General features: G+C 24.7%; 2 protein-coding genes and 1 long non-coding RNA gene across 3 annotated transcripts; 2 read left to right on the plus strand and 1 right to left on the minus strand.

The window, feature by feature from the left end:
• Positions 1–488: 488 nt before the first annotated feature.
• On the plus strand, positions 489–900 carry LOC135927954 (uncharacterized). The gene is made up of 3 exons (XR_010572208.1): positions 489–525; positions 688–811; positions 858–900. It is a non-coding gene; the product is annotated as an uncharacterized LOC135927954 (long non-coding RNA).
• A 16,678-nt stretch (positions 901–17,578) lies between these two features.
• Positions 17,579–27,139, plus strand: LOC135928732 (mutS protein homolog 5-like). Its single transcript, XM_065465188.1, has 15 exons — positions 17,579–17,649; positions 18,241–18,301; positions 18,519–18,575; positions 18,638–18,710; positions 19,108–19,217; positions 19,441–19,518; positions 21,357–21,402; positions 21,453–21,494; positions 21,565–21,661; positions 22,354–22,443; positions 23,759–23,856; positions 23,909–24,129; positions 26,128–26,277; positions 26,809–26,883; positions 27,128–27,139. Exons 1-15 carry the CDS (start codon positions 17,579–17,581, stop codon positions 27,137–27,139), a joined length of 1,281 nt encoding a protein of 426 aa, XP_065321260.1.
• Positions 27,140–31,181: 4,042 nt separating this feature from the next.
• Positions 31,182–31,954, minus strand: LOC135928398 (cytochrome b-c1 complex subunit 6, mitochondrial-like). The gene is made up of 4 exons (XM_065464850.1): positions 31,838–31,954; positions 31,777–31,788; positions 31,562–31,723; positions 31,182–31,516 (listed from the first exon to the last, which is right to left on the minus strand). The coding sequence occupies exons 1-4, from the start codon at positions 31,910–31,912 to the stop codon at positions 31,484–31,486; spliced, it is 282 nt and encodes a 93-aa protein (XP_065320922.1). The 5' UTR covers positions 31,913–31,954; the 3' UTR covers positions 31,182–31,483.
• Positions 31,955–72,089: the final 40,135 nt, after the last annotated feature.

Raw genomic sequence — 72,089 nt, forward strand, 5'->3', positions numbered from 1 at the left:
CCTAAAGAAAATTTTTTTTTAAAGCAATAAATCCAAATCAAAAATACATTATATAATTAGGTCAATTTTTTAGGAACTTGTGTACCTAGGCCAGTTTCAACATAATGATATTATTTGAATATTAAATTAAACTAAGTAATTTTTATTATATATTATAATCTGTAATTATTCTTATTACAATTTTATTTCTGATAGATATTATTGTAATTGATTTCATTTTGTATGAACATATCGGGCGTTAATTTTTAATTTTTTTTTCTTCTCTATATTAAATTTGACTAATTTTAATATTTATTCCAACATTTAATATTCAAATAATTAAGATAGTATCGTCTGCTTAATTATTTATTTTAAACCATTTTTTATACATATCTCAATTAAATGGATTTTAACATTGAAGATAATAATTCGATTGATGTAGACTCTCATTTTTCTCAAGATCTACGGGAAGTCAATGAGGAATTAAGAAAAAATCTAAATTCACAGATAAATTTTCAACAAGTCCTTCAAAATGGCATATATCAAGTCTAATTTTATTTCAGATAAATTTAAAAATTAATTTCAATCCTATATACATTTTATGCAATTTAAATCTGGCGTTTATTATTCTTATTTTAAGTCAATTAAATTAGTTTATACCTTTTTTATCAAAATATATTAAATATAATATTGTTTACTTATTTCTAGAATATATTATGCGTTATCTTTCAAAACGGGAAGATTGGTGCTTCATTATATAATGCCAAGCAAAGGAAGATATCAGTAATGGCAGATGAAGAAGAAAATTTGAAATTTGAAAAGTTGAAAATACGTATTTATAACCCCCCCTTAAACTTACTTATAAATATTTTTAATAGTCATTTTCCAAGTTAGGCCCAGTATATTAATCATCAGTTCAAGACAGAATCAATCGTTTATAAAGGATATCAAATTATTAAGTAATTTACAATTCATATCATTTATAATAGTTTTATCTATAAAATAAGAAAATTCAAAATCAGAATGTTTGGTGCAAAAAAAATATTCAAAACTTTATCATTTAGCATTGTCATATAATGCTACCTAAACTTTCTATTTATTCATTTAAATGTTTAGCAATAAGAATTAATTGTTGGCACGCTAATTTGTTTTTCAAGATAAATAACTTATATCAGAGGCCTGCACGTATTTTTTTTAGATATACCCCGGCTGGCCTAAATTTTTTAAAAATAAAATATCCTGACCCGGCCGAGCTTAAAAATTTTTTTACCCGGGCAGAATTTTTTAAATCTCCATTATTTTCTATAAAAATTAAAAATAAATAAAATATATATAATAATTGTTTATCATAAAACAATTATTACATTCATTCACTTTTTACATCTCCCGGAATTACGTGATCGAGTCCGATCTACTATATATCATTCCCCCAATAATGTAATCACTTAGTAGGCTTTAGAAAAAGACATGTTCAATGCTAGATTTGAACCCAGACCTATCGGATTGTGATATACGAACTGAACGGGATAGACCACATACTATTAGAAAGCGTCAAAATTTACATATAAGGATAAAATTACATTGCTATCCATTATTTTAATAACACATAAAAAATCATAACATTCAAATCTATACATCATTACTAGTGTTGCTAAAGTAACATAACTAGTTATATTTGAAAAAATTTAACTAATAACTGTAACTTTTTAAAATGTAACTGATATAACTAGTTACTTTTTAAAGTATTTATATTATTATAATATATTCAAATAATTCATTTTAATTTTAATATGTCATATTATAATAAATTAATTTTATATTAAACTTGTTAATTAAAAATTTTGATTAAATATCTAATTCTGTATGCGGGCCTTTTTTATAGTTAATATTGATAAATGAATCAGTCAAATAGAGAATCATGACCGTAGCCTGGATTTTGCGAGGGGGAAAGCACTATTATGTGGGTTTTTGTCCCATAATTGAAAGGTAGGTTATATTTTTTTATAAAAATATTTTGGTTTTTCACTTTTTTAAAAAATTTTGAATTATGTCATTATTTAAAAAAATTATTAATTTTTACTTATTTTTCTTTAAATTCTTGTTTATAGTGTGATATATTAAATATATTTTGGTAAGAGAGGGGAGTGGTGGTGTGTATGAGGGAATTTTTATTAGCTTAAAATGATATTTACGAGAACAGACAAATTTCTAAAGGGAAGTTTTCCCCTTGCCCCTCCTTGTATAACTAGTTAAGTTTCAAAAGTATTTAACAATACTAATCGTTACCCTATTTCCATTGTTTCAATTCTTATAAAATATTTCTAGTAAAATATAATTCCAATTAATTATTCTATTAATCATTATGAGGTGATATTCAATCAAATTAAAGCAACATAAACTCAAAATTATAATACCCTTTTGGGAAAATTTATTATAGGTATGTATCATTTTATCTCTCTTATTCTTTGTCCCAAATTCAGGCAATTACGGAGAGAACGTGAAATGACTAATAAAGACTATATTAAATTATTACAAGAGGAACAGAAAATAAGGAAATTCGACTAGTAGAAGTGAAAGTATGATGATTCGAACTCACTGGTTTTATGGCAAATGGGGACATAAAATAATTTGAAAAATTATTAAATATAAATTCCATATTCGATGAAATTCGTATGCCGAATAGGTATATTTTACCAAGGCAATAAAAAAAATTATCACATCCTGACCAATTTTTTAAAAAAATCTGGGCCGAATAAAAATATAAAACCCGGGCTGGGCTTAAAATTAAAATTTCAAATTGCCGGGCCAAATGGTGTTATGCAGAGTTGTTAAAAGATACTTTTTAAATGGATCTAGATACAGATACATCGTCTAAAATAATATCTAGATACAGATATTTTAATCAAAAATCTATCTAGGTACAGACAGATACCACATTTATATCTAGTATCTAGATCCTTTAACCACTCTGCTGTTATGAAAGCTTTTGTCAAAAAAAATTCAGAATTCCATTTATCTATGAAAAAAATTCTAAGTAAAAATGACGTGTCACCAGCTGATTTGTATTCAACGACATTTCAAAATACTTTTTAATAAATAAATCGTCAAACAATCTAAATAAATGTTAGTATATCCAATATATTTATATTATTTTTTTTCTCCTGACCAAATAAACAATTTCATCATTTCCCTTTCAAAAAAAAACCAATAAAATTTTATTTGTTACTATTTAAATAAATCTAGTGGAAAGGTTGGAAGATACACCTGACAAGGAAATGGAAGCCTATAGAATTATTTTCTTACCGGTCGTAAATTTTAGTAAAAAAAATATTCATTAAAAGTTACACTATAATACTGCTATATAATAAATTTTATTAAAAAGATCATGACATTAACTTACGATTGGTTACAAAATTAAAATGGTTATCATCGATGTATCTCTTATCTGATACAGAATGGAATATATATTTGTGTAACAGAATTCCTATGTCTAACTCTTTAATGGTAAAAAGTTCAAGTTCAAATATATTATTTTTCTTATGAAGGAAGAAGAAAAAAAAATTTTTTTTATAAGAGGCCATCCTCGTTTTTTAATCGTAGCCTTTCTCAATGAAGTATTGTAAATTATTACTTTTTTTTAACCCAGTAGGAAAAAACGATTTTTAATATAAGTTAATTCAAAAAAAAAATTAAATGTAGTTAAAAATTTTAAAACTCCTCTTCTGTCTAAAGGAGTAAAAAGTTGCTTGAAAAAAGATGTCTAGGACGGCCTCTAAGAAATTTATTTATTAAATGCCAAGAATTTTAATTGATTTGATAAATAATAAATTAATTTAAATAATCAGTCTGTGAATATAAGAGACCTGGTTCTGAAGGTTCGAAACTGATCGTAAAATGATGTGATTTAAAAAATTGAGCCTGACTTAAAAGACAAAAAATTTAAAGCCAGGCCTAAAGGAATTGACCTCTGCAGATCTCTGGGATATTATCATTAATATAATTATTTACTAAATATGATTTGTTTACATAGATATTGGAACAGAGATATGTATGGCCTAAAATTTATCATACAGATACAATTATTGGCAATATATAATACATTTTTTTATTATAATGAATTAGTGTGTATATTGGCAAAATTGTAAATTTATTGTTAAAACTCAGATTGTGAATTAAACCAAACACTGCGAATTTTCTGACTGAATCTAGGAATTAATGTTATCAAATGTATTTATTCAAGATACATTTCTAGAATTAGTAACCGATTTAAATAAAGTTCACAAATTCGATGAGAAAATTTGGAGTTAGGAGAGAGTATTATGAAGTAATAAATTTTTAGCAAAATCATTTATCTTGTGTGTTAAATTATTTTTAAATTTTCTGATCCCCCATTGTTTCTTTTACCTTAGCCTGGCATTTCCATGCCTACCCTACTTTTTTTTTGCGGCCACGAAAATAAGAAAGAAAAATATTTCCTATAGACATTTAAATGAAACCCGTTTTGATGTGTCCAGGTCTCAACTAGACTTTTAAATTAGGCTTAAATATATTACAATATATAATTCTTTATATTTTTTTCCTTATATTTTTAAATCCCAAAATATCATAGATTCGTACATTGGGAGCTTTGCTTATGACATTAGAGAGGGAAAGCATATTGACTTATAATAATACAAGATCATACGGCGTCGACGAAATTTCAATGTTTCATTTGTAATGGAGAAAATATAATTTAAAATAATTGAATATAATTTTTATTTATTTTTATATCATATGCAGAGAAAAACTGGTTTTTATTGACAATAGTAGTTACCGGTAAAATTAAAATTTTAAATTCTCTAAACATTGCATGTTATTTAGAAGTCTGCAAATATTTTCTGAAGAATCGCATCCATCCTCTTACAAAGTTAATTCGTTCAAAGAAGGATTGAGCCTATATAGTTAAACATTTTCCACTAAACTCCATTAAATTGATATTTGCATTTTTGTTAATGATTAATTTAATGAATTAATTTAATTTAATAATTATGTCGGCTTGTTAAAGTCAAATTAATTTTTTTAATAAATTCAAATGCTTATGAAAAATAAATATTATTAATTTTTTTTTACATAGTGTCCTTCACGTGATTTTCTTCAAAAAAAGTGAGCTTTTAACTAGGCCGTGAGCCCTCGTTCTAAAAATCGGGTTCATTAAAAATCCCTGAACCAGGTTCGGGTTCATGGTTCAAAATCCAAAATAATAAGTTCTTATAAAATTTAGTTAAAATAACAGAAATATCATTTTAATCTTGTTATGTTTAGTATTCGCCATAAAAATATAATTTATCATACAATACAATTTTAAAAATAATATTTTAACATTTTTATTTAAGTTATATCATGTACCAACTTACCATCATTGATAGAATAAATTAAAAACATTTCTTAAACCCTAAATTTAAAAAAGAGTTCGGGTTTTAGCTCAGCCCTGCTATTAACTAGATCGAAAAAGAAAAAATAGGATAAAAAAAGGCACTATCTTGCTAAAAAAAGCTAAATATATACTATTATATTATTTTTCAAGGATAATAATTATGTGGAAATTTTTTCCAACGTAATTGTTTTTTTATTAACTCGTTGGCATACGCCTAAACGATTTATTATTTTTAGTTTCAAATTAATAAATATTCAGTTTATCTTCCAGTCTTGAGGGAATTACAGCAATAATTTGTAAATGTTTTCGCGGCACCTACTTATATATTTTATTAAATCTCCACCTCATTTCCCCTGTTCGATATTCGTTTATTTATGTGTTTTTTTTGTTTATTTAATTGTTGTTTTCATTTTTCTTTGATTAAAATTTGTAAAAAAAATTATATTAGATGATGACTGATATAAACTATATACAATAATTTATAAAGTAATTAATTACTTTTGAGATTTAACCGTTACTTTTAAAATAATGTAATTAATAACTGTAACTATTTATATTTTTAATGATGCAACTCGTAACTATTACTAGTGTTGTTAAACGGCTCCTTTTGAGCCGATTAAAACGGCTAAATAATATTACGCAAGCCTGAAGATTATGTTTGTAAAAGGAACAAAGGTTTGGACATCTATTAGCGAAATATCGAGGCTTAGGTAATATTTTTCTGACTAAAATATTGAGTTAACCCTCTTTAAAAATCGGCTTAAAACGAGTGTTTAACAACATTACTAGTTACTCTTCAAAAGTAACTTTTGACAAACCATCTTTATTTTTTTATATTATATTTTTATTTTCATAATATTATTAAAAAAATCAAAATTCAGATATTTTGAACAAGTGTAAAACACATTTGGGAGCCTTATTATTAAAGTTATATGATTATAGATATATTTTTATATTTTATACATATACATATATATTTATCAGGCATGTTTACAATTCATAAGATATGTATTTTAAGAATGCTGGATTACAAATTAGATTTTCAAATTTAAAAAACAATAAATAACACATTGACTCTAACATCTCTAAAAGAAACTTTGTAAAAAATATTAAAATTTGATATATAGATATAAATTATATTTTTAAAAAATGTTATAGATTAAAATGCAACAAATAAATATTAAGAATTATTGAATGTATATAAACTTGCAAAGTATTCATGAAAAAAATATTGTATTAAAAAAAGGAAATAAAATTTAATTAAGAAGCATATTATAAATGTATAATCTAAAATTTAATCTTGGGATAGAAGCTTATTTTTTAATGATTTCATTGGAGATAGGTGTCAACTATGTATATTAAAAAGGGCTAATCCATTCAATCTATTTTCAGAAGTAATAATCAATACGACTCGATTTGGGCCTATTTTTTTATCCAGAAAAATATTATGCAATCCTGAAGATTTTGCTCATTGGTGGCACAAATATTTGAACATCTAAATCTCAATTAGGCAATATTTTTCCGGTTAAAATATTGAGTTAACCGTTTTTAAAATCGGCTCTTTCCCGTAAAAAATATTATAAAATATTATAAGTTAAAACAGTTCATTATTTTTGACTAAATTTAATTTATTTAAAAAAATATGACATTATTTTATATATTTTTACCGTTATTTAAATAATTTAGTGAATGGTTTTTAAAACCGACTAATGACATACAAATTTTGAATAGAAGATTATCAATAATTGAATATTTTGCTTCCCAATTAAATTGTGAACATTTTCAGAATATTCAAAACCTGTTAAAGAATATGAAAGTTATCAAAGTTAGAATATATATATAATATATATATAAACATAATATACAATTCATTTAACATGTTTATTACTTGTTTAAACGTACATTAATTTTAATATCAATCATTTTAAAAGCATATATTAAATCGTATGAGAGTTTCAAAAGTGTCATTAAATGATTGGATAATTTTACACAAGGTTTAATAAAAAATATATATTAATTTGTTAAATATATACAACTTTTTATCACACTTACAATGTACACACCTTTTTTTACCGATACTCATACCATGATGGGCTGGGTAGGCTAATACTATCTATACCTAACACTGAGATGGGTAAAAAAAATTAGCAAAAAATAGTGTTGTTTTAAGTTACTCTTGAAACATAACTAATTACATTATTTTATAAATTATTCATATAACTTTTTATTTTTAAAATAATTTTGCGATCAAAATTTTAGTAAAATTAATTTAAAATGAAAATACAAATTAAATGAAGAAATAATTGAATTTAAAAAAAAATATAATACAATGATTTACTTGAATAAAAAAAATTATTTTACAAATCTCGATCTTACATAATATTATTGGAATAAATCTTAATCGGGACGTTCTTGATTTTCAAAATTGGTGTTTTAAAAGGCCTATTAGTTTTTCTGTAAAAATAAACTTCTAGACTAAATAAACATACTACAGAAGCTATTTAATAGAGAGTAATTTTAAATTTGGAAAATCATCGTATAAAGCAAATGTATATTCGAATAAATATGTTTTTTTAAATAAATTTAGGCATTTATCACTATAGAGCACATTCTATATTTATAAATTGGTGTATATTAGTATTCATAATTCACTTTGGGAAATGGAGGGGGGGGGGAATAAAACCTATCTACCAAAACACATTGCTCCACACCAAAAATTGAGTGAGATATCCTTTTAATAGAACTAAGGGATATACCTAAAAAACTTCTCCCCTACTTTTACCGCTTCCTCATCTAATTGAAAAAACTACGTGCCAAAGAAGGTTATTCCTCTGAGCACTAATAGCAGAGCAAATGTTTTTTTTAGTAAATTTATAAATTTTCTAATAAATCATTTATGACTTGGTTCCACTATTGATTTGCGTTACCTCTTGGTTTATGTTGGCTTGAGTTGTTCTTGTTCAGCTCAGTTCTGTTTCTTGACTCGGTTTACTTTGTTCAGCTCGGTTCTTTTATGTTCATTTCAGTTCTATTTTGTACCGTCTGCTTTGTTTGGATTGGTTTCTGATTATGTGTTTAGTGTAACCCGCTAGACTAAGCTTTGTTAGGGTTTAGTTTTCTGTTTAGAAAAGTGGGGTTCTTTTATGTTCATCTCAGTTATATTTTGTCTACCGTGCTTTGTTTGGCTTGGTTTCATCTGATTATGTGTACCCGCTAGACTAAGCTTTGTTAGGGCTTAGTTTGCTGTGTAGAAAAGTGGTGCTAAAACCGAGCCTGGCCTGGCAAAGCCGAGCCTGGCTAATCCGAGTTTGGCCTAGCAAAGTTGAGTCTGGCCTGGCAAATCCGAGTTTGGCGTGGCCTGACATCTGGTAAATTCAACTTATCAAATAAAATAAAACGAAACTTAACAAGCTAGTATAGCAAAATAACCCTTATAAAAGCAAAAAAACTAAAGATAAACTAAAGAGAACCGAAAAAAATGAAAAGTAAAAATGAGGGGTTGATAATGAATATTTGCATAAGATGAATGCCACCGAACAAAATAGGTGAAACAAAAAAATCTACGCAGACTGTAACCATGAACATAACTACAAAAAAATATCCACAAAAACCAGATTCATTTCCTATAATAACTGAAAATAAGCATTTAAAATATATTATTCAAGAGTTTTACCTTAAGAAATTTATTTAGCTGGCATCTCCTTCTACTCAGTTAATAAGTAGAAAAGTAAAGAATTTTAACTTCTCTATCCATATCATTAATTAAAATAAATAATTATTATTTACTTATTCAAATATCATCGCCTTCGTCAGCATCACCATAAATTTAATCTATATCATATATCAACTTTAATTATTCATATCAAAGCTGAATATAACAATACAGTATTATGATCATCACATTCGTCATCATCAGAATCAATATCTATATTTATTGTTTAAATGAAATATAAGAATTATACGTCATTATGAGGATTTCTATATCTTTTTTTATAAAGAATAAAGATCAAAAATAATTCACTTACCTCTAATAGGTTTTACTAAATTTTTAGCTACTTTGTCTAATATAAATATTTATCTAAAGATTTTGTTTCAGTATTTTTTTAAAAAAAATATTATTTAATTTTTTGCATTTTTGCAAAATAACACTGTCCACATTTTTATATATCGTAAATAGACTATGAGTTTGAGGAAGAAACTAAAGAAGCCATATAACAAATAATTTATGAATATTTATCGAGGTTAGAAAAATAGTATTAGATATTTTTTTATGAAGAAGTATAAAATTGAAGGCCCAATATATTTTTATAATATTAATCGCCATTTTAAATTTTATCTCAATTCTACGCAAGGATCAATATTTTAAATACTAAGATCTTTTAGAGAAAGATCAATATTTCAAATACTAATAGAAGTGTTTAATATAAAAATACAATTATGTTTTATTTTATTTCTAAATTGAAACTGTTTTTTAAGTAAAATTTAGAGATCTGATAATTTATTTAAATATATCCGGACTGTGCCTAAAAAAAATTTTTTAATACCCGGACCGGGCCTAAAATATTTTTTAAAAAATTAAAACCTAATATTTTTAATCGCCATTATTATCAAATTAAAAATAAATGTATAATACATTTTAAAATTTTTTTTATTTAAACCTGAAAATATAAAAATCCGGCCCTGCAGATGATACCTCTGCAGGTCTCTAATAAAATTATTCACAAAAGGGGAAAAATGAATTTTTAAAGAAATCTTTTTTATACTAAATTATCCAATAATCTAGCATAGAATTATTGATATGAAAAGATTTCTTAATATCATTACAAGTTATAATGTGTAAAAAAAAAGGGATAATTTCTCGTATTAATCGTTGTAATAGGTTCCATAAACATCTATATAAAATTTTGGAGTAAAAGTAATTATTTTTAAAACCTAAATTCTCAACTTCAAAATTAAAGAGTAATATACCATTTAAAACTGTAAATTCAAGGAATTTTAAAGATTTTATTAATGAATTTGATTTATCAATAAAGGAAATATACTCTAACACTCATAAGTTGCATATGCATAATACATTTGCGGAGAAAGAACTTAATTTCCATTATAAATTAATTTTATTTAAAATAAAATTTTGACTTTGCCTAAAAAGCTAGGAAACTAATTTTAAAATAATAAAGATTTATACAAGTTTAATAAATTTGCATTGCTTTATGCATCTTTGGGGAAAGGATACGCTCTAAGAGGCATAGGGCATATTAAAAATGGAAGTGAGGAGATCTTGGCTTGTTACCTCCAAATTTCTCTTTCAAATAAAAAATAAAAAAAAATATGAAGAAACCTATTAAAGTGTGGTGCATGGGGAAACTCCATATTTTATAATTCGTTTGTAAATAATATTTAACTAGTAAAAATTAATAAGAATATATAAATATGTTATTTTAATTTTTTGTAAATCAAATAATTTTATTTTTAAATATATTAAAAAATTTGGAAAAGTTTTCATTAAATCCTGTTCAACACTGTTATATGTCATAATTTTTAATGGTTCCACGTCTTTATAGAGAAACCATTATAGAGAATGTATTTTATAGAGAAAAATTTATAGAGAAAACAATTATTGAGAATGCATTTATAGAGAATTGTTTTATAGAGAATGTAGTTTATAGAGAATGTTTTATATAGAAAATAATTTTTATAGAGAATTAATTTATAGAGAATGATTTTATAGAGAATGCCGTGCCGTTTATAGAGAATGGTTTTATAGAGAATGGTTTTATAGAGAATGGTTTTATAGAGAATGGTTTTATAGAGAATGGTTTTATAGAGAATGGTTTTATAGAGAATATCGATTATAGAGAATGATTTTAAAGAGAATTATTTTATAGAGAAGGTCCTTAATAGAGAATAACTTCAAAGAGAATGATTTTATAGAGAATGTTGTTTATAGAGAATGTTTTTAAAGAGAATTACTTTTATAGAGAATTATTTTGTAGAGAATTACATTGTAGAGAATTATTTTGTAGAGAATTACATTGTAGAGAATTATTTTATAGAAAATTATTTTCTAGATCTTGATTTTATAGAGAAATATTATATATGGGACAATTATAGAGTTCAAAAAATTTATGCGGGATTTGAAAAATATATCAAAATTAACATTATAATAATACATTTCAGCAGTTTATTTGTTGTATTTTTTCGATGATTTTATTTGTTTCAACAATGGTTTTTTTGTAAAATCTTTTTAGTTCATATCAAGGTTTTGCTTGATTATTAACTCAGCTAAACCAAACCTGAAACGATTTGTTAAATATGTATTAACCGTTATTAAAGAGAATCTAAACTGAACCAACCATTTTTAAAATTTTTATATATTTCATTTATATGTTAGCTACCTAAATTAGCCTATAGAAGGGTTCTTTACTTTACCCTTATGGATATAATATGACGGACGAGAATCTTGATTTTAATTTTAATTAAGAAAAAATTTTATTGTTTGAATAAAAAATATGTCACATTCCCGTTCGTTCTTCGTTTCGGAACACGTTTCTAAATATAATTTTCTTTTTATTTTATTATACAAATTTTATTCATAAATCTTTTTAATATAGATAACTAAGAATTCATTAATCTCTATTGATACACATTTAGATGTATGCGATGGCTTTAATATATTGAGTGTCGAAAAGTGCCGATCTCTATTTAGGGTTCCACATATTTATAGAGAAACCAATATTTTTGATTTAATAGAAGCACCATAATTTTGTCCTTCCTAAAAAACCAAAACCGTAAATTGAAGGTTTCTATATAAGATATTATAGCGAATGCATTACCGAATGCATTATCGCGAATGTATTATAGCAAACGCATTATCGCGAATGCATTATAGCGAGTATAATACAGCGAAAATATTATAGCGAATTCATTATCGCGAATGCATTATCGCAAATGTATTATCGCGAATTCATTGTCGCGAATGCATTATCTCAAATGAATTACATCAGTTGCGATATCGGGAATGGAGTTTGATGAAAACTACAATTTTATATTTATCGGCCTTTAGACAGACTTAGTTGAACCTGGAAATTAAGTTAAAGTCGGGCTTGGGTCTAAAAATTTTTTTTTTAAAATAGGGTTAAGGCTTTTGATTTTTTTGACTCAAAAAATATAAAAAAGATTCTAAGCAATAAAATAAATTTCTCTAAAGATTAGGGTAAAGGAATTAAATTTTTATATTAATTGATTGTTTAATATACGTTTAGATATATTTTTCAATTAAATTTGGGACAGGACAGGCTCAGGCCTAAAATTTAAAATTATGGCTAGGCTCCTAAAAATAAAGATTTTGGATGGAGCTTTGGCCGAAATAAATAAAATTTGCAAGGCACTAAGAAAATTTTTTTATTTAAAACATTGAGCCAAACAGATAATTAGACCTCGGATTTATATTATTCTTTGACAAAGCATGCTTTAATTAGTGAGGGATTTAGTAAGGACTTGATAAGCATTTTTTGATAATAAATTTATATAAAGTTCTATTATTGTTTAATCAAAAAGACAAGGTCAAAGCTTATCACAACAAGACATGAAACAATATTCAGCATCATAGGTAGATTGTCGAATTGAATTATCCATCTCAGCACTAATTCGTGTAATCTCTGATCATGAAATTGCCACTATTGTGACTTAGGAATTGGGAAAAAAATAGATTATTGATTTCCTTAATTGATTCTTGCTAAGTTCTTGCTTCCTGACGAGTCTTTTTTCTAATTATGTGATCAAAGACAAAATTATATAAAAATGGATATAGAAATATAATAAATATAAGTAGCTAAAATTGAATGAATTGAACATGCCATATATTATTAAAAATAACTTAGCTATTTTAACACAAATTATAGTATATTTCCATTTCAGTTCAGTTGCTATATTTTATTAATCTGATGAATGTCATAAATTTTATTAGAGTGGCGATAATAATGATTGGACGTTACTATCATCGCTGAAGATGAGAAAATTTAATGGAATAAAATATTTACTTTGTGAGTTGTACTTCAAGGAGTAGATACAACCCTAAAAAATCGAAAGGTGGAAAATATCTCTTTTTTACATTTTCCATGCCTTTATATTTTTTTAAATGTGTATTCTTCAAGACTAAAAGAGGTTTAGAAAGATTTAAAATAAAAGTTTTAAAAGCAAGCATTGACGGATATTAAAATTAATTAAACGAGCTGAAGCGAACTTATCATTTATGATTCCACTTTTTACAGTAGAAAGCAAGGCCCTATAAAAAATATAAAAGAAAAGTAAGATAACTGTCTAAGGAAGCGTAGATAATGAAAATCCTTATGTTATGCTGAAAAATAAAAATATTGCTTTAATCATGAAAATTTTTTTATTATGAAACACCCACCCCTCCTCCCAACAGAAAAGTTTAAATAAATAATTAGCCCTAATGATACGAAGAAATTTAAATATTAATGATTATTATACCTGTTTATAACCAGATCTATAGACCGACTACCAATAATAAAAAGACGCTTAACCATTCAAACAATGTTAAACAGGACCTTTTCCAACAGGGGAAGGGGTTATAACTCATGATTGGCATTGAAATTAAAATGGGTAGTTTGTAATTGGAATTCCGTTGTTCTAATTTTGATGTGGTATAGGAAATGAGGAGAGTTGGTGAAGAAGGGGGTAGTATTATAATATATGATGAAAAATCTTTTGATAATTAGGTATTTGAAATAACTTCTAAGTGTAAAAGAGTTAGTAAAATATTGTGCAATCAGCTGCAAATATCAAGCTTCGATATTTTCTAAAGAAAGGCATTACAATGCGATGGAAATCAGTGTATAGCATGATACAAAGCTTCTTATAATCATATGATGAAATACAAGCTTGTCTGTGAACCAACCATATTTAAACAAATTGTTATCAATAAATATAATCCCTATGTAAATAAAAAATTTCCTATAAATATTAAAAGTCTGATCTTCGGAATGTTTAACAAGTTCAAAAAACCTATAAAAAACATTTTAAACTTTTTGATTCACCTTTCTCTACACTCCTAAGGAGTTTAGGCTTGTAATAAGAAATTTTTATTTTACTAAAATCAATTTAGAGAAAAAGTATATTATTTTAAATTTTGTCGATGTATAATTTTTAGGTAAGGGTTTGAACTATCATTTTGTATTTTGTAAATTCAGATACAAGGACCTATGACAATTTTGACAGAAATTGATCCAACCACCCCCTGGTCTTCCCTGCCTACCCTGTGAATATTAGACAGTACTCTAGTGATCTTTTAACTAAACTTAATTTTGGTAAGGCGATAGTTTGATGGGTACTGTTTTATTTTTTGTTATTATTTGTAATTAAAATCATTAATTGAGTGCGTTTTATTAAATTTAAAAATCTGATTTTGCCAGAAATTAACCTGAATAAGTGTAGAATGCCCACCCTTAATGTTGCGCAATCGGTTAATTTTAGGCAATTCCAAAAGGTTAGCCAAGTTTTAGGTTAAAAAATCGGCTAAGCATAATTAGGCATCGCATAAAAATAGGCGAAAACTAATTATTCAAAAATTAGGCATCGGCTAAGGAGCTCGGTTAATCGCCCGTCATATATCGTTGCATAATAAATATATAAAATAATTTTAATAAAGGTTAGGCTTAGTGTTGCGTAACGCTGACGGGCGATTAGCCTAGCTCCCAGTCCCTACATTTTGTCTAATTAGTTTTAGGCGATTTTTCGGTTAAGCCAAATTATGTTTAGCTGATTTTTAGGCTACTAACACTACTTATAAATTTCAGATTAATGTAAATTAAAATTTCTTTAGAGGTTCAATATAAGATCTTCTGAAATATATAGGGTGGGTATTCTACACATATTATAATGCATTTTCGGCAAAATCAGATTTAAAATTTAATAAAACGCGCTCAATTTATGATTTAAAATGAAAAAATAGAACAAAATAAAATTATTAAATACAAAAATATTTTGGCGCAATCGTATGAAATTCCCAGGGTAGATTCTCTTCGGAATTATATTAGGGAAATTATAAAAGCGCACTATAAATCAGAGACCTACAGGCCCGACCTTAAACCCGGGCCGTATTTAATTTTTTTAAATACACGGGCCTGGTCAAAAAAAGCTTTTTTTAAAAAACTCGGGCCGGGCCATATATTTTAAAACCAAATATTTTAAATCACCATTATTATCTAGGCAAATTAAAAACATATAATATATTTTTAAAAGATCGGGGCCGGGCCAAGCAGATTAAAATAATGCACAAAGCAACTAAATATTGACATAATTTAAGACAATTGGTGTAAGGCTGGCTTTGTTGCTAATAGTTTTTTTTTTAAATGGCTACTCTACTAGTTAAAGCAAAGCACTAATAGAAACTGATATAGAAGGAAACATTTTCATAATTTTAGCATTACTACTTCTAATTGTTCAGCGTACTTTAAAAAAAATAACAACAGGAAACTCAAAAATATTATCATAATTATTCTTAAGCAATACAAATCAGGAACGTGAATAATTTTTTTTAAGATTATTTTTTCCCTTTTTTTATTCAAGGGTTCCGAGAATTTATATGACGGCATCTGGCTTGTTTTTTTGAGAAAATTTATTTCTAAAATAATACTTAATTCATTTTCTATAAAATCATTCTCTATAAAATTCTATAAAATTATTCTCTATAAAATCCTTCTCTATAAAATAATTCTCTCTAAAACAATTCTCTGTAAAATATTTTCTATAAAATAATTCTCTGTAAAACAATTCTCTGTAAAATATTCTCTATAAAATCATTCTCTATAAACGACATTCTATACAATTGTTTTCTCTTTAAAAGTTTCACTATAAAATAAATTCTCTATAAAATCATTCTCTATAAACGAGATTCTCTATAAAATCATCCTCTATAAATGAGATTCTCTATAAACGACATTCTCTATAATTGTTTTCTCTTCAAAAGTTTCTCTATAAAATAAATTCTCTACAAAATCATTCTCTATAAACGATATTCTTTATAAACGACATTCTCTACAATTGTTTTCTCTATAAAAGATTCTCTGTAAAGATAAATTTGTATTTAGATTTTTTAATAAAATGCTATTTTGTCTAAAGATTTTTTTTATTTGCTATGTTTTTTATATTTTGTTATGTTTAGCAAGTTTTTAAAAATGTTTTATTTCCTTTGCAATCTTTTTATATTTTTAATTTGTTTTTTTTTAGATTTTTTTGCTATTTTCATAATCTTTTGTTAATTAATTATATTACTATGTTGTTTAATTATTTGCCAAGTTTAATAATATAAATTGGCATATCGATAAGTTATTATTACCGAGCCCGGTGCAACGTTATAAAACGATAGCTATATTAAAACGGTTGAAATTAACAATTTTGCACACATAATACTGCAATACTAACTTTCATAAATGACGACCTAGTAAAAGGACTGCAATTCTCAGATTTGCATGCCCGTAAGAATGTCTTCTAAACTTCGAAAAAAATATTTAATTTCAAAATTTCCTAATTAGAAAAACCAACACATATTCTAGCCGATACTCAGTATTGGTACATGTATTTGTGATCCCAGATTTTTATTTTATTTATTTATATATTGATAGACCATACATTGCTTCAATTTGATGGGTGATCTTTTTCGAGAACATTCTGATTTCTTCTATTTCAGTCAGGTTTATATACATATTTCCATATTTATTTATGATGGCATATTTACATAAATTACATCATAATTTAATAAAAACCCATCCATATATTTAACCCTTTATATTAATAATTCTTTGAAAAGAAAATATGCCTCTAAGACACCAGAGATTTATGTATTAAAATATTTATTATCTTTCAAAAACATAAAATAATAGTAAAATATATATATACAACATGTATATATTTTTTATAAATTTTTTTTAAAATCACTCTCAAAAAATGATACAAGTTTCAACACTAAAACTTAGTGTGGAAAGTTAAAAACAATTTTAATTTTATTAAGACAAAAGGGCAAATTATATGCCTAACATTGCCACTCAGAACAGACTTGATGTTTCGAGGTACTGCAATTGTGACATTTCCTTCGATTTTCCATCTAAAAGAAGATGGGAATCATTTATCTTCCTAGCTTGATTTAAAATATAAAATTATCTGGTCATGATAAAAGGAACTATTGCCACTAATAATATGGTTATCAAACACGCGGAGCATCCCACTCACAGTCTGTGGTTTACTCTAGCTTTTTAGGTGCCTACTATTACCTCGAGATATACGAGTGTATTCTTGGATTGCCACTGGATAATTTACTGTTATTATATTATCAGATTTCTCTTATTTCTGAATGATACAATATTTACATGTCTTAAAAATACAAATAATTAAGAGTGATCTTTATATTTTACGATTACTACATTTACTAATTTAAAATATTTGTAATTCTCCATTCATATGGAAGGCTTTAAATAATTGATGTCTATTATAATATGTTTACACAACCCAAAAAAGATACATTTAAAGCATATCAATTTTTGCTTATAAAATTATCTCTTTATTCCGGTTTATTAGACCAATAGTTGCTAAAAAGGAACAACTGCTTGATCTCAATTATTATACATATTCCTAAATATCTCCTCTAGAAATGTTTCCACATATCTAATATATTTAATATGAATAAAATAGAATAAATAAATTTATATGTAAATAATTAAGTTACCGCCATCTTTGGTTGTTCTATTAATATAATCGACTAATGCTTTTATAAATAGTGGACCAATAAACTCCTGAATAATATGCACAAACAAAAATAAAAATTTTTTTAGGCCATTACTTTTAGAAATACTTAAAAATAATGGGCGAAAAATGATAAATAGAAATGGCATAGTTAAAATTTATTAATCATAATAAATTATTTTAAAAAATGCACTCATATTTAGAACATCAAAATAATTAAAAATAAAGCTATAAAAAAAAGTGGTATGCGTTTTATTTTATGACTATCAATATTTGATTTTTAGCTGTAAACGCTGTACCACTATGATGTAAAGGGTTAATATCGAACTTCCTTTTTATTATTATTAAATGCCCTTTTTTCGTTTAGATTTCTATCAATTTTGATGAATCACTAAAAGATATAGAATACACAATGTTGAGTTTGGTATAATTTAAAATAATTTTACTTTTTAGTTCAGTATTTTTATAAATCGAACTTATTTATAGATTGATTTTAATAAATGTCGAAAAGAGAAAAAGATGTACATAAACAAAGGAATAAATAGCTCATTGGATGAAAGTGAGTTATAAATGTGTCTTTCTATATAATAACTTTTATCGATTATATAAATTATATGATATTATAAGTCAAGTGTCTTGAGCCTAGGCTCAGCATCAGGAATATATATTTAAGATAGTCTAAAATATTTTATTTGGAGCAAACCTCTTTTAAAACATGTATAAATGGTATGATATAGTGTGATCTTATTTCCAATAATTGCAACCTAATATTTATATATAATACAGATAAAGACATTTTAGCATCTTACTAATTATTTGAGAGCACATTCAAAAAATACATATGATTATATAAATAAAAAAAATAAGCAATTGTTTTAAAAAAAAATTTCCATCTTTCGTAAACTTCCTAATATTCGAAAATGTTTCATTCCATTTGTGTAAAATAACATTTTTAGAAACTGAACAACTCAATAGTATCCCAGAATTTTTGACTCACGTTGCAAGAGAAGAAATCGAAAAATTATCGGAAATATCATGCGAATGTAATGTCATATTTATAGCACAAGTAATTTACAATATTTCTATATAGATGAAAATTGCTAGATATAAATATTATTTTAATTAAATTTAATTAGAAAATAATAACAACAGATTTATATGCAATTTAAGCATTCTTCTTGTTCGTTAATGAGAATGTATTTTTATAAAATACTGAATAGTCAAAATCTTTTTTAAAAAAATAGTCATTAAAACATTGAAATTAACATTTTATATTTATTTTGTTTTAGCTAGGGTATTTATTAGCTATTCCAACGAGTCAAGAAGTTGTAAATAATAGTATGATGTATAATGGACTAGAATTAAAAGTATTACTTGGCTGTTTGCTCTACCTACTAATTTAATTAAAAAAAACATAATCATAATCTGTTAAAAATCTTAAATTAACCTTTTGCTTTAGTTAATAATAGTGAAAAATATGTAATATATTAATAAAAAGTGAAAAAATTTAAAGCATATTTATTATTCGACTAAAGAATATAATAAAAAATAAGGGGTAAATCAATTGTTTATTTATAAGATATTACAAATAATATATTCTCGTCAATTCTAACTTAAATGCAAACTCCAAAACCTTGTCTACTATTTCAAGACCCAGAAAAATATACAAATATTGGAATAAAGAAAAAATCGATATAGTTGGTAAAATGTTGTCTACCGGAAAAATAACAAATGAAAGTTAAAGATATCGCTACATATATTGGAATGTCTACAGTGTCAGTTCATAGATTTAAACGTACATTTTCAAATAAATGGAGATTCTCTAAAGGAATACACTATTCAAAATAGATGAAATAAGAAAATAAATCATCTATCATTGTTAGATATATCATGGACTTATTAATGACAAATAATACGTATTGAAATTTACCATCTGGTAGTCCCAAAAATAAGGCAACTATAAGAAAATATATAAAATATATTCTCTGTCTGGCAAAGAGCCTGACATAAGAAATACGCCTGGGCTATAAATATTCGTCAAATTTACTGTTTGAAAGTTTTAGATATCCCAAAAGAAAAATTATCTTTCTTAGATGAAACAAAAATCAACCTGCATGTGGTACCAGTTCATGCCTGAACCCCATATAATGTTCGTCCGACTATAAAGAGACCCGAAGGGTAAAAATGTTAGTATTCTTTTTTACAATTGGAATCGGAGGAATAATTTATTACAAAATTATAGAGGGAGCTTGGTATATTATTCCGAGATTCAATGCGAGAGTTTATTGATATTTTGCCACCTGATGCCATTATAGTAATGAATAATGCAAATCACTTTTCAACCTAATTCACGAGATGAAATTATTACCAATATTATTGAGCTCTTTTGTGGATTCTTTCCATATGATTTTACGAACTTTTACAATCATATGCAACAATATTGGGATCGCCGACAGCCTAATTAGATAATCCCTAATAATTAATTTATACTAATAATTTTAATTTTTACTGTTTTATATTCTAATAATGTGTGAAATTATTTTATAATATTTTGATTTTATACATTATTTTTTTATATACCTATTATTTTATCGAAATAATTATAAAATGGAATATATATCATATTTTTATCGAAATAAATTGATTTAAAGAAAAGAAACCCTAAAAAATATTAATAATTAAAATTTCATAAAAGATTTTTTATTCATAAAAAATCCCATAAGATTTTTACAAAAAAATAGTTGAGTTTTATAAAGTTAATAAATTAAAAAATTTCAGAAATTTATTTTTTTAACATAAAATATATTTTTTAAATAAATAATTGATTGTTTAAACATTATTTACCCTTTCTATTTTTCATTATATTCTTTTAATCTAATAATAAATATAACCTTTTTGTTTTTAATTTACATATTTTTTACTGTATTCTAAATTCATAAATATAGAAGCAATTATTATATACTAAATAAATAGTTTAGTAATAGACACTGATAAGATCATATTGAAATTTTGTTTCTAATTGCCGAACCAATATGTTAGAATAAGAAAATACTTAACTCGAAAAATATAGAGAGTCTATGATATTTTAAATCATCCTAAATTTATAGTAGGTTAATAATTTATCTTAATTGCTATGATATACAAACTTTTTCTCTTAAATTAATCAATTATTTTTATATATATGTAAAACTTGTCTATGTTATAGTTCGTGAACAAAAGCTATGCCCATTACAAAAATGAGAGGATGCGAAGTAAAATATATAAAATACATAAATAATCTTTCGCCTTATTTTATAATCAGAACTAGATGAAGAGTTGGGGGACATAAATAAGGATATTAATGGTAAAATTATATGCCATATTGTAATATATAAAATGAATGTGATAACTTTTTATTTAAAAAAACCTTTTAGATATTCAATTAAACATTCTTCATCAATTAGAAAACACAATATTGAAAAAATATGAATTATTGGGTATCATTGCTGATATTGTAGCAGAGTTGGATTGGTGATATTTTTAAAATTATGATTATATTTTTACAATATGTTTGTTGGGTAAATTTTAAACAAATACCCTAAATTTATTTGCTGCCCAATCATTTGAGTATAAATAAGCCATGACATTAGATACGTTTATTAAAAGTCAATAAAAAGGTTGGTATCTGGAAAGGCATCTGATAGTAAGAATATACTTCCAAAAAAGCATGATACATGGGTATCCAAAGTACCCAGTTTTCTCACTCCTAGGACAAAGATTAGGATTGGAAACCGTCTGAAGTTGTTTAGGCATGTTTAAACTCGAAGGTGATGGAATGAAGAGATGAATAAATCATTATTGCAATGGAGCCCCTATGAAGGACTAGGGCAACGTGGATAATAATGTAGTGTAAAAAATCCCTTTAATTATTATTTTTTTCAAAAATAACCCTCCCTTCCCTTCTCGGATAAATAGAAATTGAGGGTTTTTCGGGGATCTTCTGCTTACAATCGACTCACCAGAGCAAATCTGACATTTGCTGAAAAGCGAATTGATTGTTATAAATAATCAATAAACATTAGATAGGTTATTTGGCAATTTTTTAATTTTAAGGAACCGTATTATCTCAGCAAATAGGTTTTTTGAATCTCATGTCATGTTATAAAACTATTATTAAATTTTCCCATGATTTATTTTATCAAATAATAATTAATATTATTCAGTTTGATAGCTTTATCGATAAGTGCCAAAGAATTTGCGTTGTGCAAACCATTGATAACAAACAAAAATATTATATGTATCGAAAATGGAAGGTTAACTTAATTTTACTTATTTGATTGATTTTAATAAATTAATTCTATTTAGATTTTGCAAAAAAAATTATAGATATTTTCTTTCTATGGTTGCCTATCGCATTGCTTATTATTTTTAAAATTAAATTTTTTTATAATAATGCATAGGGAAAATTGGGGGTAAGGAAGGGGGTAAAAAAAGTGGTATACGCCAATATCCTATTTCTCCACAAAATAGTGCCTCAAATATTGTCAAAAAACAATATTTTTTTTTTATAAAGTAGTTGGTTGTTACTGTTTTCATAATATATTGACAAAATAATTTTTAATCCTAATTTCAGGGGTCCAACTCCAAACCGAGTATTAACCTTTTATATTTATACTCAACCTGAAACCGTTAAAAATTGCAAGTCGAGCCTATAAAAAGATCAGTGAGGCTATTTGAACTTTGTGATATCCTAAATGATTTATAGATAATTATCAATTTACTTTTTATTATAATTTATAAATTATGTATATTTGTATTTCCAATAAAAATAAAATAAGCATTACTTTATACATGGGTTTAGTGATAAAACTATAAATATGTGCTTCTTTATATTATTCTAATTGGTTTGTATAAGGGAGTTCATAACGATTTCTAGAGAGTCAAGCTGAACCGATATAATATTAATTTTTACGAGCAGAACATGAACACTATCCTATTATTTTAAGTGAACTATCCTACCTATATTTATTAAGGTTCAAATCCCTGCCTAATCTCTTACAACCAAATTTTTTTTATCTTAGTTTATGTAATATTGGCTTTTAAATCCATATTCTACCTATATAATTTTTTTTAAATTATTTTTATATATTATTATACTTTATTGGCGAGTATTCAAAGATAATTGATTTAGAGATTATACTACACGAATTTAAGATAATTTTACAATAAAAAAAGGATTTTAATAATATATAAAATTTTATGGAAGGTCCACATTATATAGTAATAATATCTTTACCGACTGTGTACATATGCCTAACATGTTTTTATAATAAAATGATTCTTGAACCCATATCTGCACTGATTCAATATGACACTGAGATCAGTTAAAGAAAGTTACAAATAAAAAAATACACTTTGCAAAAGTGTAATCTGAGTTTAAAATGCTCTTCAAAATAAAAAATCTTGAAATATTATTTATTTCGAAAGATAAAAATTATTAAAGATTTTTTTAAATGATTTTTTTTTTGAGAATGCTAAAGCTGTATCTATGATCGAATTTTACCTATAATTCCAAATATTTTCTGTAAAAAAATTAATTTAATAAAAAAATTATAAATGTTCCTTTAGGCATTTATTACAAGAAATCTGCACTACTCAAATAGTGCCAAATTCAACATATAGCACAGAAGATGAAGGAAATAATTTTAAAACTAATTCAATCATGGGTAAAGAAAATATGCTAATATTTTAAAAATAACACAATTTAAATTTCTTTAGGAAATTCAAATATGTCTTCTTCGACTAAATCTAGCTCTGTTTGTCATGATTCACAAAATATACTATATTCTTCTATAAATGATAAGAATTTTCTTAAGAATAGTCTTACTAAGAATGATTGCGAATGTGAATTAGACAAAATATCTTATTCGAATAATGGTAAAAAGGTTAAAATAATAACTGGCGCTCATGGAAGCGGTAAAAGCATATATTTGAAACAAGTAATCTTTATTTCAAATATTTATGAAAAATCTTAATTATAGAGAATTTCAGAAAAATAAAAACAAGGAATTAATTTTTTCTTGTTTTTTAAAATAATACTTTTGTTATGGCCATATCATATTTTTTAATAAAAAATGCTTTTATTCTGAGCCCTAATTATAACCCATTCAAAAAATGTGGCAAATAAAAATTTATTAAGACGAGAATCATTGTAAATGATTAGTGCTGTTAAGGGTTACTTTTTAAAAGTAAATCGTAAATAGTTACCGCTACATTATAAAAGTAATTAGTTACTTTGCAAGTTATAAATTATTTTATATATCTCATTATTTGTAATATAATATTATTCTACAAAATAATTTTGCCAGGCGAGTACGCGGAGGGAGGGGGGGGGCAAATCCCCCCACCCTAAATCCAAAAAATGCAGATGCCGGAAATATTTTTCAAAAATATTATTGTTTATATTTATATTTGTTAATATTAATTCCTATCTCATATTAAATATTTAATTACATTTATTTATCACATTCATCCTAAGTTATTTTATCAATTAATTTCGATTTCAAGTTTTCCGGCGTGATATTTACTTATTATTTTCAAATTTTTAGTGGCGTAATATTTATCTACCATTTTCAAATTTATAGTCAAATAATAATTATTTCTGAAACTCCTTGTCCAACAGGGAGAAAGAAATTGCAAGCTTGTCCAATGAGATAGAGTATTCGCCATCAAATAGTAACAGTTTTTATTGGGTTAGAAGAGCCGATTATTTGCTATTACTGAAATATCACAATGGCCTGAAAGAAATATTTTCTCAGAAGCAAGAAAATTATTGGATTCTGTGCTTATTACAAATTTTTTTTTTCAAATTAGCTCAATCCCAACGAAGATTGGATTTTACATGTAAATATATAACATACAAAATACAATTATTCCTGAGAAACTTTTTGTGTATTAATTTATATTTCCAACATTTAAATTTTTTATGTATATAAATTTTAAAGGTTCAAAAAATTCAAATTTCATTTTGGGTCATTTAAGTGATTCATATAGTGGTTATATTCACTCTATATTTTATAATTCACATTTATTTTATAGTTTTTCTATACCGCCAGTTATATCCGTTTAATATTTTTTAATTCACATTTATTTTATAGTTTTTTATATGACGGTTTATACATATAATTTTTTTATAATTTTAAAATTGTGTATTAGAAATAGTTCTTAGTTCTAATAAATTTATGCTTGATATTTTTAAAAAACAATAATATTTCTCAAAAAATTTTATTATCCACCCCCCCCCCCCCCAGACCAAATTCCTGCGTACGCGCCTGAATTTTGCCATTTTAAAGTTGTTATCAAAGGAATTTAATGTTTATTTGTACTTGAAAAATATCACAATTTTTTATTTTTTAAATAAATACAATTTATAATAACACAATATAAATATAACTAATTTTTAATATCCTATAAATTACGATTTCTAGGATCCATAATACTATAAAAACGGGAACGCTATAAGAGTTTTAGAAGTTTCAAAATTTTTAATTGCAATTTTATGTCTTTATAACTGTTATTTTTAAGAAAACACCAATTTTTTTCCCAGATAGGATATTTCTAGAATAAAAGCAAGAATTTTGAAAAGAATAACCAGATTGACCGGTTTCTTTTTCTCAGATTCACTCGTTCCTAATATAGGACCGATATAGGGTTCTAATATACCATACCATTTAAAAAAAAAAAATCTTTATCTTAATTTATTTCATTATTTATTGGATTTTCTAATGGCTGATGTAGTTTAGAGTTAATTTATTATGTATTTTGGATCAGTTGAAGGTTTATAGGAAATTTTTAATCAACAGCCACTCAGTAAACTATATTACATAATTTAAATTTACCATTTCAGAATTAGTTGCAATTTTAATGTATAGTAATACTAATATAAATAATTATATATGATATTGTTATAATTTTTTTAAATATTATTGAAACAACAGATCGGTTTAATTGTATTTATGGCGCATATTGGGAGCTTTGTACCGGCCTCTTTGGCAGAGATAGGTGTAATAGATCAAATATTTACTCGCATATATTCTTATGATTCTGTATCATTAAATTATTCAATGTTTATGATGGATATATCGAAGGTTTAATAGATTTTATGATTGAACATTATAGTAAAATGAAAAATATGGGGGGGGGGGGGCGATGCGGATTATCTTGTGAATTTGTCTTGGAATTCATAATTTAATTTGTTCTCCAAAGGGATATCTTAGACTTTAGCATTTGTATTATTTTGAGCATTTCTTTTTAAATCTGAACATTTTTCAATTATATTTTATAAAAATGAATAGAATATTACTATTTCATTTTTTTCTGAGAATTAAGAAATAATTGCAAGCTTTTATTATTATTCTGTTCTCAACTTTTAGGTATTTTTTTATGATAAAATAAAGTAGAAAAAATTTCGCAATTTTTTAAATTATGTAAACATGTTGCTTACAATTTAAATATTATCTATTTCTTTTTATATATTATTAAATCATAATCTTAGTCATTGATTTTAAAATGACATATTTTTCACTGTTATAAATTTTTAAATATTGTCAAGTGAGGAATATTTTTATTAATTGTTTTTACTTTCATATTAGTTCTTTTATACTTATTTTTGTAAATAGGTAAGTCAGGCAATAAATAATGGTACTGAAAAATCGTTAGTTTTATTGGATGAAATTGGAAAGGGGACCATTCCAGTATTAAAAATATTTTATATTCCAATGTTACAAAAATACCTACTAATAGAGAATTTATCGTTTCGAAGTGGCCCCTATAAATTAATTTTAAAAATAAGACTGGACTGATTCGAAAAATATTTTTAAATTCGGACTAAGGTTTAAAAATATTTTTAAAAAATCGGGCCAAACTCACTAAAAAAGCTATGTCGTTATAATATATATTCTATTAGTCATTTATTTAGTTTACTTTTTTATTTTTTAGACATCTGTCTAGCTTTTCTTTTTAGAAAATCCTCTTTATATGTAATGATCATTTATTATGTATGATATATCAATATTGGGTTTTATTTTATAGATCGTTAAATCAATAAAAACTAGAAGTGGGGAATGGCCAGAGGGCAAAATTATTATTGGACTGGACCGGACAATTCGTGCAAAATCTCTTTACGTGCTGGGTCGAAATTTAGAATTTTTAAAGCCTAGAATTAGACGAATTTATGTTATATTCATTCATAAAAAATCACTGGGGCAGCCCCGAACTTCTATAAAATTACTTGATGGCAGGGTTATACATGCGGTTCGGGCCGACCTCTAATACAAAATATTCATATATTACAATACAACCTGCTAGTGTTAAACGGCCCGATTTTTAAAATTGTTAAGATTTTAGCTAAAATAATATTATATAGGCCTCGAGATTTGGTAAATAGAGGTCCAAACCTTTCTGCCATCTACAAGAAAAATCTTAGGGCTTACATAATATTATTTTGGCTAAAATCTAAATGAGCCGTTTTTTTAAAATCAACCCAAATCGGAATTTTTAACACTAATGACGTGAGGGATATACGCATTCACCGACGAGGCCGCAGAAGCTTATCAAAGCCTATAATTATTTATATATTATAACCATAATAAAATTTTCAACAAATTAATAATTCCGGTTTAAATTACAATTAGGAAGATGGCTTAGCCCTGTTAACGGGTATTGTCAACTATTTTAGCGAAAAGAATCGAACGCCATTCATATTTATCATAACTCATTTTCTGGATATTAGAAAATATTTGTCTCATGCTACCAACATTCAATTCCAAGTTTTATTTGAAAAATAATTTGTTATATATAATGAAACTCTAATTATGATAACTTTTAAGACTATGGAAGTGATAGTGGATACTCTCAAAAATGAAATGATATATTTGTATCAAGTCAAAGATGGATTTGTAGAAAATAATTATCTTAAAATTTTAGCAAAAACGCTTAATTTTCCGGAAAGCATTATTGAAAGAACCCTAGAAGTATATTTGTTTTATTGTATAGGGCTGCATTAATCCATAAATTTTTCACCGAAACTAATTTTAACTAAAACTCTACCTTTTTTATCTGCTTAAAATTTTAGTTAAAAAAATTATAAAACTAAGAATATTCATTTGTAAAAATTAAAACATCTCAAAACTTATTGATTGATTTTATTTTATATGTAGCCCAAAATAAATACTTAATTATTTTCTAAAAAGAATACACTAATTCTTATAAAATATACCCAAAAGCATAATAATTTATTCGATGATTTTATTAAAAAATCGCTCCACTTAAGCAAAAAAAGCCGAATTTGTACCGGCTAGTATTAAGCCGAACATTTTTTAACCTCATCTCAAAGCTTAGCGGTTTTGTAATGGACAAGATTTAGGCATTCAAAACAAAACTCGTGGGGAAATAGTTGAAATTTATTTTCATATGATAAGTATTTCATTATTTTTTTAGTAATTTTAAGGAGTGCCATTTTTTTTTAGAAAGGAACTTAAATTTATTCTCCTATATTTTAAAAAGTTTACCAAAGTATTTTTATATACTAAACTTTTAATTAACTTTTGGAATATTATAATTGGTTAAGAAATGACCTTCATTTGCGAATATTAATTATAAGTTTATTTTAAATTAATTATTTCAATGTTTAATATTGTTTGCAATCGCCTCACTAGAGTCGACTCCAAAAAAATTTTAAGTCTCAAAACTATGCTGGAAAAAAATCATCTCGGATACCAGGTTTAGTGATCTGCATCGGGCCTAAATTTATTTAAATATAGATAAATTTAATTTATTTTATATTTTAAAAAAATATTCCACAAATAAGAAAAATTAGCGCCTTGTTTCTTACAAGAATTTTAAAGTATATCAATTTATTTGACAAAATGTAGTGATATCATATTTAATATTTTAAGCCCGACCCAGCCCGAAATTTTTTAAAAATTATTAGGCGCTACCCAGCCCAAACCGAAATACGCTAGCAATATTTAAAAAAACACATAAAATTTTGATTCTTTTTCTTCTAATTAAGGATCTATTTTATAGTTAAAAAAACTCTTAAATGACACACCAATATTCTTTATGTGAGTTATGAGAAAGGGCTGAAAAGAGGTAATGATCTTAAAATTGCCTTATAAAAATCGGTTCTTTGAAAAATATCAGACATTATGATGTAATAAAAAACGGTTATCGGCGCCGATCCTAAATTTAATATCGGCGAAGCCCTATAATTATAATTTACATTATTGTATAAAAATATATAATTAATTAATAAATAAAATGAGAAAATGTAAGTTAAAACATGCCAAATAATTATTTTTTTTAAATTTGAAGGCATAGTTTGAGGATCATCTTTAATTTAAGGTAGGCCCAGAGTTTGAAAAAATAAGCTCACTAAGAATGTTTATAGCAGGGGTTAAGGTTATAATATATTATTTTGGCTAGAACCGAAATTCTAGGAAGTTATGCATAGTAGGGTTAAGATAGAAAAAAAAATAATAAACGTCCTAAATCTTTAAGAATATCGTTTTCATCAGATTTGGCAAATGTTCATTTGCTAATTTTTGTATATAATTTGTTTCAGAATCGTATTCTTTGTTCCAAATCTGCATAATGACATAAATTGAATGATTTTTTAAAATTGGGGCCAGAAAATCAAATTTTTTCTAAACCCAGGGAGCCTAAAATTTTGATCTGCCAGTTTATGATTATAATAAAATGATGGTTAAAATTTCTCAGGCAATTGAACATGTTATTTTATTTTACTTTATAAAGATAAGTTTAATTTCCATTTTTTAATTAAAAATTTTGGGCCACTTAGGCTTCAAATTAATTCAGGAAAATTTTAAAGTCGGGCTAGGTCTTAAAATTTAATATATTTTAAACCAAGCTCAGGCTTAAAGAATAATAAAGATTTTGGGCTAAATTAATTCAGGAAAATTTTTAAGTTGGGCAAGGTCTTAAAATTTAATATATTTTAAACCACCAAACTCAGGCTTAAATAAAGATTTTGAGCTAGGCTTAGTATGTAAAAATGTTATTTGCAAAGCTCTATAAAATTATTTAGATTCATGAAAGGTAGATCAATCTTGATTTTGACAAGTAAATTGATGAATACTTTTTAGAAAAGAAAGAAGCTCTCCATATATGCTTCACTGCAGAAGATTCTCCTAAAAAAAATTTGGATGAAGATCTGAAAAATATATTCAGCTTATAAAAGATGATGTTGAAATCTTAAAAAAAGTTTGAGCAATGTTTTTTGTCTCCCTTTAAAAAATCTTTTTTTAAATTTCCCATGTTTTTTTTAATAAAAAAGTATAAAAAAAAGAAAATCATTCTTTAAAATGTTGAAGGAAAAATAAAAGATTTTATTATATTATAAAAATCACAAATTATTTGCTTAAAAACATTTTTTATTTTGCTCAAATATTTTCTTTGAGTATGCTCAAAATTTTTTTTATCTTTATTTTTGAATTTTGAGCAAATGTTAAACCCTAGGTAACAAAGCATGTGATATGTTAGTGGGTTATTAACATTGTGACTAGGCATCCTCTGTAATTTTTCTTACCAGCTATGAATTATATAAATAAGAGGTATAAGTGTAATTAATGTTTTTTTGGGTAATGCAAACTTATACAAGCAAAATATGAAAGGTTAATCAAAATGAGTGAGTTTGTATTCTTTCCAGTAAAGGTTCAGGGTTAAAGGAATATCATTATGAAAACTAAGACTATCAGTATCAACACCAGAATTGTTGGTCCTTAGATCCTGATCCAATCTATGTATAATTGATATTTCAGTTTAGAGTAGAGAAAAAATAATATTATGTTTCAAAATTTTGTTCTTGTTAACATTTTATGGCTTAACAATAGTACAGTTGTTGGAAAAACATTAATTCATTACTTGAATTAATTATCCAAATTTATTTATCATTCTTAAATGTTATGGCAAATGGATATTAAATTAATCTAATGATTGATTTATTAATAATGAAACTATTTATTCCAAATTTAACTTGGCTATTATTATTTCCCAAACATTGAATTATTATTTTCATACAAATAAATTTAATATTTTGTTTAACAGATATCAAACCATGAGGAAGATCTGAACATTCTTAAACCAAAAAATATATCACTGATTGATACAATACAGATAAGGTTAATGTGGCTGTATAATTATTTAAAAAGTATAAATTTGGATGAAAATGAAGATAATTTAAAATACCACTTAACAAATAGTTTAAATGATATATTTAGATAAAATTTCATATTGCAACTTGTTAAAACACATATAATAAAATTTTCTGATGTTTTATTTTAAATAATTAAATAATTCTTTTGCCACCTATTTGAAAAATTTTTTTAAAAGAACTATCATAATCTATTGTACGCATTGATCCCTGTGATGTAAAAAGTCAAAAAGTTCTTCTTCACATGTTTCATCAGTTCCAGGAGTTTTATTCACCCTTTCTGAACAAACTTCATACCTCTTTTTATATTTTCTGCATGCTGTATGCTGAGAGCATTTTTCACGTAAGGCTATAACTGGATCCTACATGACAATATATAGTTTGATATATTGTTTATAAAATATTATAAAATTACAGGTATTTCTCCCTAAATATAAATAAAATGATTAAATATCAATAATAAGGTATATTTTTACATCTGGAGTTTCAGCTGCCTTAATAACAAACAAACGTTGAGATATGGATGTAATAAAATTATACAAGAAAGCCATATAGAAAGGTAAATATAAAATACTTTAACCGATCCTCTTAGGGTTTATTTTGAATAATTATATTTAATTCGACGAAAAATAGGTATCACTCTTTTTTAAATCATGATGGTAAGTCGGGTAAGCCTATCAAAAAATTATTCTATTTTCATTTAATCTTAATTTAATAGGCTAATAACTGACCATTCATATCTTACAATTACATATTTGAAGAAATTTTAGAATCTAATTGTTCATAAATTTGAATTATGCGTTATACTCGATTTAAAAAATAAGCCACTGATTCGGCCATTGTAAATGTAAATCTTAACTTTTTTCCTCCACTGCCGCCCAAGGCATTCTAATGGCTAATGTTACAATGGTAAATTTGAAATAAGGTAAGGAATTGAGTATTTCAAAATCGTTTTCAAAGATTTGCAAATTATAATTATTTGAAATAATATATATAATTATTAACTTTCTAAAATAATAGGCTTAATCAGTGGTGTAGACAATGGTCAAAAAAAGGGGGAGAAGGTTTTCTTCATGAAAATATTATAGGTAAAACATGCGTTTCCTATTAATATCTACAAAAAGGGGGAATCGAAAATAGCCAAACGACTATAATAAGTGAACATAAAGACCTCCAATAAAACTTAACACACCTACCCTCCCATCCATAGGCGTAGCCAGGGAGGACAAGGGGAAATCCCCCCCTTCAGTAATTTAGCACTTTTTGTGAATATCATTGTTGTATGCTTTACAAAAAAATGCATTTCAAATTGTAATAATATTCAAACAAAAATAATGTTTTATTAAAATTATTAAGTTATTATTTAGATCCCCGTCTATGTAAATGAGATAAAACGCGTGATAATTGTAGATTTTTCATACTTTAAGAGTTTTAACAAGTGGGATGATGAACTTTTTATTTTTCGCTTGGAAGACTTTAAAATTTTTTACTTTTACATATAATTTTTTTTTACTTTTATTTTTATATATTAATTTTATTTTTCTTCTATATTAATTATGTTTAATTGATTATAGTTATTTATTTAATAAAAATTAAGAATCATATTTAGTCTATATTTTTATTTTATATTTAGGTTTTTAAGTTCACAATCCAAAAACGCCCAATTGTGATATTCATTTTAAGCTAATAAAAAATATTCACCTTAGTCCTCCCCCCACTCCCTGACCCAAAAATGTATGCATATATCTTAAACAATAATTTAAAAGAAAGAATGTAAAATTGATATTTTTTATAAAACTCTTTCATCATAATTTATAAATTTTTGGAAAAAAGCATTTTTATATATAAAAAGTTAACCAAAAATGTTTTTTAAGAAATGGAATATAAGCCAAAGATAAGTCTTAAAGATCCATAAAATTACTAAATAATATAATTTTTTATGTATAAAGTGAGTAATTTTAATTTATTTATCTTAATAAAAGTAAAATATAATTATAAAACTATTAATAAAATTAAATCATAAATTAAATAAAAAAATTAAAGCACATTACAAAGATTAGAATATTATATGTCGTAGACTTACAGTATATCCAATTTTATCAATTATCATATGACAATCAAGTAATTTTTACCAATATAGCAAATTATAAATTTTACAGAAAACTATAAAATATTTATAAGGACATCAGAAAACATCTTTTAAAGACATTGTGGGATAAATAATATGAAGATTAATTTTTATCATTTTTTATTTAAAATAAATAAATGGCGTTAAATTATTGAATCCAAATTGTTGTTATATTTATTATCAAGAGCCTTGATTAGTAAAGTTTGTTAAAATATTAACTGTAATATATTCTCTAACTGTCAAATATGTCTGTAAAAGTGGAATTTTACCTAGTATTTTATAACTAATTCTATATAATAGAGGAATATCAACTATATGTCTACTTACTTTTATAAATAAATTTCTTATACTTGTTTGAAATAAATTATTATATGCTATTATATAAATGTATATACAAGTAATTTATTATATTTTATATAAATTAATATAAATATATTTCATATTTGTTCCAGGTTATTTTTTTAATTAAAATTAACCTCCTATCTTTTAAAAATATTTTATGACTATATATAGATTAAAGTAACCCAGCCGAAGGCCGGGCAAAAGCGGGCCAAAAGCCCGTCTAAAAGGGGGTCTGAGGGCGAAGCCCCCAGTAATTTTTTAACCCCCCCCCCCCCTTAGGAAAATCATGGTTACGCCTATGTTCCCATCAATGCCTTTCACGTTTTTATATTGGTACTTTTTCTATTAAAAAAACTAAATTATCATTATTCCACTAATAACTAACAAAATATTGCTAATGTAAAGGAATTATATTTTAGCATATTAAATTGAAAACCCTCTCGTTTACAATAAATACATTATTATAGTACATTTTTGACTAAAACTTTTAAATTACATTTAAAAATATAGCCAAAAATTATCCATTAATAAGTTTTACTTGAAAAATAATGACTATAATGTATGAAATATAAAGATAGTCTATATTAAATAAGAGTAATAAATTATTCGTTGATCTAATTGCTTGGTGGTGATAAGAGTAATTTATTGGGCAAGGGGTTATCAATTAAATTTTAAAATTAAATAGGACAAAATATATTTCTATATACATGACAAAATATTCCCTGGGAGTAAGCCTCTCTCAAAAACCTATACCTATCACCCCCCCCCCCCTCCAAAAAAAATTACACATTTTGAATTACACACTTTTAATTATAATGAGACTCTTCATATATTTTAAATTTTTCAATACTCTATTACCAACTATAAAAAATATGAATACAAATGGTATGCCAATAAATATATTTAAAATATTTGCCAGAGTAAATAACACTCCGTACTCATACCAAAAACACTTAATCAGCTAAAATCAGAGCACATAAATTATTTCTTGTGGAGTCGAATATAATAAGAACAAATTTGCTTATAAACAAAAGTCTTAGAACTCTTTTGCAATATAAAAACTTATAAAAAAAATTATTTTTATTGGGAAGTAAAAAAAACAATGACAATGCCAACTTATTGCCATAACTTTGGCCTAAAAACTACTTTCTAATGAAAAACATTTAACATGGCTGAAAGCAAAGTAGTTAAAAATTGTATTTTTTTTTCTTATGGAATAAAATAAATTTCCAATTATTATATTAGACCCAAAGATCTTAGAACTTCTTAATACTAAAACCTTTTAACTGGGCATAAAACAGGTATTTAAAATATTATACCTTTAGAAAAATATTTTTTTTGTGTAAAAAATGCCAATTAATTACTAGATCCAAAGGTCATCGAATTTTTTTCTAATACCAAAATCTGTTGATTGGGCTCAAGCAGAGTATTTAAAATTATTACATACTATTTTTATTTTCCGTGTTAAGCAAAAAAAAATGTGCCAATTTTTTACTAAACTATTTGGTTTTGGAGTATCTTTCTAATATTAAAAACATTTAACTTGATGAGCCTGCTATTGAACCCATTAAATCATGTTAGATCTGATCCATGTCTCAATTTGCCCTCAAATCCTTTAGAAATAATATTCATATGGTTTTAATGACTTAATAAATTTTAATTTATAAATCAATTTTTATTTTGTATCAAAATAAATTACTACTATAGATTCCCGATATAAGTGTGAATTTACAAATAGCAGTCATTGTACTAGCGAATAATTATGAATTTGAGAATCGCATTACATTGGCAATATTTCTATAAAGTTACAATGGCCCTAAATTTTTTAAATTTTTGGACTAGCCCTAATATTCCAGGGACGACTTGCAAGTTGCAAGGGTTCTATGCAGTGTTCCATTTAAAAAAAAATAAACCTACCATATTTTTAAAAGGGAAAGACCTATAATTTTTCCTAAAACTATTATGGTATTTATAAGGTAAGATGGAGGAATAATGGATTTAGTAGTAGGAATATTATAAGGGACGAAAGGAAGCATAGCATTGGTGTATGTGTACATCATATGCAGAGAGTATTGAAAAAAGAATAACCTGGAGAAGAATGATTACAAAGCTTGGATTTGGATAATAGGGAAGTCAATATTGAGACAGTAGAATTAGAGATGAGGGAAACTGATGAAATTTTAACATAAAGGTTCCATAAATAGATATTAATAGACGAAAGTGTAAGGAGAATGAATAAGGATATAAAAGAAAAACGAAGAATAGGATATGGAGAAATTCAGATAAATAGGGGATATATAATATATGGAAATATATTTAAGTGACAATTAGAAATGGAGAAAAACAGAAAGAACGTTGAAAAAAAATAGTGAACACATTCATTCATTAAATCACTTTATATTTTTTAGTTTAATTTGAATATATAAGAAAATTACCTTATATTATATTTGTGAGAACTAAAATATATCAATTATACAGTCAATTAAGTATATATATAATTTTGTAGAGCCTAGTTTTAGGTATATATAATATAATGAGCCTTTATTCTCATTTATCACCGCACATATATCATATAAGGTAATTTTCTTATATATTCAAATTAAACTAAAAAGTATAAAGTAATTTAATGAATGAATGTGTTAACTATTTTTTTCGACGTTTTTCTCATTTTCTAATTGTCACCATATTTTTCTATATATTACAGGTATATTAGAAAACTTGCTTTCATACTTTTTAGAAAGTTGTGATGAAATATTAAATATGCTAAATTTAAGAATTTTAATATACTTTTCAAATAGATCTAGATACTGATACATTCACTGAAAATGGATCTAGTATGGATATATCGTATTAAATAGTATTTAGATAGCCACAATAGATTTTATAATTAGTGTGCATAAGGCTTAATTATAAGATTATTTAAAATTCAAATTTCCAAGTAGCTAAAATTTATCGAGCTGATATCACATTTATATAGAAAAATACATAATTAAAATAATGATTTAGATTTTAATAATACATATACAAAATTATTCTAAATAATTTTTAGATATTAATAACTAAACATTCTCAAAATTAATCATTAAGGCACCTCCGTTTATCTGTAAAGACATTTTCAGCCATACTTAACTCCTACAGAGATATTTAATGGCAGGCTGGTCGGTATATTTAATAATTAACAACTTTATATTGAGATAATCATTAAATATATTTAAATCCCGACACTCATTTTTAAAATTATCATTAAAATTTGATGAGGGTCAAAACTTATATTAATATTTATATCATAATGGGTGTCCATAAAATCTAATATTCAATTATTTGATTTCTTTTCAGATAAATATTAATCTAAAAATTATTAATGATAACATAAAATTTACCATGTTGATATCATCCATCCAATGCGTAAAATAAAATTTGTCGGGTTTATTTTTGTAATGAAATAGTTGGACATATATTAAATGAATTTAATTCAAATATTAATTTTTAATATAGAAAACGTAAAATAAAATTCTATAATAATGTATCGAAAAATATATACAGACACCTCTAAAATAGTAATCTAGATACACATATTCATAAAAAGTGTATTTTATAAATGTGTATATAGATACCGATCCTACATATTTGTCATTAAATACTTTAACAATCTGATAAATATATATACCAAAAAAAAATTATGATAAAATGTTCTCTATCCTAAAAATCATGAATACACCATATTATTAAAAAAACATGGTGGAAAATGAATAACAAAAAAAAATGAAACACTTGATGTGATCTTTATATATTCTGATTAAACAGATATAGAACATAATATTATTATTTTTCACAAAAACAAATTATTCTCTGTGCTTTCGCATATTAAATTGGCTATATCCGTCTCTGTTTCAGACATTTTACCATTTTAGAACAATATTTAGAATAGAGACCTGAAAAATCCATTTTTTTCCCAGAGCCCACCAACCATATTGTAACTATTTTAATGTTATGCATTAAATTTTAATATTCAGCTAACCTTATAATTATGTTTATTAATCTATAATACAATTTGAAAATATATAGTAAATATTTATATCCTCCTTTTTTAAAAAACTTTTCTTATTTTTTAAATTTATTTTATAATTGTGATATAATAATATGAAGGAAATTAATATTTTCTCGGGCTATCTCTTTATTTTATTGATGTTACCGTAGTCTCGGGGCATAACAGGCTGGGGTGACGGGTCGGCCCTGCAGGACTCTAATCTAGATGAGATTGAATTTGAATTTTGAATATATAAATTTATAAAGGTTTAAGTTCTCGCGTATTAAAAAAATCTCACAAAATGGTCCGGTTTGTGAATTTCATATAAATATAGAGTGAAGCAATAAGGTATTATTTTCTTTTTAAAATTTATAGAAATAAAAATTTTTTTAAATTATAATTTTGGTTGAGTTACTAATATTTTCTGAGGATTTGTAAAACATAATCTTATAACTATTTATTTGTACTCAATAGATTGATTTGCCTCAGTCATTTAATAAATTTGATCAATTAACAGTTTTGCCTTATATATCTTTCAATTTTCCCATTTCTTCCTTAATATTATTTGACATAAGCTAAGTTAGGTATAAATTCATTAAATGTAGATTCATTTTCGATTATAATTTTAGCAAGGGTTTCATATTTTATTAAGATTTATATTTTTATATAAAGATATAATATAATATATAATAATATACATTTAAACTATCTTAATTTATTTATAAAATATCAAAATATGTTTAAAATATTAAGATAATATTGTAGTTTACATCTAATTTAATTGAAGTTTTTTTTTAACTTGTACTTTATTGTTTTGATTAAAATAACCTTTGAACCTATTTGTTTAAACAAACAAAATTTGTTACAATTTTATATCATTCATTTTATTTATAAAAATATTATTAATTTATACCTAAAATTTGTTAAGCTCAGTATATACTGATGTATAATATATTATAAATATTAAATTTCGTTAAAACAATATCATAATAAATACCCAATGGATATACAAAGAAAGAAAATGAAAGAAATCTCTAAATTTGATGTTTATAAATGAAATTTTAATAAACATGGTTTAAATTGGTGGTGTATAAACTGATTAAAGTATTTAATAAAGACAAATAATTAAAATGGTAAAATCTTGGAATAATACAAGTAAACTACCGAATAACTCTTGAATGGTATATTGGGTTGGGGCTTAATTGTTACTACAGAAAAGGCCTGATGATATTTTGGACTGGGCATTTCAATTGCCTCCTATTTTAAAATAAATTAAGTTTCTGCAAAGGCTTATGCATTTTTATTGAATATTTTTTAGGATGTAAACATTTTGTGGAAGCAAAAACGGGCATTTTAATTTTTTAAAAGGATACATTGCTATTTGCAACAAGTTAAGTCTAATATTTAAATATTCATTAAATAAAGATTTTGTTTATTGCATGCGCAGGATTTGAGAGCTGCTATAGATATAATTTTACGCAAGATACATTTATATTATTTATGTAAGGTGTGGTGAATAAAGCTTTTCTTTTGTTTAAATTGAAATTTTGAAGTGAGATAAAAGAAATCTATTGAATTGATATCTCATCTACATACAAAATATATAATTAAATAATATAATTGTAATTTTAATACAAAATATTTAATTGAATGATAGATAATAATTATTAAATTTTAACAATACATATATATAAAGTATATAATTATTTAAGATTATAGATAATAATTGATAGATTTAAAAAATAAAACAAATTTTTATCAATAAGGCACCTCCGTTTATCTGCAAAGACATTGTTAGCTACACTAAAAAGTCTTTCTGCTGGGGTACTTGACTACAGAGTGAAGTTACATTTAATGAATAACAGCTTTATATTGAGATAATCATGATATTAAAATCCCAACACTCATTTTTAAAAAATCATATAAGATGGTGTCAAAACGAATATCAGCTAAGGGGTGCCCAATAAAATCTGTCTATAAATTTTAATCTAGAAATTTTGATACTATCTTTTAAATTAATATAAATATAATTAATTATAATATAAAATTTACCATGTTGTTGTCATCCATTATTTAAAATAAATTTGTCGGGTTTCTTTTTATAATGAAATAAACTAGGATATAATATTTAATGAATTTAATTCAAATATTATAATTCTTAATATAAGAAAACGTAAAAAAAATATCATATCAAATGGCATCTAAAACCCAAAATAGTATCTAGATACAGATAATTTTAATAAAAGAATATCAAGATACAGAACACCACATTTTTATATCTGGATAATTTAAAAACTATGGTATTTTTTTAATTTCTAAATAATAAAATATAAATACCAAAAATTAATATAAATTATGAATATTTTAATTATGAGATACAGGGGTAACTCTAAAAATGCTGGAACACTATTCAAACTAAATTAGATAGTTAAATAAAACTCGCTATATGTGAGGGCAATGGAGCAGTGTTCCGAATTTTCTAAAACTTTGAACAACATTTAGTTTAAAATTAAAAAATTATAATGAGTGAAAGAAAATTTACAATCCTTTTTTCGATATTTATTAATGCCAGCGTTTAAACGTTCTTGTCCCAGTCGAAACGCATGTATTTTAAAACGTTACATAAAAAAAGAATGTTAACAGGAACAAGAATTGAAAGGAATAGTAATTGCTATTTAGCAAGTATATATGCGAGGGAATAGTTATTTTTTTTTAAAATTGCTATTATGTTTATAAAATATATCTTGATATTTCGCCATTTTTTTATTATTATACCATCACAGCCCAAAATAAGTCCTAGATTATCAATATATCTAAAAATAAAATGATGTTAAATTTTCAAAAATCAGGTGATAATTTATGAAAAATGGGATGATAATTTTAAAATTGCTAATTTTATAAAAGAGGTTCTGCCTTCAAAACGCGTAGCTAACTACACACCTAATTAAATAGATTTTTTGATACATTCTACTACATTGGTTTTCTTATCAAAATATATTTTTCAGGTCATTCTTCATTTTACTAAGAGCACCTATATTAATGGGTTCCTCTAACTCCATAAAATCAGTGATTATTATTTAATGATAGACTTTTTCAAAATATTTAAAAATTATGTATTTATTATTGAGGAAGAGAGTAGCACCCCTCATACTTATTATGCCTTTTAATAATAAAATAGCCAATTTAAAAATTGCATGGTCAAATATATTCCACTAATAAAAAAATAAAACAATTTTTAAAACGATATAAATAAAATAATAATTTAATTGAAAAATATTGTAAATAATATTGAGGTGGGTTAATAAAATTTAAACCTTCATTATATATATTTTTCTTAAATTAGTAAAAAAAAAACTTTTTTATTTTGAAATATTATTTAATTTAAATATATTAACGTAAAATTAAAATTTAAAAAAAAAATGAATATATATTTGTCAATTTTCCTCGTATTAGCCCTTATATACTGTGACTTCACAAGTAAAATACATTTTTATACAGTAATTTATATATATTTTTTTTGTTAAATAATATTTTATGATAATAAATATAATTATAGCTTGGCCTACTTTAAAGCCCATTTCAAAATCAGAACCCAAATAAATCAAATTTTCTTTCATGCTTAGAGGAAAGTATTTTATTTTTCTCAATAATTGAGAGAAATTTAGGCCTTAATATAAAAATATAAAAGAAATAATTATCTTCACCCTAACCCACCCCTAACTATAAGCCTAAAACTAAAATTATTTGATATTAGCTAAATTAGGCTAACACCGAAATATAAATTGTGAAAGACCTAAACTATAGTCATTAATAGAGGTTTATAGCCTCAAATGCTTAAACTAAACTCTAATACTTATTTTTTTGGATTCAACCATATGAATTTCATTTTTTTTTATCTTTTGATTAATTTATACTAAACGAAAATAATGAATTTTTTGTAGCCGCTAACCCGATTCAACGTTTTCAAATTTTTAATTTATAAAGAAGTTTTGAAATTAATTATACATATTCTAAATATATCATATTTTGATATTGAAATTTATCCTTAATATAGTTTGGTTAATTGTTGTATTTTTAGCTCATTATTAGCTTAATAAAAGGATTAAACTTAATTTTAAACTAATTGTACCTCATATTTGAAGAAATATAACCTTTTCCTCAATTTTTAGTGAATTTTCTTCAGCAGATATATATTAATTGAGCAGAAATAGCTAATTTTTAGCTATTGCCCAGCTCTAATCCTTAATATATATTTATGATTTATAATTTAATTATTTATTCTAATAAATCAAGATGGAACTAACGGCTTTTCTGAAAGTAAGATAAAATATATATAAATTATTGAATCGATAAATATAAATAAATAATATATAAAGATCAGAAGGGTCCTTAGCTTTTGAATATTTATATTCAAAAATATATGATATTGAGGGACATTCAAAACATGTAACTCCTCAGACTCTCATTGTGATCTTGGAAAGCTTGATTACTATATAGATGTCATAATGTTAGTAGCTGACACAGAGATTTACTCAAGCATATTTTTATTAAATAATAATATATTATAAAACACAAATTTTAATAACTTTTATTTAAAATATATTAAGAGCGATAATTATTAAATTAAACTAAGAATAAATAAATTGAATTTTGTTATTTTATAGGGAAAATAGGAGATAAAAAATAAAAGATGCCAACATGTAATTTTATTAAAATATAAAAATAGGCTGCATTTGTTTCCATCTCTTAAATCGCGCATGGTATTGTATTTCGGTGTTAGGGAGAACGATGTAGTTCTATTAGAATTATAATCATTTATTCGACCTAATATTTCAGGTCCTGTTCAATCCAAAATTATAAATTATTTTCCATGTTTAATTTGGTTTTAATTTTTGTTCTTCTTTTATCTCCTTTACTATGATGTATCATTTATTACTATTTATATTATTACTAGCAGATAATCCATCAGGAATGGCCGTCGATTCGGATATTTCCCCTTCATTTGATGATGGATAAAGCAGATATTTTGCATCATTAGTTTGATGTGATTTGATTTTTTGATTTTATTTTTAAAATATGTTAACATTTTATTAGTACCTTCAATATGAACAAATAATTTACATAATGACCATCATCAAATAAGGGAGAAAATAATAGTTTCTTTGTTAAAAAATTTGAGCAAAAAATTTTGAAAAAATCAAATTATATCATGAAAAATCACAAAATATTTACTTATAATAAAAAATTTTTGCAAATTTTAGGTAAAATTCTATCAAAAATTATGTTTAATAGTGAAGAGCTCCGGTCTTTTTCTAAATTGGAATTGACCATGTCGGATGGGACCAGACCGTTGGACCGTAGGACAAGTCCGGCTCATCTGATTGCATCTAAAATATGTTTTCTAAAAATCAAAAATAATTCCATTTTTTGCCAATGATTCAAGTGTCATTAGAGATTGAACCATCTGGATTCATTCTAGTCTGTTTTTTTGAACTCCTGCTGGGAGACAGCCCATTTAATTGAATATAAAATAACTGATAAATAGCCTTGGATTTCATTTACTTAATCTTTTTCAGTTTTCTCTGATGCCCCATTTCCCATGAGCCTATTTCTGGCTATTGAATTCCAGCGGGTTTCAACATCAGTTGGAATTTTTTGTCCAATCCCATAATGATTTATATTTTTGAAGTAATAATGGAGTTTGAGATATGTTTGTTGTAACCGTCCATAATCACACAATAACTTTCTCAATATCTTAATACAAATAATGTTTAACACATGTGTCAGACATCCATATGCTGCAAATTTTGGTCTCATGTAAATAGAAAAGTTTTAAAATGTTTACAGCATTATAAGTTGTTAAACTTATTATTTTTTCCCTCAAATTATATTCAACAATTAATTCTGAGAAACATTTATAGATGTTTTCTACTTAGTAAGGATAGGGTATATCATTAATATATATTATTTCTTTCATTTTCCATAATTCACCAATAAAGTGGTCATTATAGATATGTATATATGTGGATATATACACCTAATTTACTTGTGCTTAAAGAACTGGACAATATTTGGAGGCTTTATGTATTTTTCCAAAGTTATCCTTTCTAAAAGTTTGTATAATTCTCTAAGATCATTCAAATTTGAATTTGATTGATTTTTTATTTATACTACTATTTTTTAAATCAATAGTTATTCTTTCACCTCCAGAAGAAAGAGATTCAATAAAATTATCATCATCCATTTCTAAAAATAAAATTTAATACCTAATAAATTAAATCACATAAATTAAATTTTAACTATTAAATGAAACGGAAGAATAGAAAAAGTAAACGATGAATGAGATATAAAGTGTTAGGCATTAAATAATCATGTTTACGTGTCATGTACAGCAATTAAAAAGTAATTCATGGTAAAATTTATATTTTTTTAATCGGTCTTAGGTCGGACAGGACTATTGGACAGTGATGTCAGATTGATCCGTCCTGTCAGACATAATAGCCAGAAAAGACCGAACTAGACTAGATTGTCAGTTCGACTGGAGCACTGTAAATACTACTGTTTAAGCTTTTTCAAAAAAATCTTCATTTTACAAAAACTTTGAGAGTTTTTCATTTTGAAGAGCATAACTATGATTTACTATGCTTATATTTTTATTTATTATTAGGAAGAATGAGAAGAAGTAACTTTTTTATTACAACTCATAATCTTACAATTTCAATGTTACACTGAAAAATTGTCTCTTAAAAAAAACAATTTGTAAAGTCAAATTTTTAAGCCAGTCTTAATCCTGCATATTTCTTTTTAAGCAAAATAAAATTCCTTAGTGTGCGCCCTAGTTCATCTTATTTCTTCTTAGAATTATAAATGATCTGAATAGAATGAAATTTTTAGACTAATATAAATAAGAATCAATATTATTGTTTTAAGTGTAATAGGTGGTAAATAGTTTCATGTTTGTAAAAATAAAATAATTGTAACTAGCTACTTCCTAAAATAAAAAATGTAATGATTAACTTACATAGATAGGCACTCCCCTCCTATAGTATGTTTAATTATTCTAGAAAATATTTTTTTTGAATAACTTAAACAACACTAGTATAGACCTAGCATCAATTTATCGAAATTTCTAATTCTTTTTAAAAGGGTATTTTAGGTGTTTTGGCTGCTTTACTGAATGAGGATAGATACAACCTTATTATAAACTTGTTCTAACACAAAAAAATTATTTTAAAAAATAATTTTTTACCCTTAGCTCAATTTTAATAAAATAACCATTGATTTCATTTATAATTTGATATTCATTTATCGGATCATAAATCAACAAAATAATATAATGTAGGAAATATTTGTGAAACAAATGGTTTATTGTAGAGGTTTCTAATGCAAAAGTTTAAAAAAATATATAATCCATAAAATATTAGAATAAGAAACTTAAAAAATCTATATTAAATAAATAGCTTTTACAGTGGCTAATTTAAAAAATATATTTTATTTATACACAATATTGTGATATTATATTTATTTGCTGCCTATCATTAAATCAATCTTCTTATTAATAACATTTTTCTAGAAAGAGGTATAATAAAAATATATTATAGATATCACCTGCGTTAGATTGGGAAGAGAAGGCAAAAAAAAAATTTAACATTTATTTATATTCTGTTTAACTGAAAAAGCAATAAAAATCTTTTGTAATTATTATCTGGGATACGAACCGAAACTAATATCGGTTCAAATTCAGATGAAAATAACGGTTTAGGTTCGGTTCTTAAAAAATAATAATATCGGTTTGTTCAAACCTCTAAAAATCGGGTTGAACTCTTTTGTAACAAACTTACATTAGAATTATATAAAGAGAAACAAATTTTTTTATTTCCTTATTAAAAAACGCCTGTATAAAATGATTTTATTATTAATTGCACATTATAAATATTGTCTAATTTATAAATTATAACAAATAAACATTACTCGTTAACTACAATTGACATTATTTACTTAAAAAAACAATATTGAGCAGTACAATTAAAATATTTTAGATTCCTCTCAATCAATTACATCTATATAGTGAAAGTATCAATTTTATTGTTGAAAAACATCTACACTGGTCAATTTATTAATTCGGGACACCAATTACTTATATTTTGCTAATATTCAAGATTCATTAATCAACTAAATATTTTTAATATTCACTGATCGTTATAAATTTTATATAATCCTTTTTATGTATGAAAACTTTCCAATAAATCAACTCCGGAAGAGGATTCATTTATTTGTGCCAATTCATTTTCACTAGAATCTTCCACTCTTATAACAATTTAATTTCAAGCTACACCATATTTTAATAGTATCACACAACCTTATAATTAGATGTGTAATTTATAATATTATATATAAAGAGGTTAATATTGATTTAAGTCTCTAGATGTTAATAAGCGTGTTTATGAAACTCAATAAAAATAAGGATGTAAATATTTAAAAAATGTCCTAAAATAGCAGTATACAAAAATTTATAAAAATTGTGACATCAATCAAAATTGATTTATATAATATAATCTTTAAAAAAAACAATTCGAATATAAATAAAAATTTTAGCAATTAACTAATTGTTTTATAATCATAAAATCACGATTCCACCCGATTCACAAGCATTTATTTAGTTGCTCGGCTCAGGTTCGGATAGAAAATTATTTAATGATTTAGCATAGGCCCATCTAGGATTTCTATAGGGAGAAAGGATTGTATGGCTTTTGCAATAAATTTTATTGGAGGTATATAAGTCACTTATTGTACAATATTGACTATATTATATTTTAATAAAAAAAATTTGAAGTATTTACTTTTCTTTCAAATTGTTGTTTATAGTCTTATATTATACACATTTATTAGGGGAGGGAGGTGTAGAGGAAAATTTTTTATTAGCTTAAATTGATATTCACGTAAATAGGCAAATTTAGAGTGGGATCTCACTTTATCACTCTTTGGTTACGCCTATGGGTTCAGGTTTTTATTAAAAATACCGGCTTATAGGTTCGGCTCAGGTTCGATTTATTCCTGCTTATTACATATTAAACTTCTATAACAACTTTGCATATAGATAGACATTGTAAATATTAAACTTTAATCAAAGGCGCATGGATGGGGCAAACGTCTTTTGAACACCTCCTTTGCATAGCATCACTGTAATTCATCCTATTTCAGTTATCGCGTCCCTGGGATGCACCCCTTCCCTAAAAATAAAAGATATGTAAAACATCTTTTGGCCTCATACCCTCTATTACTTTTTTTCGATACTAAAAATGCTTACCATATTTATTAATAGAGAATTATACAAGAACAATAATTGGTAAGAGATTTTCATGACAACTTATAATTTTTATAAAATTTTCGCTTCATTTATAAAATAAATTCGTCTTATGAAAGAAAACTTGAAAAGTCTTATGTTTTCAACAAATGTCTTAAATTTTAAGTTTGAATACATTATATTTTAATCATTTTATAAACAAAAAAATCAGTAAACTTTGACTTAGAGCTAGAAATAACAAAAAATAGTTTTGATAACAATTTTCAAAATTCTGAATTTGTTATCTTATTGGCTTAGTATAATAGAAAGATAATCCTGATGAACTTTCAAGATTTTGTTGAAATAATATATTTATTTATATTAAAAAATTCAGCTATAAGAAAGATAATATATTAGGTTAACTTATGTTCTACTGTTCCCTAAAAGGATTAAATCCCTCAAATTTTTATTGAACGATATGTTCAATTCAATAAAATTTCATATCATACTGTATCATCAAAAATTTATAAAAAATACAAACAATTTTTTTTTAAATTTTCTTAAAACACAAGGGTTTTCAATATCTTTTAGTACATTATAGATAGGTCTTATTTATGAATATTATAAAAAAAAATTGAGATACAATCGATAAACAACATCATGATCTAGACTAATGTTGTCAAAAATCTTAATTTAGCCGATTTTTATAAAATTGATCTAAACCAAGATTTAACCCAAAAATATTTACTAAGCCTCGGGATTTTCTCAAAAGAGTACCAAACATTTCTGTTTTTCACAAAATTTTAAAACAGGAATATATTTTTTTGGCTAAAATTTTGATTTTGTTTTTTTCTAAATTGGCCTAATAGAGGTTTTTAACAAAATATCATAAACATTTCGGTTATCGCTTTTAATTTTTTTTATTTTAAATTTTTTGATGTTAGTAATTTTACGTATTTTTAAATATATTTTAATGATTGGTTTGTTCGTTTTTTAACATATTAGTTTACTATATTTTTAGAAAAAAATTCTTTTTTAAAGTTGTTATATTACTTGAAAAATAGGAAAAAAGTAATATTTATCCACGAATTAATAGGAGACTATTGGTGACTGTCCTTGTAGTAATTATATTAAATAATTTTTAAAAGGAAAAGATGCCGGAAGATAAAGGATTGTGATGTAAAAATTTTCAAATGTCGGTATATCATTAAATTATTTTTCTGGTATCCCCTTCCTTTATTTTGGCATCTTTTTCTCTTAAAAATGAAAAATAATTAGTTTTTTTAGTTCATTCTAGCACCCGTGGTGTAAGAATTATTCCTGCTCACAGAAGGGTGATAGAATAAACTAATCAAAAGTTAGGAGTCGGGACAGCCATGGTTGCCAACAGCCAGTCTCTTCAGAGTTGAGCAGATAAATAATTATTTATAATTTTTAAAAGGAAAAGATGCCAGAAGATAAAGGAAAATGATGCCAGAAAAATAATTTAATGATATATCCCCTTTTGAAAAATTTATAACTATCCAAAAATTAGATTGCAAATCTTATATTGATTCAAAAATTAGATTGTATAATTTTATATTTCGGATAAATTCAGCAGATAGTACTTAAAAATAATTATTTTTAATTTTTTAATAGAGGTAATTATTATCATACATTTCTTATTTAGAATATAATATTGTTATTCCAAAGCACTTAAAATTCTACAGAAGAAAAATTTTTTTTAAATTAAATTCTATGTATAGTTGAATAGGCGTATTCTTCAAAGTTCAAAATTCCTTCAAAAATAGAATCTAATGTTATTTATAATTTTATTGTAAATAATTTTACCATTCCTTATGGAAAATGATCAAAACTCCGATTGTAGGGGTCGCAAGCTATTTATTTCCCTCATTATGAGATTCCAACATGTATGTTCTGGCGTTATTCGTTTGGTTAGATAAGTAAATTAAAAGTGGTTTCAACAGTAAATTAAAAGTGGTTTCAACATTTTGATATATTCAAGTTTACATTTTATTTTACAAAAAAGTTTAAAATTCTGAAGTATCAAAAAAAAATTTTTAATAATTAGTCTGAACTCTACTTCGAAAAAGAAACGCGTTAGAGTTACTCGTTGCATCTTAATAAAGGAACACCATACTGTTACTCGTTACCAGTGTTGTTAAACGCTACTTTTAAAAGTAACGCGCTATCGCTACTTCTATTTTATAAAAAAAATAGTGCGCTATCGTTTTCAAATGAGTCTGCGCTATTTGCTACTTTTTTAAAAAAGTACTAAAGCTACTTTTTACGCTATTTTGATTTTTTTTTAAATTTTTTTTACATAACTCTATTTCCACAAATAAAATATTGGTATAAAAACATGACTATAATTTGTTACACATAATATATATAATTTATCTAATATGGCACTTTATAATAATAACATTTTGTACTGTCATCCCCAAGTCTAGAGCGACGATCAGAAATTATAAGCTTTGCCATACTAAATAATTGTTCAGCACTAGCACTTGAGGGCAACGCAGTATTAAATTTAATAAACACACTTTTTATATGAAAAAAATCATCAAAGATATTTAAATGAGTATTTTTAGATTTAAAAAAATAATCTAGAGGTTCAATAATATTATTATTATTTATTTTAAAAAAATCGTCTATGGAAGGCCGCGGTTTCGATCTTGCTATAGTATTAGTATTGTGGTTAGGCATAGCATTTTTTAATGTTACCATCAGCCTATCAAGTTGCCATTTAGATTCAGTCAAATTAATGCATAGCCAATTTAACTTGAAACTAGGATGAACGATAGCAGCTATTACATTATCATCATCATACAGATCTAGAAATCTAATTTATATAAAGGGATTGTATTAATTTTAAAATAAGAAAAATACCTATTTAATTTTCAAAATTTAAATTTATCTGAGATTTAGATTCATTTATAAAAAAATATTAAAATAGCATTAAATTATGGTAAATAAAGATTTTAAAAATATAATTATTATACACAAGGTAATTAATAATATATTAATTTTGAATTTTGTAATAATATTATATAATAATATTATAGATTGAGTTGTAAATTAAGCCAATTTAAATTATGGCTAATCAAGCAATAAATCAATCATCTTATATAATAGAAAATAAAAATAAAATTTTGACCTTTTCTTAATGCCTTTTAGCATAGACTCTACTAGTGGTTGGCAAAATTTTCTTGCATGTAGTAATTTTTTCTTCAAGATTAAAGTATTTTTTGAATTTTGGGAAAGGATAATCTATATTTTTCTCATTTTCCAAAGAAATTTCACTATCTTCAACAATCTCACACATTTTTAATAACTAGATTTATAATGCTAACTAGATTTATAATATATATTTTTAAATATAAATATAAATTTCAATTAAATAAAATAAAATAAAAGGTTTATAATTTTTGATTTGATAAAAAATATATTATAATAATTTTTAGATGTATTTATTATGTAAAATTGAAAGTAGCGAGCTACCGCTATCGCTATTTTCTAAAAAAAAGTAGCCAGCTAAAGCTACCGCTACTGAAAAAAGGAACGCGCGTTACTGGCTGTACAAAAAAGTAACGAGTTACTCTTAACTTAAAAATAAATAAATTTTTTCCTTACATATATAATATAATTGTGCAAAATATAATATATAATAAGATATCTTTTTCTAATATATTTTTTTTATATATAATTAATAAATAAAATATACAAAAATAATATATTATAAGATGATATTTTGTAATAATTATTTTTATTTTTAACAACAACAATTGATATTAAAATTTTGATCAGATAAACAAGAGTGTTTAGTGCAAACACACGTTCAAATGCGCAAAGGATGGGAAGTTCTATTATATTGGATAAATAAAATTTTAATTTGGAGATTTATTACAAATTAAAAATAATCTTTAATTTGAAAAAAGTTTAGTTCATCGTCAAAAGTATTTTCATTCAGATTCTCGTCCAGTTTTTTTTCATTTTTATTAGAAATAATCTGTACGTTTTTTTTAAAGGAATAAAGTTCTGCCTTACGAGGGCCAGTCTGTTAAATAGCGGGTGAATTATTGCTGATAATGTAAAATATTATCAAAATATAAATTGGAAAAATTCTTCAACTGTATACCTTTTATCTTTGTCTTGCATAATTGCATTAATAAGTAGCTTACAAAATGAAATTAATTAAAGCCGTTTTTTTAAAATATTATAAGAGTGAGATTTTCCCAATGCATTTTATTCTCTCACTAAAATCGAATGAGCCGTGGGAACATGTTCTATAACCTATAAAATCATGTATATAACCATACAAAATTCATACATGAACGAATTTATCACTACAAGAAGATTCGTTAAATTTGTGGCCATTCTCCTTAATAAAACTATATTAATTTCATGGAGTTACAGAAAGAGTTCCATCTTATTATATAACCAGTTTAATTTGATATCTCATTTTTTTTCTTTAAAAATGACTGCACTATTTGGAGGATGCCCATGTTTAATCCACAATTCAGGGTAAAATATTTGAGTTGGGAGACAATTTAAACTTTCAAAGTATAAACTATGTACCCTTAATTTTCTTTCGGTGTTATTGGAACCAGACTTTACTCATCTTAATCTGAAGAAAATGTATAATTGATATTACATTATTTAATAAATTATAATATTAAAAAAAATATAAATTTATATACATTGATTGGTTCAATATTAATTAGATTAACAATATTAACTGAAAATTCAACGGAAATTTAAAATAAAAATGAATGAATTTGGTGGTTGATGTGAATTAAAAATTTTGACTTAAATTATTTAGAAAAATTAAAAAATGTAATTATATATACAATAAAATAAAATATGTTAAAATGTTCTTTTCATATTTTTAACAAAATAATTTGAGGTAATGAGTATTGTCTTACCATTACTAGTTCTATTTAGAAGAAATGGCTTTCTTTTTCTTAAAAAAAGGTAACGACGTTAATTTTTTGACAATAATAATGGTTGATCCTATCCTCATTTTTTGTTAAACTAAGGAAAGATTGCAAAGAAATATTATTATAGGTTTAAGAAACTCTAGTTATTTATTATAACTTAACACTATAAGGGCAAGCACCAAGAATGATCGGCTAATTCACAGAATTAGTATCAATTTCCTTTATTTTTTAATTACATATGCAGCTTCTTTTTTTTTGTTTTAGAGTAAATCAAAAATATCAAAAAATGATTCGTAAACTTGAAATTTTATAATAAAAAAAAATAAGCTTTTTTTAATATAAAAATAATAAAATGTTCAAAATAAATTTTTGAAATTTTTTTATATTTTATTACATAATTTTATTACATAATTTTATTACATAATTTTATTACATAATTTTATTACATAATTTTATTACATAATTTTATTACATAATTTTATTACATAATTTTAGTGTTGTTAAACGGCTCATTTTGAGCCGATTTTTAAAAACGGCTAACTCAATATTTAATCCAGAAAAATATTACGCATGCCTGAAGATTTTGCTCGTAGAAGGAACAACGGTCTAGGCATATATTAACGAAATCTCGAGACTTAGGTAATATTTTTCTGCCTAAAAAATAGAGTTAGCCGTTTTAAAAAATCGGCTCAAAACGAGCCGTTTAACTATTAAAATTTTATCACTGCTGAAAATTTTAAAACAATTTGAATTTTTTTAAAAAAAAATTATAAAAATTTCTAAAAAAAAATAGCTATTTATGTATGTAAAAGTAAAATAGTAGTATTGCTAAAAAGTCCGATTTGGGTCGATTTTTAAAAACGGACTGATTAAGATGGCCAAAATAATATTGTGTAAGCCTCAAGATTTGGCAAATAGATGTCCAATCCTTTCTACCATCTATAAGCAAAATCTCCAGACTTACCTAATATTATTTTAGTTATAATCTTAATCTGGACGTTTTCAAAAATAATCGGGCACTTTTAAAAATAATCGGGCATTAGTAAAGAAAATAAACCATTCATAAAAACAACCAAACCTAAAATACAAAATATTAAATAAATAATACCCCTTCATAAATGCAATAACCAACAGTTGTTACTGTTAATAAAAAATTGATGGGCATAATCTTAATTCTTGTATAACGGATATTTGTTGGATATTATTCATAAAACAAATTTATAATATGATATATATACCCTTTTTTTAATATAAATATTTTAGTTCGGCGAAGTAATTTTTATTATAATTTAGATATCGAAACTTTGACATTATAATTAATTGATCTGGGAATCTTTGAAAGCACGTGTTTTGAGTTAAACTTGAAAGACATTCTATATATTTTTTGACCTAGGTTTGATAAATTTTTCTTATTGTGGTTGTCTTTCATATATAAATTGCATAGCCATTGACAGAAAAGGATTTAAATATTAAATTAATTTATAATTATCTATAAAGGAAATATAAATTTAATTTTGATTCAAAAACCTTTATTGGGGTGGGGGGGGGGGGGGGTTGTTCGATTAAAATTAATACTAAAAAAAACTACATCAATGGTAAAAAAAATAGCATATTTTCCTCATTTAATTTTAAATGGGTTATGTTTCAATGTATTGTATATTTTAATTTATAATTGACATATGATTTGTATTAATTTCAGAAATAAAATTAAACGCTTTGCTAATGATTATAGATAGCTAGGTTTAATTTATCATGATATTAATAATAGGTAATATTATGTTTTTTAACATGTTTTTATTATGCTCTAAAAACATAGATTAATGGATTCTCTAAAAATAAAGTTCTTGTTTTTTTTTTGCACTAAATTACTTTAATATGAATTTACCTTAATCTCTAACCTTTTAACCCAACTTTCTTTCCTTAACTAAAGCATCTAAATGGTTGGTTGGTCGGAACCTAGTCTAAATAGCTTAATGGAGTTCAGATTTGTTACCTCTGAGCCTCACTCGTCACTTATAAAATGAAAATCCACCAAATGTCAAGCAATATTTATTAAAATAAGTTTTACGACAGGCATCATATATCATCTTTCATTATATATACTCACTTTGTAAGTCTTTCAATTATTATATATATTTTTCTTAAATATAGTATAGTATATTATTTATATTATAAGAATCGTAAAATAATTAATTAACATTGCAATTAATTAATGACTAATCAAAGGGGTATAAAATATAGCAAAAATATTTTAAAAAACATAGCAGAAACATTAAAAAAATATAGTAAGAACATAAAAAGCAAAATTCACTTTTAAAAGGATTTATATTTTCGTATTCTCAAGACTCGAACCAACCCTTCGCTCCAATTGCAAAAACAGGGGAAGAATATATTACAAAATATGGTTGTTTGTCTTTTAGGCAAATTTTTTCCCAAAGATTTTATATAAATGATCTTTCTAATTTGCAAAATATTTTTTATTCATATTTAAAAAAATATCAAATTTTAAATTTTTTGTTTTTCTTTTATTACATTTGCTATGATAATTTTTTTTTATAAAACTGAAAATTTGAGTGCCTTTCGGAATTTTTTTTTTAAGTATAGGGGAAGACTAGTAAAGACGGAAATAATGTATTTTATTGAATTTTTGTTATATAAAGTTCACATATCGAATTATTTTTCTTTTATCTATACATTTTAATCAAAAAGATAATATATCAAAATTTTTATATTCATTTATATTTGCTTTTAAAAGTAGCAAATTTTCTAAATTATCTTGAATCTGCAAACCTCCAGGCCTTTCGCTTTTTTAGCAAAACTAAAGAAGTGCTTCAGATGCATTTGAGGGGAGTATTGTATTTTTTATAAAAAATAATATATTTATTATGGTATTGTTAAAAAATTTTATTTAGTATATCATATTCCTGATGTTCCATTTAATTAAATCCTAATTAATCTTCCAAATATTATCTTTGGTGGAATTGTAGGTATTTTTGTATATAAAATTTATTTTTATTTTTTTTAGTTTCCTGTTTTGATTTCTACTTATCCATTCACAATTCAATTTAAATGCAGAATTAATAGCAATGATATTATCATCGTTATAAACAATCAGAAATAAAATTATTAAAAAATAAAATAATCTTTATAAAATTATAAAACTTTTATCAATGTGCTGCTTATAAGATACTTTACAAGAGGTTAGCATAAATATGTATAAGTCTTTCATTTTGAAGTGAATCTGGAGCTCATATTCATATGAAACTCAATTTCAGCTATCTTCAAGATCTTTGAATAAGGAGAATAACCTGAAATTAATTCAATTCAAAAAAATTACGCTATTTACTTGGCTATTTTCTTAGTCCTAAGTTTTTCTGTTAATATTTTATTTAACAATACAATGGATTCGGGAATGACTAAAATACGCGTCCCCGAAAACTACGCGTCCCCGGTCAAAACGACTTATTTTTATTAATATTAATAGGAAATCTTATTAAGCTTTATAAGATGAGTTAGAAAATGTTTTTTTTAATTTAAAAAAAATACGGTAACTATATAAAATATATAAAAATTTATTTTTTTAAAAAATAAACTACGCGTCCCCGGTCTAAATACAGTTTTTTTTAAAAAATCAAAACGGATTCATATTTAACTCATTAAAAGAATACAGAATATGTAAATATTATATTTTAAACTATTTTATAACTTAGTGATTTTTTCAAAAAACACTACGCGTCCCCGGTCAAAAAACCGTTTTTTTTAAAAAATAAAAGCAGATTCATGTTTAGCTTTTCAAGGAGATTCAGAAAATGGTATTAATAAAAAAAATTTAAAAAAAAAAATTTTTCGAAAAATTTTTTTTTGGCTAAACTACGCGTCCCCGGTCAAAATACAGTTTTTTTTAAAAAATCAAAACAGATTCATATTTAGCTCATTAAAAGAATACAGAATATGTAAATATTATATTTTAAACTATTTTATAACTTAGTGATTTTTTCAAAAAACACTTTTTTTTCAAAAACACTTTTTTTTCAAAAACACTACGCGTCCCCTGTTAAAAAACCGTTTTTTTTAAAAATAAAAGCAGATTCATGTTTAGCTTTTTAAGGAGATTCAGAAAATGGTATTAATAAAAAAAATTTTAAAAAAAAATTAAAAAAAAATTAAAAAAAAAATTTTTTCGAAAAAATTTTTTTTTTTTAATTTTTTTTATTAATACCATTTTCTGAATATCCTTAAAAAGCTAAACATGAATCTGCTTTTATTTTAAAAAAAAACAGTTTTTTGACCGGGGACGCGTAGTGTTTTCGAAAAAAAGTGTTTTTTGAAAAAATCACTAAGTTATAAAATAGTTTAAAATATAATATTTACATATTCTGTATTCTTTTAATGAGCTAAATATGAATCCGTTTTGATTTTTTTAAAAAAACTGTATTAGTTTAGCCAAAAAAAATTTTTCGAAAAAATTTTTTTTTTAATTTTTTTTATTAATACCATTTTCTGAATCTCCTTAAAAAGCTAAACATGAATCTGCTTTTATTTTTAAAAAAAAAACAGTTTTTTGACCGGGGACGCGTAGTGTTTTCGAAAAAAAGTGTTTTTTCAAAAAATCACTAAGTTATTAAATAGTTTAAAATATAATATTTACATATTCTGTATTCTTTTAATGAGCTAAATATGAATCTGTTTTGATTTTTTTTAAAAAACTGTATTTTGACCGGGGACGCGTAGGGACGCGTAGTTTAGCCAAAAAAAAAATTTTTTTTTAATTTTTTTTTATTAATACCATTTTCTGAATCTCCTTGAAAAGCTAAACATGAATCTGCTTTTATTTTTTTAAAAAAAACGGTTTTTTGACCGGGGACGCGTAGTGTTTTCGAAAAAAGTGTTTTTTGAAAAAATCACTAAGTTATAAAATAGTTTAAAATATAATATTTACATATTCTGTATTCTTTTAATGAGCTAAATATGAATCCGTTTTGATTTTTTTAAAAAAACTGTATTTTGGCCGGAGACGCGTAGTTTAGCCAAAAAAAAAATTTTTCGAAAAATTTTTTGTTTTTAATTTTTTTTTATTAATACCATTTTCTGAATCTCCTTGAAAAGCTAAACATGAATCTGCTTTTATTTTAAAAAAAAAACGGTTTTTTGACCGGGGACGCGTAGTGTTTTTGAAAAAAAAAAGTGTTTTTTGGAAAAATCACTAAGTTATAAAATAGTTTAAAATATAATATTTACATATTCTGTATTCTTTTAATGAGCTAAATATGAATCCGTTTTGATTTTTTAAAAAAAACTGTATTTTGACCGGGGACGCGTAGGGACGCGTAGTTTATTTTTTAAAAAATAAATTTTTATAAATTTTATATAGTTACCGTATTTTTTTTAAATTAAAAAAAACATTTTCTAACTCATCTTATAAAGCTTAATAAGATTTCCTATTAATATTAATAAAAATAAGTCGTTTTGACCGGGGACGCGTAGGGACGCGTAGGGACGCGTAGTTTTCGGGGACGCGTATTTTAGTCATTCCCATGGATTCATAATATGAATTTCAGCTTGTGGTATTTAAATATATTAAATATCTTCTCAATTTTTTAATTATATTAAAAGCCTTGTAGACAGATTTTGTTTTTGAGCTTTGGGATATAATTTTAGATCATCTCTTTTCTTATATTTTTCTTCATATCAACAGTGGACACTAAATTGATATTCTGGCAGATACAAATCTTGAATATTGTGGTAGAAAATTATTAAATTATGCTATGAATCAGGATATTATTGTTATCCATATTAGAAAATCTTTATCCATTTCAGAGTTTTTTTTTCATACATTAAACCGCTTTGAGAAGAATATTTCTTGTAAGATAAAAATTTTATTTTATCCATTTTAATATATTCTGTTTATGTTAATAACATGAGTCTGAATGTATTTTTTTTTATTTAAATTGATCTACATGTTTTACATTTGAATCTAAGTTTTAAAATAGTCTTTCCCAATTTCAACAATGAAAATAGCTAAATATTAAAAAATTTAAAATATATTATATATCAGATTATTATAAAATATCTCTGAGATGTTGAGTCCTTGATTTGATCCACTATTCCCTATCAAACCCTTTACATATAAGCCAGTTATTCCCGTATTAGTTATACAATCCCTCATTTTTCATAAGCAGTTATTTTTTTATTTTAGTTATTTTTGTAAATATTTACCCGTCATCTTTTTCTTTAATTTATTTTGTATAGGAAATTTTATTTACACAAACAATTACCTTCATTATGAACAAATATAAATTATGATTATCATTGAATATGGGAGAAAATTTTGAATCCCCGCATTTAGCAGATAAATGAAACAGGAAGTCTTTCAGCAAGAAAATTCAATCATCAAATAAAAGAAATTTCTGAAGCATAATTTATGTGATATTTCTAAAAAATTAAATTAGAAATCTTGAAATGTATGAAAAAAATCTGAATACACAGGATATAAGTAAATTATGCTAAAATTAGGAAGTAATATTATGAAATCAATTTATTTTACATAAATTGATCTTTAGGTATTATATTAGAATCGAAACTTTAAAATATTTTTTACCATTTTCAACAATTATGAATTAGTTTTAATATCCAAAAACTGTAAAATTTATATAATAGATAACCAATAAAAAAGTGTTACATTTGTTTCGAATATAATAAATGGGTTAGAGTGTATACACAGCTTATTCCTACATGGCGGGGTGACGCGAGTTCTATTCTGGTTGGTTTAAAAAAAATATTATTTTTCTAAAGTTAAATTTAATTTTAAAATTTTCAGCTCTAATTGGTCGAATCAGATTGACCGATCAGGTAGAACAAAAATTAGACATTAGGTGATATAGTCTCCCTCATATAATATTATGATGATAGAAAAGATGGATAAGATTAAATTATAAGAAAATAGGTAAACGATCACTTATTAATTAGATTTTTAATGTATTTAACAAATATATTAAATAAGATTATCTTTCAAACTACATCCAAAAAGGACCTAGCTCCAGCTCACGAGTTATGAAAGATAGCAGCGCTCTAGATAGAGCGGCTCTCTTTAACAACTCTAATATATTCTTGTAAAAAAATATATAAAATATATTTTATTGTTGATCGAATGAAAAAACAAATTTTTTAAATATTATTTAAAACAAAATTTTGATATATTACTTCATATTCCTAATTTGTTATATAGATGATTCAAATTGGCAGTCTCGTGTGGATGAAATTCGTGGTATAATAATTTTTCATGAAAAACTGTTTTATGGAAGGAATTATTTTCACCGTGCCTATATAAAGGCCTTCGCGGTTTAAAACAATTATCTTTTTTTATTTCTTTTTTACACCTAACAATTAAATACCTCTTGAATATTTTTCCTATTGGAATAATATTCAGTCAGTGATTACCTTGACTGATCCTGCCATAAGGATTAATACTTCAAGATGTAGCCTTCTTTGGAGTCAAGATCCCCATCAATTTTCCTAAAGAGGATAAATAGCTTACCCCTAACATCATTGACCTGATGGCGATCTATGAAGTTTCTCTTGACCGATGAGGAAATAAAAACTCTCAACTTGATAGATTGCAAAACTTTTCATAAAAATCATATGCTACTTATTATAAGGCGAGACATATACGTATTTCCAACACTAAAAATTGTCAAATTTCTGAACCGGCCAGCCCTGACTGGTTTATCTATTAAACGTTCTTATTATATTAGATATACACGTATTCTTCTATAATCTGTTAGATTCTATTTTTAAATAAAAAATAATATAGCTCAAGGTAATAACTTAATAATTTTAATAAAACATTATATTTGTTTGAATATTATCATCATTTGAATAATGTATCTTTTTTTTGTAACGCAATAATACAACAAAAACAATAACTATATCAGAAAATTAATAATTCATATTGCTAGACCATAAATGAATAATAGATATTAAGAAACGTTCCCAGGTTTATACCGATATTTGTAAAAATGGAATCTTTCAAAGTAGCTCTTTAAAATTGTTAGAGATTTTGAAATTCATAACTGATTGCTTGACTATTTAAACATTTAGCTAACTCTATATGTTAATGATCTTATAACATTATTAAATTGCAAATTATCAAATTATTCATTTTTTTAAATAAAAAATAATATAGCTCAAGGTAATTTTAACCAAAATAAAGTATAGATATAGATATTTTTTACAATATTGGTAAACAAGTAAACTGTTTTATGGAAGAAGTTGTTTTAGCTAAGCTAGATTCTGAATTTAAATTTTACTCATTAAAATTCTGGAGAATACAATAACTCTATCAGAAAATTAATAAAGCATTGAATATAATTAGAATTTTTATCATAAATGAAAAATAACATTCCCGGGTTTATACCGATATTTGTAAAAATAAAATCTTTCTAAGTAGGTGTTTTAGATTATTGGAGATTTTTGATATTTATAACTGATTGTCTGGCTATTTAAATATTTGGTTAATAAGAAATCTATATGTTAATAATTTTGGTAAACTTGTAAACTGTCTTATGGAAGGAAATTTTTTAAAATATTTTAGCTTATCTAGATCCTGAATATAAATATTACTCATATAAATTCTAGAGAATATAATAAATCTATCAGAAAAATAATAAATCATTGAATATAGTAAGAATAGAATTTTCATATTGGTAATTACTAGATTATAAATGACAATAGATATAAAGAAATGTTCACGGGTTGATACCGATTTTTTAAAATGGAATTTTTTTAAGTAAGCCTTAAAATTATTGGAGATTTTGAAATTCATAACTGACTGCTTGGCTATTTAAACATGTGGTTAATAAGAAAACCCTATATGTTAATGATCTTATAACATTATCAAATATCTCGAATCATTCTTTTTTTTAAATAAAAAATAATATAGCTCAAGGTAATTTTAACTAAAATAAAATATAGATATCGATATTTTTACAATTTAACAAAACTGTCTTATGGAAGAAATTTTTTTAAATGTTTTAGTTAAGTTAGATCCTGAATATATATTTTACCCATTTCTGGAGAATACAAATACTCTATCAGAAAATTAATAGACCATTGAATATAGTTAGAATTTATATATTGCTAGATAATAAATGATCAATAGATATAAAAAAAAACGTTGCCGGGTTTATATCGATGTTTTGAAAAAATGAAATCTCTTTAAGTAGGTCTTAAATTATTTGAGATTTTTGAAATTCATAACTGATTGCTTGGCTATTTAAACATTTGACTAATAAGAAATATTAAAATGTTAATGATCTTACAACATTATCAAATTGCAAATTATCAAATCATTCTTTTATTTTAAATAAAAAATAATATAGCTCCAAGTAATTTTAACCAAAATAAAGCACAGATATTGATTTTTTTTACAATTATGGTAAACATGTGAAAGCTGATTAAATTCTTTTTAAATGCCCAAAAACTCTGTTAGATCTGGCGTACTGAACAAAAATCTCAAGCCAAAAAATGCAGATGCCGGTTATATTTTTCAAAAATATTATTGTTTATATTAATTTATATTTGTTAATATTTATTCGAATCTCATATTAAATATATATTTAATTACATTTATTATCACATTTATCTACTAAGTTATTTTATCAATTAATTTCAATTTCAAGTTTTCCGGCGTAATATTTACTTATTATTTTCAAATTTTTAGTGGCGTAATATTTATCTACCATTTTCAAATTTCTAGTCAAATAATAATTATTTCTGAAACTTCTTGTTCAACAGGGAAAAAGAAATTGCAACCTTGTCCAACGAGATAGTCTCTGCCATCAAGCAGTAACAGCTTTTAAGGAGTTAGAAGAGCCAATTATTTGCTATTACTGAAATATCACAATGGCCTGAAAGAAATATTTTCTCAGAAGCAAGAAAATTATTGGATTCAATGCTTATTCCAAATTTTATTTCTCATTGGAATGTATTATTTAATTATACAACTATTTTAAGTATTACTTTTCAAAAACATGACATTGACTTGATTAAGAAGATGAGAATAGCGGAGAGAATTTTATCAGAACTCAAGGAAATTAGGGCTAATGTTGATGAAGAATTTCATATTTTATATTTTATTGTTGAGTCAAACCCTCGACTTGTATCAAGGCAAGCTCATCGTTAAAACATTAATATGGGATCAGTAGAAGAGTATATCTTAAATACAAATACATTTATAACCCAAATAAAGGAATTTTTAATTCATCATGCAGCACTTACTAATCTGCAAATATTACTTCCACAAAAGCCTTCCCAACCTTTTTCAGATGGTGATAAAAAAAAATATTTGTTAGATTTTTATTATGAAGATGTTAAAGTATCTTATGATGCCTTACTAGCTGAGTAACTATGTTAACTATGGTTGATATAGTCCCAAAAATGCTATGGATGCTCTGCATTATTTTAAACACATTTTAGATTAAATTCCCAATGTATTAAAAGGGTTTATAAACTCTTCCCATTAGTAAACTAATGAGAGAACATTCTCTTATTTAAGAATAACAGAGGCCTGCAAGTACCATTTGCAGGGCACGGCCCGGATTTTTTTTAAAGATTTTTTACGGCCCGGCCCGGCTTTTTTTAAAAAAATTTTCAGGCCTGTCCCGGCTTTTTTAAAAATAAATTATATTTATTTTTGATTTTTATAGCTAATAATAACGATTTCAAATATAGGCTGTTTTAAAAGATACAGCCCGGATTGGGTGTTTTTTTAAAATAATTCAGGCCCAGCTTGGGTGTTTTTTTAAAAAAATTTTGGGCCCGGCCCGGGTATATTTAAAAAAATTAAAATACTGTCCAGCCCGGGGGCCGAGCCTGCAGGTCTCTGAAAACATACCAAGAAGTACAACATCTGAAAGTAGATTGAAAGGTTTGGATCTTTTGAATATTCATAGGCATTTGACGACAAGCAAGGATGAGATAATTGAAAAATTAGCTCAATCACAACGAAGATTGGATTTTATATTGTAAATATATAACATACAAAATGCAATTATACCTAAGAAACTTTTTGTGTAAAGGCTCAAAACAAATTTCCATTTTGGGTCATTTAAGTATTTCTTTACATATAATTTTTTATAATTCACAATTTAAAATTGTGTATTAGAAATAGTTATTAGTCCTAATAAATTTATGCTTGATATTTTTAAAAAACAATAATATTTCTTAAAAAATTTTATTATCCCCACCCAGACCAAATTCCTGCGTACGCGCCTGCATTGAACAGTTAAACTTAAAAAGTCTATATGTAAAAATATAGACAAAATTTAAGATTAGTATATATAGTAATAATATATTAATTAAATCAATGATATAAAATTTATTTTATAAAAATATAATAATGGTCATATTGATATTGCCTAAATATAGGCATAATATAAAAATTATTTGTATGTATAAAAAAGGGGAAAAAGAAGTTTATAATGACAAGTTATGAATTATATATGTATAAAAGTTGAAAGCAATATAAATATTGCTAATATATATTAAATTTTAAAATGATTTATTTTATTTTTTTATTATATTAATTGTGTAAAATTTAGTGATGAAATATGATATCAACAAATAAGCCTCAAAATAGGCATAATAGTATTTTTTTTTAAAATGTGTTGTCTAAAACTAAACATGTTGTAAGCTATGATGACTCATCTCTATATTTTCTTCACTTTGACTAACCTAGATTTTATAGTTTTGTTTGCCCTTTCCACAAGTCCACTAACTTCATCAATCATTACATATATTAACTTAATGAGTATTATTTCAAGCATTTTATTTATTAAAATAAAACATAGCATATTTATATATTAAGCATGACAAAATAATTAATCAAAATTGCAATTATAATCAACGACCAAGCAATATAAAATGAAGCAAAAATTAAAAAAAAACATAAATATAAAATAGTAAAAACAAAAATTTTGTAAATTCACTTTTAAGGAGCTTTATTTTATAATTCATAAGTCTCGCGAACTCCAATATTAGTGCAGTAAAATATGAAGGGTATCATACAAAATAATTGTCGTCATTCCCCATTTTGACACCTTTTTTATTCAAACCAATAAAGGACTTTCTGATTTGCATTCGGCCTTTATAAAGTATCAAATACTGATATCGTAAAATATTAATCTTTCTCAAAAGTCTTTATAATTAAATTATGTTATAAAAATAAACTACGTTTGTGTATATATTTAATCAAGTTTATAAAAGCATTACAATCTTAACAACTATTTTATCTTAATTCGCCTGCAGGTAGGGAGAGGGACTACTATAGCAATAGGTGTATTTAAAGGGGGGCACGTAGGGGCATTGCATTCCCCGTCGATTTAAAAAATTAACATACTCCGCCAGAAATTAGAAGTGGGGGCATGGTGTGTCCCTTCCATAAAATTAAATTATTTTTTATAATATTATAATAGCATATTAATATTTTTATCGTTAAATAAACATAAAATATTTTGTATATTAATTTTTCTACAATTGAATTCAAAAACTAATCTTCCCCTATTTTAATTGGTTCTTATAAATAATATCCAATAGAAATATGATAATGTCATTAATCCGTTTTGACTAGTCGTGTACTACCGGTAGCCCTGCTATACCCTAAGGACTTATATTAAGTGAATGGTACAATTATACAATTGATAAAAGCCATCTACAGGGCAACACATAAATGACGATGATTGCGTAAGATAATATTTAATACTGCATATTATCTTACACAAACAAATTACCCATTTATGGATTTTGATCGCTATTATATTTATAAGAGTATGATGATTTAGATATGAGACATATTTTGTATTTTTATAATTGAAAGTATTTCAAAAATGTAAATAATATTAATCTACAATCCAAAATCCATCCTGGTAGAAGAATCGAAAACATTGTTCAAGAAGGGGGGGGGGTCCTTTTGAACAACCTATATTTATATACCTAATTAAACTGAAATCAAGATATTCATAGGGAATTGTCTCTACTGTATTAGATCTTCTTAAATCTTCTGGGTATTTTTTTTAAAAATTTGTCAAAAAATTGGATTTCCATTGTTAGCCTGATGGGGAATATAATATTTTATAAATTTAATATATAAAATGATAATTATTATATCAATTTATGAATGTAAATATTCATAATACATTTCAATTTTAACATAATATCAGATCTAAATAAATATCTTGCATACTAAAAACTTCACATATACATATAATTGTTATATATAAACATATATTGTGATTAACATATTATTTGATTTAATTCAAATTATATTTATATTTAATCAATCAGATATGAACATTTATTTACCATGTATAAATAATGAATTATATCTAGCATAAAAGATTTATGTATATATCTCTTGTATTTGACAATATAATATGATTCTAATTATACATTTAAATAGATGTGAACATCCTAGTTGTCAGGATATTTAATAAAGAAACAAAAAATATTTGATTATGAGGAGGAAAATAAAATGGATGAATATCTAATCTCATGAAGTAAAACTTTTTATGGTTAATCTGTTAAAAAGTAATTAAAAAAATTATAGCTGAGATTTTTACTGCATCCTCATTCATGAAGCAGCTTCAGAGTAGAAAAACACATTGTTGAAATATTAATAAAAGATGTTTGTATTATATGTAGACAGGACTATAATAATGTCATAATGTTGAAGATTAGCTTCAATGCAGAGTATGTAAAGGTTGGACTCATGGGTCCTATGCTAAAAAAAGCTATTTTATTTGTTATAATTGTAAATAATATTATATAAATAGAAAATCGGAAGTAAATTTTTTTGTGTCTCATAGGATGCCTGATAAACCACTTGATTCTACTAGCCCCATTGATGATCCTAACCACTTGAAAAAATTAATACTAAACCTTTTTTGGGGAAAAGATTATAAAATATTTAAAAAATATAATAGTGAATATTTATAGGTGTTTAAAGTATCTATTGATATTTTGCAAGATCCTATACGATTATTTTCGGAGTGATGATTTTGAATATTGTACCGACTAGCCCTGGTCTCTTCTATTCTATTAAATTAGATTTTATCTTTTTAGTTATCTTATCTGATATGGAATATTTATTAAAAAATAACAACCAGCTGTAACATTCGTTATGGGAAAGAGCAAATCAAATGAATTTGAAAATTTTTTTTTAAAAAATATTGCACCTAATTCTGGTAAAATAAAAATGCCTCTATTTTTTGCCCATTTCGCGCACCCCATAATTTTTTTTAGATTAATTCCGTACCCTACCCTCCCCTGAAAATTTTAGGACTACAATACTGCCTATAGCCCTTTAATTTAATGACCCAAAAAAGATCCTTTATGAGTAATCTGCCAATCTTAATAAAAATAAATCGAATTCCACCTCCCTCCCTTCTTTATATAGTCAATTTTATAAAGCATACTTCATATTATCAGTATTAGACGAATATCAAATTATTTATCTTTTATGATCAATTTTTTTTTAAGTTTCAAAAATTTTTATATAGTAAATTCTTGAAAAAAAATATAAAATAAATTTTTTATTTTATTTCGTTGACAGTTTGATAAAAATTCTCTTTATAATATTATATATAAAATTTTTGATATATTACTTTATACTCCTAATTTTTTATATAGATGATTCAAATTGGCAGTCACATTTAGATGAAATTCGTGGTAAAATAATTTTTCATGATAAACTTTTTCCAGAATTCTCAATTTCATGAGAAAACTCTAAAGGAATTTCTTTCAAAATAATTTTAATACAAGCCAAGTGGGATCTTGAATATACTCATTTAAGAAAATTACTGAAAATACAATAATTCTACCATTTATATTTCTATAGTAAATCTAAGTTCTTTATAGAAATTTAATTAACCATTGAATATTGTTACAATTTTTTATATTGCCATAAATGAACAATAGACATAAAGTAACGTTACCTGATTTACATCGGTGTTTGATAACGATAGAATCTTTCTAAGTAGGCCCTTTAAATTATTGTAAAAATTTGAAATTTATATCCGATTACTTGTCCTTTTAAATATTTGTCTAATAAGAAAAACATGATTCATATTATTAAATCAATCTTCTTCTTTTAAATAAAAAATAATATAGTTAGTCCAGGTAAATTTAAGTAAAATAAAGTATGGATATCAAAACTTTTACAATTTTCCTAAACATGTTAAAGCTAATTAAATTCATTTTGAATGCCCAAAAACCTGTTAATAGTGTTGCCGAAATTTATTTTTGAAAAGTAATTTTTATAAGTTATATTTCTTAAAAAGTAATTAATTACTGTTTAAAAGTAAATTTGCATTGCAAATTATAACTCATCATTTTCAATATAAATTTTTTAATCTACAAAATAAATTAGCGATTTACATATTTTAATCAAAGAAATTTAAATGAAATTGCAAATAAATAAATAATTTCAAAATAATTGGTTTTATAAAATTTTATTTGACTTTGACAAATATAAAATCGGATTTTTTTAAAATATATTTTATTTATTTTTAATTTTTATAGATAATAATGACAATTTAAAATATTCGGTTTAAAATATTAGGCCCGGTTTTTTTAAAAATTTTTTTAGGCCCAGCCCATGTATCAGGCCAGGCCTGCAGGTTCCTAATATTTAATAAACAGTAATTTTATATCTGGAAAATCATCATAAAAAGATAATAAATGAGATATAAATTTAAATACTTAACATTAAAAAGTAACTAGTTATTTTTCCGTTACATTCCAAAGAATATAAATAGTGTTATATATCAAAAATTAAATTAATTATAACACCAATCCTCGATAAATATAGAAAATAGTATATTCTTTTTGTATAATATAGCATCAGTTAATTTAACTCCTTAAGTTGAGAGAAATCAACAAGAAAAATAGAAAATATTAGATGAAACAATGATATTTCTTTAACATATTTTGCTTATATTTGGTAACCAGCTATTATTTATTGTAATAATATATTTAGATAATATTATAAATTAAAATTAGGCATAATAAATTGATTTTGGAGATTGGGAGTGTATTTATCCTATAATGTTAATTATACATTGTAATTATATTTTAAAAATCAAAACCGTTTGTGATTAATTAATTTATAATAAAAATCGTGTATTTGTAATCTTATTTAATCTACATTTTTTATAAATTTACCACCACAAAAAGATTTGACTACAATTATTATATATGCATTCTATGAGAATATTGTAAATTGAAAATTTGTTTTCAGGTCGTTCCTGAGTAATTTTAAAAATAGCCCCATTAAGATTTTGACCAAAATAATATTAAGTAAGCCAGGAGATTTTGCTCATATATGGCAGAAGGGTATGGATCCCTATTTCCCAAATCTTTAAGCTTACATAATATTATATTTTAGCAAAAATTTTATTGGGAAGTTTTCAAAAATCAACCCAAATCTCCGGTCATTTAACAACACTACCTTCATTTGCATAAGATAACAATTTTTAACACATAATATTCAATTTCGAGTGAAGAGTCTACGTTTATAGACGTAATTCTAAATTCCTTTCTTGGGTCAATAATGATCCATAAAAACATTTTTACACTTTTAAAACATCAAAAATTTATTTTAATAAATCCTCCTTTCGATTCACTGCATTTTTTTACTCGGGTAACAGATTAGGGAGTCATGATGATAAATATTTTCAAGTCATGGTAATCTCTTATCAGATGACCAGTTGAGAGTATCACAGGCTTACAACTGGGGTGCGACATTGTATAAACAATTCGATGTTTTGCTCCCAAATGTTTTTTTTAAAGTAATAATAATTACACCAAAATATATCAGCTCCGTGAAGCTGGCCGCATTTTTTTGCTTCGTTAGTGCTTGTTATTCGAACCGTTGTACCGAAGTTAAGGAAAACAAGTTATAAGCAAAAACAAAACTTTGGCCGACTTCACGTTTAAAAGTCGATTGAAAGCACTAACGATGAAACATATATTATTCTTTAGTGCTTCGTTAGTAGAGGTTAGTGCTAAATCACTTTTGTAGCCGAAATTAAGAATAAAAAGTCATTTGCGAAAAAACAAATAAACTGGAATCATAAAAGCAATGAACATTTCGTTTTCACTAATATTTAGTGCTTAATTAATATATTTAAATTCAGTTATTAATTTAGGAAGCTATCTTATGAGCATGATTTTTTTCATTTATTTGTTTTAAGAAACAACAATCTGCAATCAAATATATTGCAAATAGTGAATCAATTTAAGCTGTAAAGCTGGGCACAGCTTTTGAACTAAAACACCCTATAGTGGTTTGTTAAGTATTTGATGGCATTGTTAATTTTAGTATTGATTTTCCCGTTTTTTTGTTTTTTTCTCGTTTTTTCGATTTTTTTTTCATCTTTGTTGTTTTTTTGTTTTGTTTTTTTTTGTCTTAAAAATATTTTTTGTTGCTTTTAAGCTATTTCAATACCAGGGCACATTATATGCAATTGATAAATTATTCTATAAAATTACTTGAATAAAAATATCATATAAAATAGAATATTCAAGGTCTTTCTTGTTTCATGACAATAAATGGCTATATGTCCAAATTTTCCACAATTAAAAAATTTTGTCTTGCGGCAATCCCGAATCATATGGCCGGGTCACTTCAATTATAACCCCCCCCTCCCTCGAGACTCACAATTCTATCTTATTTATAGTTTCCTTCCCCGCGAGTTTTATTTTGTCTCTCTAAACGACCCAAACGCCCGATTATTATCAAAATTCTACCTATCAGGACTATGCATTGATTTGCTTACATCACTAACTGTCCACCCCTTAATCAACTCTTGAACCGGTAGCCATGTTATCTTTCCCATCACATCTTCCTCACCATTATGTCCCTCAATAGTCAATGTCTGTCTCTTTATTTTTACACTGCGACTTCTTCTCATTCCACTTCCCAAAATTAAACTACATATCCATATTAATAATATTACTAGCGCACCAAAAATATTGTATTTAACAAATATTAAAGTCTTCATTTTTTGGTTATAAAAAATTAACTATCATTTTGAAAATGAAAATCTCAACTCTCTGGTATAAAATATGTTATATCAATATATTAAATAATTAATAATACACATATACATCCGTTCCTAGCGATATATATTAATATAGTCAGGTATGTTAAAAAAAATCGATAGCACTTATGTGCGACAGGACCTCCACAAGTCTTACTGTAAAAATCTGTGCGAAGGTTGCTTACAGACAAGAGAACTCTAACTCCTTTTTTATATTCAATCAAAATACAACGGTTAATTATTCTAAATAAAATACCGTCCTCTGAAGCCTAATCTTTTTAATAAATTTCTGTCTCTCAGACTTATTAATTTTTTAAAATTAATCCGCCTTTTGACCTCAATAATATCCTAATACTCGGCCCCAATATGAATACTCCCTTTTGGCTTTAATACATAAATACCCTTGAGGCCTGAATATAAATCCGCATGTCCCTCTTTTGTCCTTAATATGAATTCTCTATTTAAAAAAAATCACATATCTGTCTTGGCAACCATTATTTTATACCGGTTCAATTTCACTGTTTTCTAAAATAATTTTTTCTTATTAAAAAACTTCTTTTTTTTTTATCTACGCTTACTTTTTCTTTTGTTACCCCCTTTTTATATTACTTTTTCCCTTTATATTATTTGTACTTTGTTTTTTTCTATTTCTCGAAGGAAAATAAGTATTTTTATAAAAATACTTTAAAAAAAAAACTAGTCGATTTTTATAACTATTTTTTATTTTCTTTTTCTACTATATATCAGGAATGTGAACCCTTCTACCAAAAAAAAGGGTTCAGGTCCGGGTTTGGGTCCAGTAATATATTTAAAAAGGACCCGGGTCTAGGGTTCGGGTTACAGGGAACATAAAAATAATGACTCAAGATTTTTTTTCCATTCATTTATTATTTCATAATTCATAATTCAAAATAAAATAATTTATATTTTAAATATTTTATTCAATCGCACAATCATGATATCTTTTAAAATATAATCCTTCAGATTTCCACGTAAATTTGAAAATATATATAACGATGATTTCATATTTGTAATTTAAAAAGAATATTCATCTTTTATAAATTGAATAAAAGAATCTAATAATTATTGAAATTTTATTTAATTTAACGTATATATTTTATTGGAATAAGAGTATCGCCTCTGATAGCGATACTCTGAGTTAAAATTTTGTTAACTTTCTCTTTATATTTTTTTTATTATTATAAAATTAAATTATCCAAAGTTTATATAAAATGAAAAAGTGATTTTTACAATTTCGTTAATGTAATAAATATCATCAGTCATTTACATAAAAATTAATACATCTGTTAAAATAAATCACTTTATCAAATAAAATATACATTAAAAAAGTGTACATTACAACACGCCACCCATTACTAAACCCAAGTGTTAGGGGTGATTGATAATATATGACCAATAATATACGAAATATAAATACACATTTGACGTTTTCCATTTACTCCAAACTATATATTTAAACATTCCGCTTATTTTGGTGTTTATAAAAATTTCGCCGAAAATAAATTATCTTGATCGACTTTATAATAAGAATTAAGAAATGCGGCTTTATGTCCATAGGAGGACGCCGTTTTAGTCGTCTCACGAATAAGAATAAAAATATTAAATAATTTCTCCAGCTACAATTTCTCTGTAACACCGTAAATTTATATTTCCCCAATTCGAATTAAGAATAGAATATATATTTTTAAATATTTCACCATAATTTTCTCCAATTCGAATACAGAATATAATGTAAACAATTTATACTCAAAATTTTCATACACATCTCCCCATTATTATCGGTAAATCATTTAATATAATTTCGAATATGATTTCGCAAACATTATTTGAATGTACTGGAATAATTTCCTTATATTCTTGAATAATTTTATATAAGGATTAATTAAATT

The sequence above is a fragment of the Gordionus sp. m RMFG-2023 genome, chromosome 4 (genome assembly GCF_954871325.1).
Source record: "Gordionus sp. m RMFG-2023 chromosome 4, tfGorSpeb1-WG-v2, whole genome shotgun sequence".
In the NCBI taxonomy this organism is placed as follows: Eukaryota; Metazoa; Nematomorpha; class Gordioida; order Chordodea; family Parachordodidae; genus Gordionus; species Gordionus sp. m RMFG-2023.

Coding starts and splice junctions, on each gene's coding strand:
- LOC135928732 (XM_065465188.1), top strand. CDS start 17,579: ATGATAAAAGGAACTATTGCCACTAATAATATGGTTATCAAACACGCG. Junction 18,302..18,518: donor TGATAAATAGAAATGGCATA/GTTAAAATTTAT, acceptor TTTTTCGTTTAG/ATTTCTATCAATTTTGATGA. Junction 19,218..19,440: donor ATGTCATATTTATAGCACAA/GTAATTTACAAT, acceptor ATTTTGTTTTAG/CTAGGGTATTTATTAGCTAT.
- LOC135928398 (XM_065464850.1), bottom strand. CDS start 31,912: ATGGCTTTCTTGTATAATTTTATTACATCCATATCTCAACGTTTGTTT. Junction 31,517..31,561: donor TACATCACAGGGATCAATGC/GTACAATAGATT, acceptor TTTTTCAAATAG/GTGGCAAAAGAATTATTTAA.